Raw genomic sequence first — 72,089 nt, 5'->3', positions numbered from 1 at the left:
TGTTATGTGGAATATCCTACATTTGTAATCAAAGAACATGTATTTTTTTTTTTTTTTAAAAAAAAAAAAAAAAACTATTTGTAATAGTTATTTAACTGATTATCCCGTGCATCGCACGGGTTAGCGACTAGTTATTATTATTATTATTATTATTGTGGAAGGAAACTTAGTCTCAAACAATCACATACACTATGGTATACTCTTCCTTAGGCTAAGTGCTTATAAAGCAAGGGTGGGAGGCATCTCTCTCCAATGTGAGATTAAGCAAAACCTTAAAGATTAGTCCTGTGCCCTGTGCCGCTAATTCCGAAGAGGACAATACTTAATTAGGGTTCGAAACTAAGTTTCCTCCCACACCAATAACTAGAGATCAGTTTGGCAAAGTATAATTTACTTTAGAATTTGTAATTTTGTGATTAACGTTTGACAATCCTACAATTAATGATGAACCTAAAGAGCAAATCGGCATCGATTTCAAGCACAACAGTCGATCTCAGTTCAGTCTTTATTAGCTTCTCTTTTGTGTTTTGAGTTTGTGAGATATGAAAAATTGTAGATCTGAGCAAAAAAAAAAAAATTTGGCTCAACAATTGTGGCTAGGGTACTGGGTATAGATCCTGTGGTTCTCTCATCAGTTTTGAATCATGATTTATGTGAAAGGTGATAAGGGGTTTTGGGAATTTTTCTGATTAAGGGATTTTTTCTAGGTTTTTTTTTTTATGGAAAAAAAAATAGCAAACAAAATATTTTATTATTATTTTAGTAGTGTACCAACAATGCAATACGTTATGTAAGCATTTTTCATTAATGAGTTAATGATTTTTTTTTATATATACAAGATAGAATTTCTACTCTAGCCTAATCTAAGTGTATATATGTGTGAAATTCCTTCCTGGAGACTTAAACCCCAGCTCTTACCCCCCACAAGCATTTATACGTGTGAAGTGACCACTACATCAAGGGTGCGTGGTGATATTAATGAGTTAATGATAATTTCCCATGATAGTGACTAAATTGATCACAAGTTAGCAACGTGAATTAATGATAGTGACCAAATTTACTTCCATGTCTCCAATATGAAAAATTCTTAAGTACTTTTGGAGTACGAAAAAATGATGCTCCATGAATGTGAAAAGAGTGAGCACCATTCTTCATATCCCGAGAGTACTTAAGAATTACTACTCCAATATTGTTAATTTGGACAAAGTTAATGACAGAGTAGTAAAAACATGGGTAAGGTTTTATGAAACAGTGGTTTTTAGTGTTTCCTAGCACTGCACAGAAAGAGAGGGAAGGCATGGATCGAGGGCTATGTCCCTCCCAAAATTTTGAAAATTCTTTATTATATATATATATATATAAATTATTTGGCTAAACTACATAATTCATAAATTCACATTTTGCTTTCACCTGAAAACTGTTTAACAGATTTGTCAGCTATCTTATGGACCATCATAATTTTAAATTTTGCAATAAAAATTCAGGAAATCAAGATGCTTCTCTTCATTTAAAATGTTAATTAGATATCAAAATGGAAGTTACCCAAAAAAAATATACCAAATGGAAACAACTGTGAAAGTCAAAGTGCTTTTCTTCATCTGAAACATTAATGTCATAAATCTAATTGTATTCTTAAAAATAAATTTCCACTGACGGGAGGCTAAGCACGTACTAAGGAAAAGGCTAATCACAGATTCTTAGGATCTAAAATTTGCACTATTTGTCATTCTTATAACTCTTTTCTACAGCCAAAGCCATTTATTAAATCAGAATTTTCATAACTGACAATTTTACTCTTCTGATGCATAACACAATGGAGCCTAATCAATGAACAATAATAGTAAGTCACCATGGATAGTTATGCATGTGTTAAATGTAAATTAAGAATTAGGCTCCCAATAGTAAGAATTAACTTTATTCGAGTAAGACAAAAAATGGAGATTTTGCTAGGATAAAATGAGTTACGCTATATGCAATCCCTTTTGGTCATTATTTTTTAAAGGGTTATGTTAACGAACACCATAAGGTGTGGTGTTTGTTAACAACAGCTTTTTACACATTTTTTTTACTTTTTGTCCTCTTTGATAATTTTTTAGCAATTTTTTTATTTTTATCTTTTTTGGTAATCTTTTTAATAACTTTTTGTCCTTTTTATTAACACAACCCATTAAGGGAAATCTTAACAAGCACCACACCTTACTTGTTAACATTTTCCTTTTTTAAAAGAAGAATAGGGCAAGATCTTGAGCACTGCACCTTGGTTGAAGTGTTCAGCATTCCCGAATTTGAAGCATCGAGGCAGAACTTATCCATACGCAGGCTATTTTTTTCCATACACAATACACTCTCTTTTACAGGGGGACTTACTCCACTGCTACTATCCCATAAATCCTCGTTATCTAAATAATGCTATTTCCTTCGGGCTTGTCCCAAATAACAACTCCTTGTTCTTGTCTAGTATTCCAGCTAATGCAACATCCTCTTTAGCTTCAGCTTCTGATACGCTGAGCATGCCTGTAGAAAGTGACTCTGGAACATCTGCAAACCTTTTTCTCAGGCATTATGCGATGAGGATCCTTGACTCTAAGAGACACAATTGCATGAGTAGAAAAATTCTCCTCATTTTCAAGTACAGAAGACTTCTTCAATTGGGAGTCATGGTCGGACTCTACAGCTGAATGCTTCCTCAATTGCCAAGAGTTCTCTGAAGAACTGTAAAGTCAGTCAACACCAATTAGCCATCTTGCACTTCTTCACTTAGTAAGACGTATTTCTAGCATTAACTAACTCACCAAGTAACAGGATGTAATACCTTCTGAAGATGTTGAAATGCCTTTAATCCTTACTTCTAATTTTGCAAGTTGACCTTCAAGTGAAACACAATTGATTAAAATGCCCCTTTCATCCATCTGAAGATAGAACACATGAAGGGGGAAAATAAACGTTACGAGAGTATGTGATGAGTGATCTAAGCACCAACTGTATCTCTATTATACTATCTAATACTAGAGGCAAGTGAAACCTATCACCAAAAGACATTAAAACAACTTAGTATAACATTGGACACATGACATATATCTAATGTAACTACAAAGAAAACTATAACATCAACAACAATGTCTTTTTTTAAAATTATAATGTAAGGATCCCTTGAGATTATCATTCACTTATAGGGTAGTTTCCAGAAAATTTTAATGCAGCTTAGAGTAACAAGACTTCCCACATATGACACCTCATTTGAAGTTGGAAGTTTAAGCCTACTAAGCTTCAAAAAATAAAGATAAATATGATTCTCTTATGAGAACCAAATTTAGAATGTGTACCTCCTCTTGGCAGGCAAATTTTAGAGCATCAAATCCTTCACTAAAAGCAGAAACATGTATCCACACCCACATCTGGCAAAAGGAAGAACTGAACTTGATGTTCTCGGCTTGTCACAGCCATCACCATCATGGTCCATAGCATCACTATCTCTATTCTGCTGAGAAAGTGGTGCTCCAACATGATGAAGCAGCGAAGAACAAGGAATTCATATATCTAAATCCTTATGTAATCCCCGTTCATATGAGATCACTTAATGAGATAACCTACCATAGCGCTTACATGCATGGCACCCGAAATAACAGAGCAAGAAGAAGTTTCAGAAAGATCTGAAGGGGAAAGCACCATCAGAGTTTTTAGAACCGATATTAAAGAATCCTGGAAGCATACAACACAAGACCAGATTACATTTATCATAATAGAATAAAAACAAATTGCATGACTTTTTTTTTTTTGGGCCAGTGGAGCTGGAAATAATTATTCCAACTATTGATTAAAGACCTTTTTTTATTCTAAACCCATTTCATTCACATTAGAATCAAAAAAAGTTTGTAACAAGAAGAGGGAATGCCTACCTCCGGACCCTCTAATTGGACAGAAACATGATAACTCGCATCACGTATGAGAACTTCTTGTTTGAACCACTTCAGGAGTGCCCTTGAACCCCTTCCTCTACAAAAAACATTTATAAATCATTGTCAACAATTAAATAGTATAAGGCACATACACCTTTGTCCGTATAGCTTAAAAACAAAAGGGGTGTTTGATGCATGCACTTAAAAATATGTGTTTTCTTGTTTAAAAACATATGTGAAATTGGATGAAAATACGTGTAATGTTATTTAAAAATTGAAAATTATTATTTGAAATGGTGTACCAAACACCCCTTAAGTATATTCAAAACACACACTTTTACTCAGTCCATTATCCAATTCTCACTTTTCCAAACAATCCTATCAAACATAAAATATAGGGTCAGTCAACATCAGTTTACCCCCGATTTTTCGTATGTTACACTTGCCTTGCACTAAATTGACTCTTCAATCTTTCCATTCTTATTGACAGAAATAGATATGTGAAATTTAGTATTGATTTCAATTTTCAAAATTCTTCCATCATTTTTTTTTTTTATAAGTTCAAAATTCATTGATCATAGGACTTTGAAACATCTCTCAGGGTCCATTTGTTTCAGTTTCGAGCTCATTCTATCTATTTGCTTAGACACAAAATTTTAAATCCTCACAATTATTTCATATACCACAATACTTAGTCTTAGGGTCCATTTGTTTCAGTTTCTAGCTCATTCTGTCTATTTGCTTAGACACAAATTTTTAAAACCTCACATTTTTCTTTGTAAACTGATTGGTATACCAAACATGTGTTCTAAGCCTCTTAGTCCCATCTCCAGAACGAAAACCCTTTCTCTTGATTCATCCGAAGCTCAATTCTCCTTCGAATGCGCCGAGGAACAACCTTAACCTCCTTCTCCAAACAAGCATTGGTCTCACTCCTACAGTCCTACTACGCCTCCTCTTCTTAGCAACTTGATTGTGGTACGAATTTGTTCTTCATCTCTTGTTCTTGCAAGACAGGAAATCGTTGTTCAACCGGGTTGATACTAAGGAGTGAAGTGATTCAAGCCTTGGGCCTTGAGATTCTCGAAACGAGATTGAGCGCACACATATTTTCATAACACTTTTTTATTCACATGCATTTCCACAATATTTAAACAACATTACAAGAACAACATTACCAAACAGTCGTTTGCCTGGAGACAAAACATTGGTTTTTGTTGTTGTTTTTTTTTTTTTTTTTTGAGAAACACACACACATATATAGGGGGTGTTTAGTTGTGTTGTTTAAACAACGAATGTTATTTAAACAACACAACACATATTTTCACAACATTTTTTCACCTACACGTATTTTCACAACACTTAAACAACATTATTAGAACAACATTACCAAACGGATTCAGTGTAAATGAAAATGTAATACTATGATATAAATAGAGAAAGAAAGACCAAAAAGTTTAGTTTTGACCCAGCTTAATGCATTGGTCATTTAATTTTTTTTTAAACTTGAAACAAGCTCGTGCTCATAATAAACAGTATAACAAAGCTTGATTCATTTTCTTGTAGAACAAACTCGAATTTATTCAAGAGCAACTTGATTAACCTACTCATTTTTCATATATAATAAAATTTTGACTAAAATTGTTTACCTTTTCACAAATCTATGAATTTTTACTATGAATAGACTATTTATTTTGTCAATAAACTAATAATAATTTGATACCATATAAATCTATTTATAAAGTTATGTAATTCAATATCAAATCTACATAAGTATATTGAAGATTAAGGTTTAATAAAACCTTAATCTTTTTTGCTTTTTGAACAAAGATTAAGGTTTAATAAAACCCATGTGAACCTTCTAGGCTTCGATTGCGATGTCGTTTCTATACCTTATTGGGCCGGAGAGCATTAAAAACAATATTACGTTTGGACATGATATAAATGGACAATGTCGGTGTGTTGAATTAGTAGGGGTCATTATAATAAGAGAGTTTTTCAAAAAAAAAAAAAAAGAGACTTTGAATTAGGCTTGAAAGTAAGACCAAGACTTCTAGTGTGAGTCATGCTAGTCTAAATTGTCTAATAGAGTTATGGGGATCATCAAGCCTGGTTTGATTTGCCAGTCTTTTAGATGGACTTGATTGTGGGCCGTTTAGTCTAGCTTAGGGTTTTGGTTGATCTTGAAATCCGGCCTCGGAGTGGGTTTTTTGGACCAACTTAATGTGTTAATCATTTAGCAGGGCTTTTAGGTTCATTAAATTATTGGGTTCTAAGCTCAAATCAATAAATAGAATTTAGGCGTACAAGAGAGTGGTGCTCTAAATCTAATGGTCATTAGACTTACTCTCAAGTGGTTTGTAAGTAGAGGTCCTAAATTCGAATCTCGTAATGGAAAGCATTTGGAAAAAAAAACCTCATATCCTCAACTCAATGGCTATATTACAATGTCGTTTTTTATACCTTATTGTGTCGGAGAGTATTAGAAGCAACTTGTTGTTTAAACATGACATAAGTAATAAATTGGGTTTGCAAATCAAACCAAACCTTCTAGCCCAAGATGCAAGTCTAATTTGTATGGGTCATTTACCCAAGACGAATGTGTGAGTTGTGTATTGTTGGCAAATTGAGTTGTGGGTCATCAAGCCTGGTTTGATTTGCATGTCTTTTAGGCTGGACTTGATTGCGGGCCGTTTGGTCTAGCTTTATGATTTTTTTGATCATGAAATCCGGCCTGACACGTCTTTTGGACCCGACTTTATATATGTTGGTCATTTGGCGAGGTAGGTCTTAAGTTCATTAATATATGGGGTTCTATGCCCAAATCAATAAATAGAGCTTAGGCATAATTCTAACACATGTCATTTGGCATTTGCCTATGCATTGAATGTGTTTGGCTCACCCTTTTATATATGGGTTGTGTTAGCAGGCAACTTACCGTAAGTTGCCTGTTAACAATAACTTTTGACTTTTTTTAATACAGTTTTTTGTCTTTTTCTGTAGTTTTATGTCATTATTTTAGTACGGAGTCAACTTTGTAGAGAAAAAAAATATTAAAATAACTAAAAGGATTAGTTTTATGTCTTTTTTTATTTATTTAATTTTTTATTAAATAGTACCTATTTTAGTATATGGTGATTGTTAACATTTGCCTCTCTATATATATATATATATATATATATATCCTTCTTCAGTTTTATCTACCCAATACGACATCATTTAAAAGATAGATTCTTTCCATGAATAATGAAACTGTCCATTCAGCCCTATATCTCAAGGTGACAGTGCACTATGCAATATGCATACAAGGTGATAACCAGATGATTATATTTGCGTTACAAATAGCCATGGGATTTTGTACATGTATCTTCAAATATGGTTTTGACACCATATCATGCATGGGGAATAGTCATGCAATATCTCACGAATATCACCATATTCATTAAAGATTTTTTGGATGTAACCATTGGATTTTCAATAGGAGTCATTGCAAACTTTGATTTTCCATGAAATACCCAAGTTTAATAACCCTTAACAATCCCATACGAAAATAGGTGATCACATGCAACATTGTTTGGCAGTAGCTTTCAAGTACTATTGTTCAAAATGATATGAAAACTGTGATTTAAAAAGTGTTGTAAAAATACGTGTTTATAGTATTTATAATGCAAAAAATGTGTTTGGTATCATATTTTAAAATGTAAAAGAATATTGCGTATGTGTTTTTTTTTTTTTAAGTGGTAACTTTTTGACATGTATAATTATTTTATTAATATCTATTAAAAAAAAAAAAGATGAGATGAGATGTGAACGTGAGAGAGGGAGAGAGAGTGAGTTGTAGTTATGTTAGGTCTTATCAAATGGGTCTTATACTTTTCTAAATATTTACAAAAGTGCCATTAAGCAATATTATTGGAAAAATGGTATGAGGAGTTTTTTAAATTTAGTGTTCAAACACCCTAAAATAAGAAATGTAACTCAAACACTCCTAGATGAAATCTCTTACTAAATGCATTGTTTTTTCTAAGGCCCACAGTTTCCAATGTTTAAACACTAAAAACTATTGTTTGAACTACTTGCCAAACAGATCAGTCCTAGACCAAACAGTTTTCTACTCACATAGTTAGTACACGAACATGAAATTCTTTCCTGATGTGCTGTTTGAGACGCAAATTTCATGTAATTATTATCCATTGCTATAGGATGCTTTACAATATATACTTACAACAAGACTTCATGAATGCAAACAACAGAGGCTAATCCTTAATTTGTTACATGCCAATTTTAGTTAAAGAAAAAAAATTATGTGTTATCTAACAAAAGAGCCCCATTTTCCAAAAGTCTAAATTTTCAAATTTGTAAAATAACTTGCAATTAAAGACTCACCAAGATATAAGAATGGATGTGGGCGTCTCACATATATATGGTTAATGTACTATACCAATGAATTGAACAAAAAGCAACACAAATAGATTGACAAACCCAAGTTTAAGAATCATGAAGAATGATTAATGGAAGATATATGTATTTGAAACTTCATAATCGAAAGTAATAATAAACTTTAAGATTATTATGGAATCATTCTTACATATATATATATATATTGTTACTTATACACAAATTTACACGAGGAACAATAAATTATTAAGTTAACAATTTGTGTTTTTTTTTTTTTTTTTTTTTGGGTTTTGAACTCATACCTCTTTATATTTTTAAAATTTCTTTTCAATATTTATTTTCTTTTTTAGGTCTTGAACCTTTGAAAGACATTGACAAAATACCGGAGATTATTTATTTATTTTTCAAATAAAGATTGACATATAATATATAAAATAATAACAGTATAATATATTATTATTACATATGATATAAATAAAAGATGAAATACATAAAATAAAATAAAAATTAATGAAGGAAACAAGATAGTATCACTAATAGTCAAGAAGCTTAGAGATGCAGTATATGGCGAGGATGATCTGTTGAGTGATTTCTCTACTAAAGACTTGCGACGAAGGGTGATGGGTGGTGATAAAATGGCAAAGAAGGTACACACTTTCTTTTCGATCTCAAACCAAATTGCTTTTTATTTTAACATGGCTCACAAAATAATGGCCATAAGGGAGAGACTTGATGCAACAGCAAATGATAGGAACATCCTTTGCAAATGAAGGTGAGGAAGAGGGACCAAACTCACTCATTCGTACGAGAAGAGTAAGTTGTTGGGGGAGAAGAGGATAAGAAAATGACCACAGATTTATTATTGAACATTGATGTGGAAGAAAATGTCTCGTTCATATACATAGTGGAAATCAAAGGATGGGGAAGACCGCACTTTCTCAATATGTATACAATGATGAGAAAGTGAAGACTTATTTTGAGTTGAAGAAGTAAGTGTGCGTCTCTGATGTCTTTGATGTGAAAACAATTGTTAAAAAGATAATTGGATCTGCAACTGGTATGAAACTTGAAATCCTTGATATGGATCATTTGCAAACTTCGCAAAGAACTCAAACAAAAGAAGTACTTAATTGTGTTGGATAATGTATAGAACAATGATGAGAAAATGTGGTGTAACTTAAAAAGACTTTTGATAGGTAGCTCAAAGGGAAATAAGGTGGTGATAACTACACAGACCAAATTGGTTGTAGAAAATAGTGCCCATGAGAATAATGGTTTTCTCTAACACATATGGCTGGATATAGAAATCTATTTAAAAGTAAAAAATCCATGCCAATTAAAATTCATTTAAAGAAACATATCAGATTAACAATTCAGAAAACGTTTGAAGAAAATATTTAATAAGGAAGTACATAAGGTGCACCAACATTTGGAAAGGTTTGCTAATCAATATGCATTAATTTGGCCAACTCTTAATATAAGAAAATTCTGAGGTACTCCTGGAGTACGAAGAAATAATGCTCCCTCATCTTACATTCATGGTAAACCCCATTATGAATTTAATGAGTAGACTTCACCATAAATTTAATGAGTGAACCTCACCATAAATGTGAGAAGAAAGAACATTATTCTCTGTACTTCAGGAGTAACTAAAAATTACTCCATAATATATAGGAAAGACATCAAAGAATAAAATTGATTTCTATTTACACACTTAAATCAACATTTAATAAAAATATTGTATTCTTTACAAAAATATTCCAAAACAGGGTAAAGGGGGTGCCTGGGTAAAAGTTGAGTTCTGGTTAGAGGCATGGCTGATTGCAAGCAGTTCAATCCAATTCTGTGAGGGTTGGATGTTCCAGTGGAAAATTCCTCCTAGTTTTCCTCTCTATCAACCCCTCTGTACATTACTAGCTCCATTTTCGGACAAATATATGTCTTCAAAGTTGAATTAGACACTTAGATTGAGTGACTGTGTGTCTGATTCTAGAATATATAACTCAAAAGGAAAAGCATTACAAAGATTTTATTTCATTTATACAACCGATAACTTCACTTTTTAGTACAAACATCTCCATGCACTTAATAAGTTATCACATTTGCTCCATCGAGTAAGGCTAAGCTCTCCATGAAAGTAGCTACAAATGAAATATTTTGAATACGAACACGTTTTTCACGAAAAGTTTCAGGGTCAATTAAAACATATTTAGTTTTTTTCCTCGTCTTAATTCACCATTAGAAGACATCCGAAATTGTTCATGCGATAGAATTAAACCACACTTGGTGAAACCATTGAAACCATCATATTTTTTGGGTACAACAAGAGGTTTATTCCAAGATTTACGTGTGCCATAATCTTTTATCACCCATATGCATGTGAATTTATGTTCACCAACGCTCACAAATCTAATCAAAGCTAGCTTCCCCCTAAATAACATAAGACATCTCCCAGGATGCTCTCCATCTGAGCAATGATCAGGTGGCGCTAGCTCTTCGAATGTCTCCTTATCGATATCAAATGACAAAATCATTTCACTCTTGTTGTTCTCTTCATCTGGTATGGTATCTAATAACCAATGCAAAGCTCCACCAAAGAATGGGATTGGCAAATAATAATTATGATGAATTTCAAACTCAACATTAGTTCTAAATGAAAACCCAGCCCTTCTCCAAGAATCCGATTTCGATAAGTACACCTCAACCTCAAGTTGAGAGGTAACGCAACGTAAAATCTTAACAACCTTGTAGTCAATACTCTTAGATTGATAACCAAATCCAAGTGACACAAGGTGTGATTGGCTTTCACAAGGATCAGGCAACCTCTTTAACTTTCTGATGTTGGGGTTCCACACGTAAATAACATTAATCATAGTGCGTGGAGGACAAAAATTCAGACACAAAAGGCCATTGCACGAACCGACTAAGAAGGTGGCATGATGAGAAGGAAGGTTTAAGGGAACTTCAAACTGGAAAATTTTATCAAACTCATGGTCGCAATAAAACGTAATAACTGGTCTATTTGTAGGAGGAGGAGAATTGAAACATGACATGTCAAGGATATAACCACGATCCTTATTATCATGATTATTGTTATTATAACTAATAAGGTGAGTGGAGATGAAATAGGGGCTTGTGATTAAGGAGTTACAGGATTTAGAAACACACCTGAATCTGATGAGTGATTTAACTGGTAGCCTTGCTAAGATGTTGAATATCATGTCGTCCGGAAGATGGTTGTTCTTGATCTTTCCAAGGGTTGGTGGTTGTGCTTTTGTGGGTTCTCTTGTTTGAGACATTTTTTGAAGGAAGGGGACAGAGCAGAGTTTTGAATTTCGTTCTGTTCTATTGTACGTACCAGAGAAAAGCAGTGAATCTAATGGTAGAGATACGTCACAAAGGTGAGGGATATATTAAGAGTCTGAGAGTCAGAAAACGTGTGAATGAAAAAAACAAAAACAAAAAACAGAACAAAGAAGATGGAGAAGAAGCAACGTGAGAAGGTTAAGAAAGAGAAGAAGAGCAACCAGAGTAGTAATGTGAGAGAAGAAAAGGAATGGACGATGGTATTGAGAGTTGAAAAAGTAAGGAATAAAATACTAAGGGCCAGGCTTCTGTCCAACGCCTTCAATGCACTGGATTTGCTGCGATCATGATATGGGTCCATTTTCGAAGTAGAGCTGAAGTAACTCTAAAATAATTCTTAAGTACTTTAGAAACACAGAGAATAATGTTTCATTCTCTCTTATTTATGGTAGAGTCCACTTATTAAAATCACGATGAAGTTTACCAAAATGTAAGAAGAGAGTACTATTTTTTCGTGTTCTGAAAATTCCAAAAAAATTTTGGTGACTCTCTATATATAGATGTTTACGTGGGAGTGTAGCAAATTTTAAAGAAAAAAAATGAAGTTTGTTGAAAGTTGCCTGATTTATAAATGTTAATATATAAGTACTTTGTTAATCTTTGCACGCGCGTGGTCAAAGGATGGCAGTTTATTTTTTTGGTTTTGTTTCTTAAAATTTTTGAAATCAAGATGAATTTATTTGTCCATTTTTATAATCAACTCTTTATGCTTTTGTCGGATTAATGCATTTTTCCAATACAATAATAACGCGTGATTAGTGCCTTCGGCGTGATTGCAATACAATGTATGACCATCAAAATTAATCTTCAAAATTTGAAGAAATTACACTTTACCATCCTAAATTATACTCCAAATTACACTTTGCACCATAAACTATTCGAATGCACATTTTGCACCCTAAACTATTACATTTGTTACACTTTGCACCCCGATGTTAATTTTACTGTTATGTTAGATGGAAATCTTGAGCACATGACTTGCACGTGTATTGCTGAAGTGGCACAAAATCAAAAGACCAAACCCCCCCTCTTTCCAATTAATTAAAAACAAAAAGTTATTTCTTTATTTTTTTTTACCCAACTCTCTCTCTCTCCCTCTTGTGCGTGCATAGCAGCTCCTCTTCCCAAATCAAATCATCAATGGCACCACTACTGCTCCACCAAGACCACCACTGCAATGAATGGCCGACTTGACCTCTTGAATATAAATGGTTAAATGGTCTTTACAAGAGCCACTGAACATGTCCATGAGGGAAAGTGAAAAACAACCTTTTCCTTAGCAGTTAATATGTGGCTTTGCCAATGCCACGAGGCTACCAATTTTATGGCACTGGATCTTTAATTAATATTAACTTGTAAGCCATATATCAGCTTTTTGATAGCCACTTACTGCAAAAAGGAGTGCAAACTTACGTTGAACTTAATTATAATATTCAATGGAAAGACATAATTTTAAATGCTCACACTGACCTTTTCTCTTCCATGGCAAATTAACCATGATCTTACCTCTGTGTAGTATAACATTTCCTAAGTGCTCCGATAACAAAATTTACCGATATATTTACTTGGGACCATGTTTTGTTCTAATGTTGAAGATTTCCATCATCATCATTGTTTTTAAATTGGACCAGCCATCTTGAAATATTTTTTAGTTTATGGGAGCCAAATAACGAAAATGTTATAGTGGGGGAGTAATGGTGAAGTGGTGGTGGTGACATTGATAATTTTGTTTTGGGGATTTAGGGTTTCACAAATTTTGATTGGAGAGAGAGAGAGAGAGAGAGAGAGAGAGGTAAAAAATAAAGAAATAAGTTTTTGTTTTTAATTAATTGGAAAGAGGGAGGTTTTGGTCTTTTGACTTTGTGCCATTTCAGCAATACACATGTGCAAGTCATGTGCTAAAGTTTTCCATCCAACATAACAGTTAAATTAACATCGAGGTGCAAAGTATAACAAATGTAATAGTTTAGAGTGCAAAATGTGTATTCGAATAGTTTAGAGTGCAAAGTGTAATCTAAGGTATAGTTTAGGGTGGTAAAGTGTAATTTCCCCTTAACATTTATATCAAGTCAATTTGTATAATAATTTCATACAATTATTATAGATAAAAATTTGTATAATAATTCAATACAATAACAGTAATAGTTAAAATAAAGTTTGGTTACAAACTTGGTTAAAAAAATTAACTTGACTATATATTTTGAAAATCTAACCGTTGGATTACATGTCTTTATGTTTTTAGCACATATATTAAATTTTGTGAAAATCATATTACATGTTGTTGAGGGTCATTTGTGAGAACCCAAGTAGAAAGAAGAAAAGCCCAACAACAAGGGCAATAAAGAATTGGCAAGCAGATGGCAAAATCATTAGGCCCAAGCAGCAAGAATAATGGATCACAAGCCCATGAAATAAACAAATGGGCCTTGAAGAGGCAAGTGGGCTTAAAGAAGCCCGAAAAGAGAGAAATAGCAAACCCATGGGCAGTATATAATATAGAAAAGTGAGAAAGGGCCGCCGCAAGCCCAAAATAATGCAAACAAAGAAAGTAAGGGGTTTATGGCAGGCCCATGAACCCCAAGGATGAGAATAAGGTAATTAGGCCAGGGAAGCCCAATTAAGTTAGTAAAAACCCATGGGAATGCAGAGTTAGTAAAAGGGCCAAGGAAACCCAAAGAAAGCAAGTAGGCTAAGGATGCCCAAGAGAAAGACAAAAGGGACACAGGAGTCCATAAGTAGGAAAACCAATGGCCATACCAAGCCACTGGGGGAAAGAGTAAACAGCTGGCCTAAAGAGGCCCAGTAAGATTGAGTCATTACAACAGGAATAATAGAACAATATGGTAGGAAATAAGAGAAATCAAGAAGTGGGCCAAAGAAATATAAGGTCCATAATCAGATAAGGCCCAGCTCCAGAGGAGCGGGAAATCGAAAAGCAGTCCACATAAAATGTCAAAGAAAATGGACAGCAGGCTATGCAAGCAAGCCTCCAGATCACGGCAGACAAATGGGCAGCAGGCAGATTTTGGACACATATGGAAGGAAGGCACGCGCAAGGCCCAGGCACCACCAGCCTGTACCCAGCCAATACAGGGCATGGTGAGGTCGGAGGTCAGAGATTCAGAGGGCATGGTTTGGTGGTGGGGAGAGGGGAAAAATCTATTTTTGAGGTTCCGGCTCAGACTCTTTCAAGGAAGTGTCCTGCTGGGATGACTTACTACCCAAAAGAAGCAAGCTAAGTTGGAACCACTAGGTGCATACCATGAGGGATAGGGAAAGAGAAAGAACCCAAACCGTAGCAGGAAAGGATGCCACGGCAGATAAGCAAACAAAATACCCTTCTTTGTCTGGTGATGGGGGGTGGCATACAGACGGAACAGTAATGATCAGCCAATACACCTAAACCAGATAAAGGAGGTTAAGGGCTAAAACAGTAAAATCTGGTCACGGCAAGCACTATAAAAAGAGGATCTTACCGTGAACAGAAAAACGAAGCAACAACGGGAACCTTGACTAAGAAATAGGAATTTGAAAAGAGAAACCAAGAAATAAAAAAAGAAACGAATGGGAAGGAAAGAAAGAAAACAACTAGAGAGAAAATAAAGTGAGAATTAGAACGGCAGACATGCACCGGTAGATTGATTCCCTCTCTCCCTCACGAAATCCTACTCTCTGTGAAAACCACAAGAAGCCTCTATGCGTAAACCATTCAGGTCCGTTTCTCTCATGGCAGTTAATCTCCACGACAAGACTTTTCTTGAGAGATTAATTGCATTGAGAAGGAACGTTCTTCCCTCTCTGGTTTTGCTCCTACGGACCAGATTTTAGTTAATTTTTTCATCTTCTTATTAACCCATACATATTAATATTTGTTCACTTTTGTTCTGTTCTTTTCCTTCTGTAAAAGTGATTATTATTGCTCTAATTGTGTTTAAGGGTTGTTTGGTCATTTTCCACTGAGTAGCTAGATATTTTATTTATTTTATTATTATTATTATGTTTGTCTACCATAACTTGTCTGAAACAGCTCTACCTGCCGCAAGCACGTTCCTAGCAAACCTGGCTTAGTTTACGCACAAGCCATACCAACTTGAGTTGCAGCTGGACCAGTCCCAACTCCCTTATCCAGAAAACTTGGGTCTAGTGCCACAGGAAGCAGCCCAACACCACTAGCACAGCCCCCCACTTAAACATGTCTTTACTATCCGATCCATAACTTATTTTTTATGCATAATTTTATACTACAAAATTTTAAAATTTAAACATTTAATTGATAACAATCATAACATAACTATTGATCTTTGATCTTCCGAAAATTTTGCTATAAAAAGAAAATATAATCCATTTGTGGATTTGTCAAAATTTGCATCTAATAAAAAGATATTAAATACAGCTGTAGCCTTAAGTTACAACCAAGCTTGTTGCCAAATTAACTTTATTCATAATAGTTTCCAACACATGATCCAGCATAATAAATAAAATTTCATGTCCCAAAATGAAGAGGTAATAGGACAAGGGTCCCCTTGATAGTAAATTGTAAACAAATAATTTATATTAATTTATATTATTATTTTGTTTAAAAATTGATAATATTGTGTTGATTTTTGAAAAATACATTTGAAATAATTATGACTTCAAATTTTGAAAGATGGTCTTTATATTTATTTGGTTTATTTTAGTCAAATTTTATATTAATACTAATTAAATATATTAATTTAAATTTTAAATAATTATTAAATTAACTATAATGTCATCATAGTTCGACCTCAAAAACTTTGACCCTCTTCCTTTTGTGATTCGATAAATGGTCCGAGTTTCAAAACCATGCTCATACCATGTTCTTCCTTTTCTTCCCTTTCTCAAAAATTCCTCCTTTCCTCCACTGCCACAACGAGAGAGAGAGAGGCGACTCTCTTGATCGTCGGCCGAAGAACAAAGTAGCCAAAATTAGGCCTCCAAGGCCAAAACTCACTGAGGTTCTATCTCAATCTCGTTCCCTATCTCTCTTGGAATTTTCTCCCTCTCTTTGCAAGTTCCGATCAAGATGAGTTTGTTGGGTTTGGGTTTAGGTTTGCAGTTTATGATCAAGATGAGGTGGTGCATTTGTTGAGTGGGAAGCTAAGGTGTTTGTGAATCTGGTGGTGCGTTTGTTGGGTGAGGAACTAAAGGTAAAGTGAATCCGGTCTTTGGTTTAGTTTTGTGGAACTCACATGTACTTTTTTCTGCATTAGGCTGCCACCACTTAGAACTCAAGTTCTTTCTTTAAACTCAAGTCTCTAAAACTCGAGATGTTAGTTTGCTAAAATGTTTAGGAAACATGCTAACTAACTAAATAGTTCCTAAAATGATGTTAAATGGCAAATTTGGCCCCGGTTTTAGACAACCTTCTTGGCTTTTTGCTGCACTTTGTACTGTTTTACCTTATTTGGTTCCGTTTTGTGCATCTTATTTTAACTTGGGGATTTCGAAAAATACAATTATAGGTACTAAGAGGAAATCTTGAAAATCCCTTAATAGTGCGGATACATTGCATACTAAGTACTTAAACAAAAACATGCCAGTTGCTACTAACAATTGTCAGGTGGGCATCAACATATTTGGGAAGCATATATTGCCCCAACACTAACAGAACCATGTTACAAGCGGATCAAGTTTTACTTTACCAATTAAATGATGGGCCCATAAAACGGTTAATTCATGAATCTCAGGAGAGTTAGCTTGTCTTAGATATTCTTTCTTTTCTTTCTTTTTTAATACTGTTATGATTCGATAGTTACAACAATGAAGAATGGAGGATTTCAACCATAAACGTCTCCATTGAGTGCTAGTTCACCTTGGCAGACATTCATCATATTTACTCCAACATTGACAGCACAAATCTAACACTAAACAAGTTCAAGAATTATTAAGAGAAACTAGCACAAATAAAGCAAGATGCAAAGAATTTAGGACACATCAGCGGGAACTGCTCAGCATATTCACAATATTTCTTTGCAAAAAAGAACCAATGCTTTCTCTCTCTCTCAACCAACCCCTACCCCAGGGCAGTGGAGAGTGCCCGGGTAAAAACTGAGTTCTGGTTGGAGGCGTGGCTGATTGCAAGTAGTTCAGTCTAATTCTATGAGGGTTGGAGGTTCCACTGTGCAATTAGAGCAATTAGCCACAGCCAAGAGTGAAAATTACAGCAGAAAAAATACCCTAACTTCTTGAGCATCATACTTTTTTTTTTCTTTTCTTGCCTAGGTGGAAAACTTCACTCCTCAAGAGCTCAGGAGTTTTAAGAAAACTGATTGCGAAACTGGCCACTTTAGTTTTCTGTAGGCAACGAATCAGATCTGCAGATATCCCCCCGACAAAGTGGGCATACCCTGTGCACCATAGAAGGAAAATTGTCTTAGCATTGGTGGCAGCAAACAACACTTTTATTAGTAATGCAGCAAGTTAGATTTAGGGAAGTGGACACATGAATGAAACTTGCACTCAATCATGACAAGTAAATAGAACATCATTCATATGGAGAGTACCAATGACATAAGCTCAATCTTATCATGGATTTTTTTTTCATCTCTTATGATAAGTAGCGTATCATGGATCTTTTCTACACCTCCATAACATGTCAGTCCATTTTATGATTTTGGAAAGCCTTCTAATATAGCTTGCAAATGAATTTCATTGTCAAAACAAAATGACACCACAAGATAACCAAGGTGACTACAGAAAAGAGAGAAATCAAAGGGTCAGACATAGTAACATTGATTACACTTGTCCTATACATAAGCCATGCAAAGACACCAAAAGGAGAAGAAAGCCTACAACATCCATAACTGGCATATTATCTTTGACAGAAGAGCCCATCATCCCCCCCGTGACCCTCAGCAGGTGCACAGAGACATCAATGACATTCATTCTCTTTTTTTTTGATAAGTATCAATGACATTTGTTCTCAAAAGCAAGGAGTACATATAATTGATTCAATAGCTCAACTGGGAAAAAGAACATAACCCCCTTTTCATGGCAGTCTTATACTTCTAATTTTGAGTCATCTATTGGAGCAAATCCAAATAATGTCTTGGGCAAAATCATTTAGTAACTGGGTTCAATAAGGGGCTACCAAAAGACATTTTCTGTATGTTGTCACTTGTCAGTCACATGAAACATGACCTTGAAATCTGAAATATCTCCTTATATTTGACCTGTGAACAGTTCCAACTCTAGTTTCATTAAGTACACTGCCAACAGAAAACATTATCAACGGGACAACTTCTGGCATATGCTTGATAAGCTCATTCAGGTTCAAAGATGGATAAACCTATTGTAATTGGAAACACAATTCCCTCTCCTCTTATGGCATGGGACAACATCCTCTATACATGTTTTTTTTTTCCTTGGTGCAAAAACACTCCTAGTTAATATCTGAAAAAGATGATACCATGATATTTTCTCCAGCATGCAAAAAATTTACTGTTTTAGTTAGAATTTCAAAAAAAAAAAAATTATACCCAATTTGAGACTATACTACTAGGTTTTAATCTCTCTCCCCAACCCCCCCCCCCCCCCCTTTTTCCCTTAATTTTACAATGACAAAAGATTCTGAAGCAAAATCATGCCCGCATTATAAACTTGACAATTGTTTGTAATTCCAAGGATCCAAGTCTGCAAGTTGGTACAAATTACATGACCATAAACTTTTATTCTTTTTCTTTAGGAGTACCTATCTGCAGAAAACATATGTAACCAAGTAATGAAATTACATGAGTATTTGGGGGGTCTTCAAGTCTGGTTGGTTCAACTCATATTTTGCTAATATCACGATCTATTAGAATTATTCTTCACCATGTCACTCTCAAACTATACAAGAGGCTGTGGAAGCACTTATCCACATTTTCACTCTTCTAGGTCAGCTAAGACCAATTTTTGAGTGTCACAGTCCAAGAAACAAATATACTGGCACTTACTCAACAATGCAATTGTAAACAAACTTACACATGTATGCAATTGTATTCATATATGGAAATCATATGTAAGAATGATAGAAGACCGGACCCATCTCATACCTGTGAATCTCCTTGAGCCACTTGTCTACACATGTTCTATGAAATTCATGATGGCAAGGCAAAATCCGCAAGCTATCTCCCTCCTCGTATTCCACAAGGCATATATAACATCTACAAGATCATCAAAAACAGAAGGCAACTTAAGACAATCCAGTACAATGAGATACAATTGTAATAGAATTTCAAATCACTCTAAACTATATTGAACCCAAAAAAATAAAAAGAACAAACTTATTAATTACATCATATTCACAGAAGTGTACAAGTAATAGAAAGAGAAAAGGGAAGAAACCTCATGTAGCAGTGAAAGGTAATAAAGGGCAGCAACTCTTAATAATTACAAATAAAAAGGATAATCCAAAAAAAAAAATTCTGCCAAACAATTTATATAAAAGATTGTAACCCAATTATCAATTGATAACACCAGTTCATGCAAAAAATGATGAAGGGTAGAACCATATCTGAGCCACCCCCTACCGAGGTTGTTAAAATTAATATCCTACAGGATTGGTAGAGGAACCTTACAGATCAGATCAAGAATCGTAAGATTAATGCTCAAGTATGTCAGACAATAATTAAAATTTTCAATGAAAAAGTACAGTTCCTCATAGGATCATGCTTGATGTTTATAAGGCCAAAAGCAAACAAGAATTAGAACAATTTACTTAAACTAATTTTTTAATGGTATAATGCTTAGTGGATGGTATCCAATCCTTTTAAAAAAAGGAAAAGTCTCATTTTTGCGTATCTTTCCTCTTCTGTTAGATAAATTTTACTTATCTAACTAATGAGATTTGAATCCTAATTTAGGTACCATTCCATATTTAAAGAAAGTTTCCATTAAAGCAAAAGGGGTAATGCTACTTCGCTCATTTAATAATGAAACCCACATCTCACCTAACCCAAAAGAGGTGCTGTACTTAAATAAGATTCTCTATAATGTTGGTGCATTTGTAATATCACAAAAAATGGTATTGCTTGCTTTGAAGAAATATTTAAGAAATTAAACCAGTGCCTGTATTCTTTAACTAGAGAATTTTTTAAAGAAACCACCATGGATAAGCAGGAACCAACAATGGCGATGGAATAATTTAACTTGATATCAAAGCCAAACTAAAAGCCATTAAAACAATTTAGAAATAGTTGTGAGATAAAAAAGGATGCCAACGTCAACATCTATCCAATTACATAATGTTGACACTAATGTTGGTACAAACACCAGTCCAGTGATCACATGCTTCACCTCTCTCTACAGTGATTTTTGGGTAAATTTTTAGGCCATTCGTGAGTTTTCTAGTTTACAATGATTTTTCAATTTACCAGCATATTTTTTCAATCTTTGATTCTGGAGCTCTTCTGCTATTTTTGTCAGATGGGCTTAGATCCATAAGTTTCAAATAGGCCTCAAAAGGACCAAATTGATGGTTGTTTGCTGATTTATGGAAGATTTATGCCATATTTTTTGAATTTGAGAGACTTCGCATTACACGAGTAGGAAGTACACCATAGGCTGAAATTCTATTGTTGATGATTGGTTGATTTATAGTTTTTTTTTTATATAGTTCTGTTGATTCTTCGAATTTATACTATATTGATCTGATTGAATAAATATTTACTCTCAAGACTGAGGGAAAACCAACACTACTTAACGATGATGGTATGCCTATATAAACTAACTTGAAAAAATTGAATAGTCTAAATTATCTAGCTTGGACACTTTTTCTTTTGATAGATACAATAGAATTTCAATTTATGGTGTTCACTTCATGATGATTTTTTTGTCATCAAGCCAAGACACCATTGGTTTTTTATGTAGGCAGAGTTTGAACCACAAATCTCTTATTTAACGACAAGATACTTTACCAGTTGAACTAATTGGAATCCACTATCTAGCTTGGACACATGCTGTGAAAATCTTTCTATATCGGCAACAACAATTTAAATATTTAAATGATAACCCTACTAAAATAGGAGATTCAAATTATGAGAACATGATGAGTGAATATTCTATTGTTATGAGATTGAAGTAGAGTAGGAATTCAATTTTTATGGCTAATTTGAGGTAGCCAAGCCTCAGTTTCCAGCAGCATAGCAACACCAAGGTTGAAACTTTTCCCAAACCTACTGACAAAACTAACCCTAGAAAACACTCTTTTAGCCACTACAGAGTAAACATTGGTTTGGAATCATCTGAAAGAAACAAGCATTCAGTATAATATCTTGTAGTAGAGCTATATTTTTAGCTCAAACGCTGCTGCCAGAGTATGTGATTGCCCCCTTTCCAAGCCATATTCCTAACTAAGTACCCCACATTCTGATTATCAGTCATGCCCAACTCTCTCCCTTATTTCATTCCCGAACTCACCATCAACCAGACGGTAGGAATTGTTTTCACTTGAAGCTCACAGCAGGTAAAATGTCATAGAGATGTTGTGTTAATATGTAGACCCTCTGCCAAGAAAATCTTCCAACTCATATGCAATTCAATACACCATTCAAAATTTCTCTCATAAGTCGCCAAAATCTCCAGCTTCCCTACACCTCCTCTTTCATCTAGTCTAGGAGATAAGAGCTGCCTTCCACCTGTAAATCCCATTTTTCCCCTCAATTAGTAAAAGAAAGGGGTGCAACACAGAGACTGCCTTACACCAGTAGACCACTAAGAACTTGAGCCTCCACCTCAATTGTAAATCCTTCGCCTTTATGCATCAAAGAGATGTGAATACATTCTTTATTTATTTTTCAAGGCCAAGTGAAATTAAAGAAGAGTAAACCCAAAAAGAAGACAGACCTCTCTCTCTCTCTCCTTTTATTCCTTTTTAGGTAAAATACAACTCCCACATATTGAACCCTGGTCTCACCTACCACTACTTATTTATGGGGGAAGGTGACATTTGGTCTAATGACAATTGGCAAAAAAAAGCAAGAAAGTAGAACGAGGCCCAAAAAGAGTCTTAAATATACTTTTCTTCCCCAAAATGTAATCCAAGTTCAAGTTTTACCCCTCAATTTAAAAGTTAAAATTTTAAAAAAAGTATTCATTTGGTCTTCCATCCATCCATTGTTAACATTATTCTAGGCTACATCAACACTCTGCCTGCCATATATGCAATTTCTTTAATGGTAGATGGACAAAAGGACCAAATGATATACCTTCTATTTTTTTTTTTTTTTTCAACAATAATGCAACTTTCCAAATTTGAGGGACAAAAATCAAATTTGGACAAAATTTCAAGCACAATAATTATATTTTAGAGGGAAAAAAAATTCTTCCATCTTCTTAGAAAGATCACACTTTACCTTTACAATCTTCAAAAGTTGAAGACTCCTCTCCATCCAAACAGACCAACAAACAGACAATACCACTATATTCAACAAAATCTTGCATAGCTTCCCCATATTTGGCAAGCAGGCTCTCAAAGTGGAATACCATGCCAAAAAACAGTGTTCCTCTGCTTCCTAAACCTCCCTTCCTTAACATCTCAACTGTTGTCTTATCATATGTATCATCACTTCATCAATGAACCCCAAAAACTGTTCCTCATCATTAAAAACCAATGTGAAATTTGCAAACTTATTTCCAAAATATTAAACAAAATCCCTTGTTTGACATCAAGATTCACTTTTAGTTCAATTGGCACACTTCTGCAACCATTGTTCAGGATGGTTTTCTTTGATAGCAGAATCTTACATAACTTCTCTTTGTGGAACAAGTTCCTTGTCATCACATAACAGAACTAGCTCAATTTTTTTATTTGGGGGGACTGATAAGAGTAAAAGCACTCAAATTAATTGATCTTTTTCTAATATTTTACTTTTTTGATTGCCTCAATCGATTTATAATGCAATATCTCATTCCCACTAAGGCAACTTTCATCACTTGACAAACTCCCCACCCCCCCCCCCATCCTTTTTTCCCTCCATCTTCTTGATAAAACTTAAACTAATACCATCCCAATTACACCACCAAAAGCCATGGGTATGGAAAGAGTCATGAGCCTACACCTACTTCATTACATTCCAAGAGCTCATCAAAGAGCTAATGGACTAGAAAAAGAGATGGTAAACCAAACAATGACAATGACCTCTACAAATGAACATAACAAATTGGCACACCCTTGATATATAAGGTTACAAAAAATGTTGTTAGGTGATTTGATAAGAGAGTCCACAACCTGGACAGCCAAGCTGGCTGCATCCACCCCACCATTAGCCCTTAGTTAAACATCCGTATCATTTTGCTCAAAAGTTTAAACATTTCCACATGTTGAAATTTCTGACTCATTCTGCAGTGAACAAGTACTGCAGTTAATGGCTTGCAAACAAAAGTACCAATGTATTTTCCACTTGTTTCTCTTTTCGCATTGAATGTGCAGAGAGTGACGTTACTATACATGGAGTTAGAGACTAAGAAATTGATAGAAGTCCCAATATGTTATGATTGCTACATGCATAGGTGATACAAGCAGTTTAATATTCAATCACCTCAATTAAAGACATCTAGTGAACTGGTCTGACAGCCAGACAGTAGAGAATATAAAAAAACTTACTGTGCAGCCTCCTCATTCTGATGTTTTTGCAACTTGGTGTAAAATTTCACAGGCAGAGACTCTACAACTTCATTAGGTGCAGGGACAGATCCAATCGAAGATACAGAAGGCCGGGAGGATAAAACTACAGATTGCTGGTGAATTTCATCCAGAACCTAATTAAAATATGTAAAGAATATTCAACTTGTATAAATAATGTAAAAAATGGCCATCAGAGAGGCTATTACATATTAGCATTACCTCAAATAATGCTTCAGCTAGCATAACAATTCTTGATATGCTGGCCCTAGCACCGCTGTCATCATTTAAGTTGGCATCCCGGTTACTAATATGACATGTACAACGACCCGTCCGATGTTGACCGGATAATATACAAGACCTCTCATGTCCAGACAAGTTTTCAAAACGACTTCCCAACCGCTGAAGAGCACGAACCTACACAATGAAATGTTAGTCACCATGAAAAACACAAACATAATGATGGATAACCTTATTAAAATTTCCTTACAACAAGGGGGAAAAGGGTCTAGGTGGGAACTAAGCAGAGTCCAGCACAACAAAATGCGTTTAGATTGACCAATGACCATTGAGATCAATGTTGGGCCTAGTCATGTTCCAAATGAGGCTGCCTAATGGTAAGCACCACTAACCAACATGTATGGCATGTGTATTGCAGCCACTATTGCTATGCTAGATAGTCTGGATTTGCAATAAAATTGAAGACTTTCTCGAAACGTAACATAAATTAAAAACTTGAGATCTAGTTACATCTTTTTTGGCTAAAGATTTCAGCAGACCACAAATATTTAATCAGTGAGAAAATTTACAAACCTGGGATCGTATTCTTCTTCTCCGTTCGAGAAAATTTGATCTATGTTCCAGAAGATCATGATACCTGCCTTCTCGCGATCGTGAAGTTTCCACCTCATAATCTTGGATACTGTATAAGGAGCTAGAATTACTGGGTGGAGGATAACCAGAAGTAGTTGGAGTATTTACGGCACTAGCTTCAGCTACTGATTCCCTTGTCTCACCCTCCCAGGCCTGTCTACCACTACGCTGACTAGCATCTCTCACTTCTCCCTCTTGTTGCAAAGGACAAACTGTTAAATCAGACAACGATGATCGACGAAGAACTCTGTCACGAAGTCTCCCAACACTTAGGGTTCGACTGAAACGAACATTACGTTCAACAGGTTCGCGAGCTCCAATCCGCCTATCAGAATGTCTAGTCTCAACACTCTCAGTTTCTGGATGAAATCTTGGCAAATACAAGTTTACATCAACCCCATTTCTTGTACTATCACCATCTCTGGCCACATTGTGGATATTAGACATTGTCTGATTGTCTTGCAAATTGTCAGAACAATCAGGTGCTGGAGCATTTAAACTCAAACTACTGTTAGTATCTTCGCAACATCGCGTGGATGTTTCATTAATCAATGATGCAGGAAGCAAGTCACTACCTTGTTGAGTTTCATTTCTATGAATGAAGCCATTGGCAGGTCCTGCTCGTAGATGAAGCTCATCTTCATCATTCAATATTGCAAGATTTGTTGTAGAAACAGGATAAGGCCTCGATGACCCTAAACTGGTCGCTCTGCTGAGTCTGAAGCTTATATTACCAGGAATAAAACTAAAGCGAGAAAGGAAACGACTTGAAGGGTTTAAGGATTGAGTTGAAGAAGCTCGGGCAGAGCTGCTACCAGTTCTGGATACAGTACTTGTGACACTTGATTGTCCCCATCCATCAAGATCAACATCAGACGATAGACAAGGCAGTTCATCAGATTTTTCATCTTTAACCTTTCTGTAACACTCAGTTTTCTCCTCATCTGACTCGGTTTCAGTTCTACTTGTACATGGAGCTATACCACCACCATTTCCTGCCTTCCCATAATTGCAAACCTGAAGCATGATTTACATATGACACATATGTCATTTGTAAAAACTGATAATAGTAAACTTCTGGATAAATAACAATAGTACAATACAAGCACAGATTAGCCGCATAAAATGTCAGGTCCAACAAGACTTTAACTAAATGATTACATTTCGTCAATATGCCCTTCGATAATTGTAGCACTAAAAATGATAGTCTGTCACTATGCACCAACGCAGAACTAGGTGGTAAGTTGGGGGGCCATCCCCCCTCACCCCAAAACAAATAAATAACAACCCCCCCCCCCCCCCCTACGCCTGCCCCTATCCCCAACCAAAAAAAAGTAGACATCTTTCGTAAATTCAAACATTCATAAAAAGAAAATAAAGGTATAATCACATTACAAAGATAATAAAAACGTTCAATTCACATTTCTTTTTTTGTGTAAAGAAAAGTTAAGTTCTTTAAAAATTTCAATTTTTATTAATCTTTATAAAATCTTTACATGATATTGTATTAGGTTAGTCATTTCTCAAAAAGCATTAAGTTTTTAAATTATATTCTCTAAACAAACACAAACCCGCACTCGCGTGCACACACACATCTATGTATGTAATGTTTATACATATATATACCCAATTATGTATGTAATGTATGTATGTATATAACGCAATGCAACCTCACAACCCAACCCGACCCGGCCTTCACTCACATTGATTCGATTCATCTATAAGAAAAAAACAAAACAAAACAAAACTAATGTTGCATAAATTTCCTTAAACCAAGATGTGATTAGAAAGATCAAAGGTGGGTCATACAATAACATCTGATCTAAATCTAATAATAATAATGATAATAATAATAAATTAATTAACAACATTCAAAACAATGTGGGATCTGAAATATGATTGAAATGGGAAGGGGCAAAATGGGAAGAGTTAAAAGGACCGAACCTGATGATCATCGTCTTCATTGGTAGTAGATGTGGTTGTTCCTCCTTTCAGACAAAATGACTTCAAAACTCCTCCTCCTCGGTGCCTGTTACTACTACTAAACGACGTCGTAGCAGAAGCACCACCACCACCACCACCACCACTACCAGCACTGCTTGACCCTTTGCTACTACTGGATCCCATTTTCGGACAAATGTGTGTTCTGACAGACAGAGTGAGTGTCTGAGTCTGACTGACTGTGTTTGCAGTTTGGTTTTCTTATTACAATGTTGAATGAATCTGTTTCTCTTCAGATCTATTACACATCTACGTGTAATGTGTGATGAAGAGGGAACTCACTCACTCACTCACATTTTTACAATTCTTTTCTCTTTGTTTGTTTGGTAAAACTTTTTCTTTTTTTAAAAAAAGTGTGATAGGGAAGGTAATGAATATGATTATTATATGGGAAAGTTTTGAGTAAAAGGAGGGAGATTGTTTTTTTTGGGGGAAAAACTTAGCGCTGCTCCGGGCTCCCACAAAAGTAGGTAGGGCCTCACATGTTTTTTAGACACTTGTCTATTCATTTTCAATTTCACTCTCTCTTTCTCTCTCTTTTGATAGTAAAAGTTAGAATATTCTCATACTTAATTTTACCATTTATTTATTTATGTAACCATGAATGGTCGACAAAATTTGATAGGTCAATGAGTAAAAAAATGTCCATCATTCCCAATTGCAAAAGTTAAGTTTTTTATTTTATTTTTAAAAAATAACTTATAGGATAAAATATAAAAATATTGAGGTTTTGAATAATATCAATTGCTACCAAAACTTTTCAAAAATATCTATTTTGCAACTTTAGAAAAGAAAGATGAAGGAAGCTAGAGTGTAACTATTATTTGAAAGTTTCTTACTTTTCTAATAAGTTATCTATTTTCTTCCTATAGCTTGCCTTAATGGCTAGATCTTTACATGAGATTACATTATGGCAATCGTATACACAAATAAATGTTATGAGAATGAAATGGAGAAGTAGTGAAATTTACCCACACATTTGGTGTCCTGATGAAAAATGACTTGGGCTCCCATGCACATTACATGGGTTCGAGCACGCCCATCAGCATTTTGTTGTTGCCCTATCCATTTGCGCCCTGGAGCGAGTTGGGCTTTGTTATGGTAACTCCTAGGTAGTGTAGCCACATGGGTCCCCCCAACTCATTTTTCCTTTACCAAGAAAAAAAAATAGTGAAATTTTCAAACTATGCTTAAGTAATGTCTGTGCTTAGTCAGCATACTTGACTTGATGTTTTTGAAAAGTTCTGTTAGTAGGCATTATTAGCCCAAATACCTCAATGGTAGTTTTTGTATTCAATATCCGTTTGGATATAGATGAAAATGGTGCATTTTGTGTTTCAAGTTTCCTTTTTTTTTTTTTTTTTTTTTTTCTTTTTACTAGAAGCGCGTTCACGTGGGACACAGACCTGTCAATGGGTCCTGTGCACTGTGCACGAGACCCACTACTCTTTGAACATCTACAAATTTCATGCACGGGACCCACTACTCTTTGAACATCTACACATTTCACTGGAATGGCACTGTCAATGGGTCCCTTGTACTATTTACGGGACCCACAAACATCTTCTTTCGCCAAAATTTTAATTAAAAATGGATCTCATAGCACTGTTCACACATTTTAAATTTATTTTATTACAGTGTTTTCAGTTTTCAGCAAAATAAACGGTATTTAAACGGACCCTTAATCCAAAATTTTAGGGTTTTGATTATCTGAGACTTGGTAAACACTAAATGTCATGTCTTAAATGTAGACATGTTATATTAGTGTCCATAAGAGGAGTAGCGTGTCCGTGAAACTTTAATTTTCCTTATTTTTATTAGGCGGTAATAGCAATGCTAAGTGACTGGGGTGTTTGGTACATATGTTTAAAAACGTGTGTTTTGTTGTTTGAAAACATGTGTGGAAATACGTGTGGGTGAAAAAGTGTATGAAAATACATGTAATGTTATTTTAAAACTGAAAATGTGTGTTTGAGTGGGTGTACCAAACACCCCCACATTTTACTTTTTGTTTTTTTGAAGGAATATAGCATTTTACTCTAAATAATCAATCCAATTATCAGGTGCTCTTAAAATTTTTATTTATGAACTATTTAAGGAAAATTTTGAAATATAAAAAAGCTATTAAAAAAGTTAGTTGTTTTTTATATTTTTCTCACTAAAGTTTTTTAAAAATATTTTCTAAAGCGATGCTTATAAGACATTCATTAACTTTTTTTTTTTTTTGATAATTACAAATTACCACCTGTGGTTTAGCCAAAATTTAACTTACCCACATGTGGTTTCATTTTTGACACTTTTACCTACCTGTGTTTTCCTCCGTTACTACTTCGTAATCCACCTCCCTTTTAGATGTTACTCTAACACATAACTCATCAAAAACAAAACCCAAAACAAATCAAACAAAACAAAAACTTTTAATAATATTGTCTGTTTTTGTGTTGTGGTTTGTGTGGATGAGCTCCTCCTTGATCTTGTCACTGTTCTAGAGCTCCACAGCCATTGCTTCTCCCGATGATAACTCTCTCTTTGGCTAACTGCAATGACAATCAGCATGTCAATGTGTGAGGTATGCCTTTCCTCTTGTGCAATACTTTCCTTGGCTTCAAGAATGAACTTACCAAAGCCCTCTCCTCAGATGAATCAACAACAGAGATTGATGATTCCAATTCATTCACATATGTATCTTCATAAGAGTTTGCCTTCTTTGTTGTCATCAAAGGAGATTTGGGTCTTTATGTGAGAAATCAAGGTTTAAGGACAAAACTGAGAAGAGTACCGACGCGAGATTTGTGATCTACAACACGGATCAAAGAAGGGATCTTCAGATGAGCCGACTCTTTATTAAGTGAGTAATTTATTTGGCATGTGCAGATTACTTAATCTCATTATCTTTAGATGAATATTGAAGCTGGTTTCATTGTTGATTTTTTTTTTCATTTATTTATTTATTTTTGTGGATCTAACTTGTTTGGTTGGTGAGAACGTGTGGGAAAGTTAAATATAAATTTTGCCAATTTTTTTGCTGTAATTTGCACGTGTTCAGATGGGAGTGTGTTTTGGGAGTAAGGAGTGTTTAATCTGTTTTGGATTTCATTTTTGATAAATTATGTGTTAGAGTATCGTTTGAAAGAGAGGTGGATTACGGAATAATAACGGAAGGAAGTACAGGTGAGTAAAGTGTCAAAAATGAAATTACGGGTGGGTAAGTTAAATTTGGGCTAAAGTACAGGTGCATAATCTATAATTATCCTCTTTTTTTTTCCTTTAAAGAAAGGGAATAATTATTATGAAGTATGAGTATTAATTATTGAACAACCATGGTGTTGTCTGTGCCGTGCTTGTGTTGTCTTGGTTTGCTTTGTATGCCTCTGGCCCAGGCCCTTCGCCTTTATTTTTGGGGAAAGATTCAAATTTCGCTTTTATCACGATGTTCATGTCTTCATGAGCTTTCTAAGTTTTGCGCGTGCTATGTAAGCCATGAGCTTTATTTTACTTTTTCTTTCTTTTTGTTAAAAAAAAAAAAAAAAAAAACCTTTAGTTTAGTTTGCGTATAAAGGTTTTGGAGGAAGTGTCCGTAGAATTGAATTGACCTTGAGCTGTGTGTTGTTGTGGTCAAACAATACCAATCTCTCAACAAATATAGTATTTTTTTTGGATTTTGTTATTATATTCATTTTAAAGGCTTTTGTTTAAGGGTACAAAAAACAAGGACTGGAGCTAGGAGAATGAAACATAATTATTACATAGACCCAAAATCAGAATATTATTATTATTTCCCCCTTTCCCTCTCTGTCAAAATATTATTATTTTTTTAAATACTGAATAAACATAATTACAAATTCGCTTGCTATCCTTAGGCCCAAAATCACGTCCCCCTCTTAAAAAAAATGAATCTCTTAAATTTAAATATTCATGAGAATGAAACATTAAAAAAAAAAAAACTCACAAATGATACACTTATTACATAGACCAAATCAGTGATGGAGTCAAAATATATTTTTCAGAGAGCCAAAATAATCATAGCAAATTTAAAAGCCACAGTGTCACAGCAGCCACACACCAGTTTCAAGTTATACTTGGTTTGTCTCTCAAAAAAAAAAAAAAAGTTATACTTGGTTTAATTTTTAAGCAGTTTTACATTATCAAATAGCTTTTTATTGAATTAATACTTTTATGATCATTGAATTATATGTTATCTTTATTTCCTTAAATACTTATGCCAAATTTTATATCAATTAGATATTATTTACTATTTGATCTACTATATTATTTTTATTATTTTCTTTTCCACGAGAGAGAAAATAGAAATGACAAATATATATATATATAGGTCTACCAAATTATATGTTTTGTGTGAGTAGGGAAATTGATTCCGTCATATCTCCAGTCACAACGGTCATTTATTTATTTTTGCTTAGTAAAAGAAGTATAATATTATTCCACAAAAGAAGGAATAACATTCCCATCTAAGTTATATACATTCTTAACTAAATTAGCCCAAAAAACTTAACTTTTTTTAGTTTAGCAATTTCTTTGTACAAACACTTGCATCAGTTTCAATATTACATCACCTATTTCTTATATTCTTCCTATTTCTTATTTCATTCACATTTGTAATCCCGAAATCTACAATAAATAAAAGAATTTATTTAGTTTTGTTAAGGTCCATTTGAATACAACTTATTTTACTGAAAATTGAAAACACTGTAGTAAAATAAATTTTAAATGTGTAAATAGTGCCATGGAACTCATTTTTAATAAAAAAGTTACTGAAAAGTGAGGTTTGTGGGTCCCGTAAACAGTGCACGGGACCCTCTGGTATTGCTGAAAAGTCAAATATTACGGCTAAAAAAAAAAAAAGGAAATGCAGACGCTAGACGCGCAAATGCGCAATCCAAACACTGCCTTAATGAATAGTAGCTCAATAGAGGTATTGAGTTACTGTTTAACAAAAAGAAAATAAGCAACTTCACACTAAATAGATATGCATGTTGGCAAAAGAGAGTGACTAGCTTGCATCATGTGATGCGCTATAAATAGTACATTAAAATTAGGCCGAAATAAACTGTTTGCTTCCTAAAGTTTACTTGAGGGCTTTGGCACTTAAAAAAATTTCAAGTGAGCACAAACTTGGAGATGGTACACTTTTGCAATTTACAAAATCTAAAAGAAATGGACACCAATATTCTAACGTAAGATTGAGATTCGTCTTGACTCTTGACATAGCTATCATAAGCAAATAGTTGAGAATTGGTGCCAAGCAAAAGCATGCCTGATTTCACATCAATCTATCTTTCACATCTCTGTATCCTTTAGCTTATTTATTTTTAGAATCGTTATCTCTCCATATACGGTATACCTCCAAAAAGCCCCATACCAAAAGCAAATTGGAAAATTTTGAAGAATTTTTATGCAACCGAATTTAAGAATTTCACTTTCTGGTCCAAAAGTTTGACCATTTCATAACCAATGTATAAATAACTAACATGAGTCAATTGTGTTTTAAATAATTTGGTAGTGTATTTTGAACATCAGTATTTAAATAACATTATACGCATTTCCATCAATGGCGGCGCCACATACAACTCAAGGTGTTCCCAGGAACATTCTGACCTGAACAAAATTTTTAAAAAAAATTTATATTTAATCTTTTAAAAAAAATTATCTGTTCTACTTTCAAGCAAAAAAAGAGAAAAAGCCCAAAAAAAAATTTGAACTAAAATCTGAAAAAAAAAAAAAAAAAAAAAAAAAAAAAAAAAAAAAAAAAAAATTGTAACAGAGCCAAGCCCACGGCAAGCCTACGACGAGCCCAACAGGCAACAGATCACAGAGGTAGCAAAGCAAACCCACGGATTCTCAAAAAAAAAAATATATATATATATATATATAGAGAATCAAAAATCAAACCCACGGTCATGTCGCTGGTAGAGAAAACCAAACCCCAATACAATCTATAAGAGCAAAAGCAAAACAAACTCACAGAGGTGTTTATAAAAATAAATAAAAAATAAAAAATAAAAATAAAAAAACCCCTAAATACAGAGCAAACCAAAACCAACCCCCAATACAAAGTAAACCAAACCCACGATCACGTCGTCCGTCGCCGGTCGCTCGCAATCGCAGTCGCTCATCGTCGTCGTCATCGCATGCTTGCTCGCCCCTCATCGTCGTTGCTCGCCCCTCATCGCAGCTCGCAGATCGTAGATCACACATCGCTCTGCTCCGATGCTCGGTGCTCCCTCCCTCAAGGTATTTCGCTCTCTTTTTCTCTCTGATTCTCTCTCAGTCTCACTCTCTCTCTCTTTATCTCACTACTCACTGAAATAAAAACTATGAAAATGAAATGAAATAAATGATTTAGTCTTTCTCTCTTTATTCTTTAATAGTCTAACTCAGTAAATCTCTCTCTCTTTTGAACTGTAAGTCTCTGATTGGCTAATGGTTGGCCGAATAGCTTTATTAATATTTTGCTTTTTGCCTGTTTTTTGTTTTTTTGAAATTTGAATTTGGCTTTATCTAAATCTTATCCGTTGGTGTTGGTCAATGTGTTGGTGAGATATTGATTGTCTTTTAGTGTAATGTGTATTATGATTTGTGAATCTGTAATTGTGAAATTTTCTGATTGGCAGCTGGCTATTGTGATTGGGGCCATCACTGCATTAGGCATAAGGCTTGTTTTTGTCTGTTGAGTGGGGTGGGGATAGATGATTAGATGGGCTGATGGGCACATAGGTCGAGTAAACAATAATTAAAGCAGTCTGTTGAGACTGCTAGTAGTTAGTAAAAAAAAATTAATGAAGCAACTAAACACCAATAATTAATAATTTAATTAATTAATACATTATAAAAGACAAACAAATTAAATTATGTTAGGCTAAACAATAATTAATAATTTAATAATTAATGAAACAACAATACAACAAATTATAGTTTATAAAAGACAAACAAATTTATGAAACAACTAAACAATAATAATTAATAATTTTATTAATATTTCAAATAAACTTATAGTTTATTGTACAGGTACCTTTATTCATTTATTTTCTTTTCATTTTTTTCCTTTTGAGGTTTTTTGGTGTATAGAATGCAAATTTGTTTTGGTTTTAAGATTTTTTTTTTTTTTTTTTTAAGGCCAAATCTTGAATTTCGGCTGGTATTTACCAAAATGTCCCGAAACACACGAAATAGACTGAAATAACCCAAAAAATTTTCGAAGTGAAATAGGAACACCTTGGACAAAATTCCTAGAGTCACCACTGATTTCCATACACTTTTTCATCTACACGTTTTTAAAAAATACAAACAACATTACTAGAACAACATTACCAAACGGGCCCTTGTTCTGTATTCAACACCAACTGGAGGTACCCATTATCTACAAGGGAGAATTTTGAAAAACTAAAAAAAGAATGGGCACTCTGTTCTTTGGCTTGTAGTTTAGTGTTTGATGTCTTTACAATTAGATTTGGAACAATCAATCCCAACTACAACAATTTTTTATAAGGAATTTTGTAATATTGGGACTTACCCATGACAAGGCGTAGAGTGACGCCCCAAACCAACCCGTCAGCGTTGCGTCTATCAACACATGACAAACAGTAAGTCTACAAAGCTGACGGGATTAACTTAGGACGGGGATTGAAAGCTGACACCGCCATGATGAAGGGAGGAACTAGGCTGACGGTTCTGACGTAACTCTAACTTGGTCTCCACGCATACATATAAAGAAATTTATTGTGCCCCACGCCCAATGTTGATCAAAAAGACTCCTACAAGGAAAGGATTTTGAAAAATATGCTTATGAAGATTCCTATAAGGAAAAGACTTCTAAACCAAGGAAAGAGATGTCAACCTTTTTTCTACTATAAAAGCCTCAATTCCCTTACTAACCAAGGTACGCATAATTTACCCCGCTCTGGCACTCTAGAGTTGTGAGAAGTTCTAACTTGACTTTCAGAGGGTACTTAGCCGGCACCACACCGGTACTTTCTGTAAGGTCTTCTCTTTTTATAATGCAGGTGATGTTTTGAGCACATGAGAATCGTGTGATTTACTGTTGATTTTTCAGCATCATCAATTTTAAATGGGTGTGGTTGCCTGGCTAGTGGAGATTTGATTTGTTGGTTACTGACTGGCATAGTGTGCACAGGCAGTGGTTGATGACCATTGATGATGTCGGCAAACTCTTTGTAGCGGTACCGGTGAAGGTAGTGTGGAAATCTGATTTGTTGATTTGAAAAAAAATTATTTTTGAAAACTAAAATAAGAAAATGTAGAAAATTAGCATTTAATGGAATAGGTAGATGAATGACAAGTTTTTATTTGTGCAATATAGAGTAAAGCAGGGGAAGTATGACAAAAGATTTTGACTAAAAAAAGAAGGGGCATTACCTAAAATTTACCCAATATTTAAAATTTTAACATTATAATAGAGGGGAGGGGCGTTTTTGGAAAATCTAGGCAACCTCTCCTTCTGCCCCTAGTGGGAGGAGTGTTTGATTGGGAGGGAAAAGGGGAGAGAAAAATGACGAGGCTCGTTTTTTTTCCTTTCGAAGTCTATCAAAACTCAATCTTCCTAAAATGAGAAGAAAATAGGAGTGAAAATGGGGTGCAAAATTTTGGACTAAAATGCTCACTACCTACGTTGACAACATGTTTTTTTGTTTGTTTGTTTTTTTTTTTTTTTTTTGGTTTTCCTACCATCTTAATCTTCATTTGCTGTTAGACAACGTATTTTCCCGTTAGTTTTTTTTTTTTTTTTTTTTTTTTTTTTTTTTTTTTTTCTTATATAGAAAATAATTTTGGGTTCTTGGATTTCTTGTGCTTTAAAAAAAAAATGAAGTGCCCATTCATTTTTTTTTAAATAAAAATATAAAAAGTGTTATTTTTTGTTTATCTTATAGAGATATGTTTGTAAATTTATATAAACTAGTGTGTAACCTCGTATATATGCACAAGTACAATTAAAAACAATTACAATTGTACGGTTGAAATTATATATATATATATATATATATATATATTTTATAGAGGATGTTCAAATTATACATTGTATTAACTTACACTTTTTTTAAACCATACATTTCAAAAATATGTAATGATTTCTCATTTTATATATATATATATATATAAATTGTGGGGTCTCAATTTGAGGCCCAAGCCTAAAATGTATGAAATCTTGGTCCAATAAGCTCTATACAATGAATTTATAGAGAATGAGTCAAAGAACTAATTTCTAATGAGTTGGACAACGGCTAGTATTGAATTGTATGGCGATCAAACAAAAATAAAAGGTGCTGATATCAATAAACTTTCAGTCCGAGGAGGTTAAATCTGTATATAATGATCACTCTAGAATATCAAAATGGTTCAAATTGCTATACATTTTTTTCTCTCTCCTTTCCAATCCCCCTCCATGAAAGAGTCCTTCGCATTATATATCCTCCTTTGAATAATCTTTACCCTCCACTTGTTGATCATCCAAAACTCTATTTGAGTAATTGTCCTATCAGACACCATTTCAAGCTCTTTGTGAGTTGTGGTAGCTAAGGTAACACTTTTAGGAGGTCTTCTCCACATAAATGCGGCCAGAAAATTAGCTACAATACATTTAATGTGGTGGTGACAGCATTCTCTTAGATATTTTTAGGTTTTCTTCCTTCTCATGTGTCCGCGAAGTACATTTATGTCATTGAAACTTCTTGAAAGGTTACTTTAATTGCTGGATTATATATTTTGAACCCTATTCATTAAGTTCGAAGAGGATGTACTCCTCGGACGATCCTTCATTTGCTCTGTGCTAATGGGACCTAGTATGAGAATATTTCATAATTATTTGCTTCTCCTCGGACCCATTTGTATCCTCGGATAAAGCTCAAGGCTCAATATACGATCTTGGGCCCTTGCCCCTACATATATAATTTAGAATTTAATTGGTCTTAAACTCTTCTGTTTTTGTACTGAAATCTAATTGGATTTTAACTCTTTGATTTTTACATTCAATAATTTAGTTGGCACAAAATTAAAAATTAAATTGGACATGTGGCACAAAGTTGAGAATCCAATTAAAATTTAATTGGATTTTCTCTAAACTTTGGCTATATATATAAACTGGCTTGTAACCCTATGAATATGCATGGATACACTTAAAGAGATACAATAAGATGCGTAATATAATTCTTATATATATATATATATAATTTAAATACTACTGACTATTTTTATATTTTGTTAACTCTTTAAAAAATTTTGTAAGGATATTATTAGGTATAAAATGTAAATTGTCCATTTTTTTATTATTTATTATTGTGAAGCACTTTTTTTTTTTTTTTTTTTTACAATTCATTTATTCTAAACACTTTAGTTTTTGTACTTAATAACTCATTTTGATGAATATTTATGATGTGGTCCATGTTTGATTCTAAAATTAAGAAATAAAACTTTTTTAAAATAAATAATTTATGATACATGGTGCAAAATTGGAACTCTAATTTGGAATTCTAATTTGAGTTTTTCTCAACTTCACTTATTATTAGGTATAAAATGTAAATTGTCATTTTAAAAAAAAAAATTATTGTGAAGCACTTTTTATTTTTTTTACGATTCATTTATTTTAGACTTTTTAATTTTTGTACTTAATAACTCACTTGGATGAATATTTATGATGTGGTCTCACATTTGATTCTAAAAATAAGAAATAAAACTCTTTAAAAATAAATAATTTAAGGCACATGACGCAAAATTAGAACTTTAATTTGGAATTATAATTTTAGTTTTTCTCAGTTTCACCTATTATTATATATATAGATATATATATATTACATTTTCTATCGTCCTATTTTTCTCCTCAACAAAAAAAGAAAAAAGAAAAAAGAAAGAGTTTTTCATCTTTCAACTTTACTACTCTTTCAACTAAACACAAATGAGAGAAACTAAAATCTTTTATATCCTCCCACTTTTTCAATCGCTTTCCATTTTCTATTTTCTCACTTTTCTATCATTCCAACCAAACGAACCCTTAAATTCACTAAAGTTCTAACCAAATTTGACACACACATGGATTGAAAAAAACAATTTTCACCCGATCAAAGAAAAAAAACTGGGGGTAAATATGAGAAAATGTGTAGATTGCTCAAATGCTTCTACTCTTTAATAGAATTCTACTTTGGCATAATCTAAGTGTATATATACGTAAAGCTTATTTCTAGAGACTTGAACTTCGATCTTTGCCCCTTATACCCTACAAACACATATACTTATGAAGTGACTATCACATTAATGGTATGCAGTGGTGTTACTTTTAGATTTGGAAAGCTCTAGTTTTTGTTATCTCCATTGATGGAGGCGGGAACACACACAATGCCGTTGGGACCTTAAACAACGAGATCACAACAATTTCTTTAAGGGGGATCCTCTAGTTTCTCTCTCACAAAAACTAAAACCCAATTTTTTGTTCTCTCTCTCCTCTTTCAATTAGGTGAAACTTGTTCTTTTTTGTTTTATTTTATTTTATTTATCCACATGCGTGTCACCTGAGGACATTAGTGAATTTAACGGTAGACCAATGAAAGTCTCAATTTGGCAAACTTGAATTGGTTAAAATAAAAGTTAAAGTGGTTTAGTAGTCACCCTACTCTAAGTTTAAGGGATGTCAAATTATTTTTTCAAAAACAAAAAAAAAGCAACTATTTCCACTTCTATATCCATAATTTTTTCATAATAATTTTATAATAAAGGTTAGATGACAATTTGATGCCAAATATTTTGTCCCAAAACATTATTGATTACTAGTCTCTAAGCACGCGCTCACGCCCGTGCTTAGAGGCTCTTCTATTTTTTTGGTAAAAATTAATAATTCGCATTTATTATAATTTGAGATTTCTACTTTTTCTAATCTTAAAAAAAAAAAAAAAAAACAAAACCTAAGGGTGTAATGAAAAAAAAAGAAAAAAAAAAGAGTACAGAAGAAACAAATACATCCTGATGAAGTAAAAAAGTAAAAAAAGAATACGTGAGGTAAAACTAACAAAAAAGTAATCCTATTTTGTAGGAAGTTAGTGAGTAGAAGTAGGAATTTAAATTAACGTAAAAGTAGAAGTTTATTAGAAGCAGGAAGATATTTCAACGTAGAAATAAGAATTTATTATTTTTATCAATTTACTATTTTAACCCCATTTTTAAGTTTTAGGTAGGGATATTTTTGACAGTAAAAAAAAAAAACTAACTTTCTTTTTCCAATTTACTATTTTAATCCTATTTTTAAATTGTTGGTTAATTAATTTAGGGATATTTTTGACAGGAAAAAAAGCAATAACTAACTTTCTGAATCCTCTTAATATATACAGACTATTATTAAAGTTTTGGCAAAAATGCAAAACCGACCCTCTAACTTTCACTTTTTTTCATTTTAGTCCTCTAACTTTCAATTTTGTCAATTCAGTCATTTAACTTTCAATTTTTGTCAATGTAAGGCTCCGTTACATTTCTGTTAGTGGCTGCCGTTAGACCCACTAAAACAACGCTGTTTTGTATTTTATTTTTATTTTTAATTTTTTTTAATTCGGAATTAAAAGAAAATAAAAAAAATCTGGAAAAAAAAAAAAAAAACATTTCGTTCCCCTAACACATCACCGATTCAGAATCCTACACCTATTGCTGCTACCACTCCTCCACACAACCCCAATCCTCTCCTCCTCGCCTCAACAACAACAACAACGTCATCAAAATCCTTTAGCAACGTGGCCTCATTGAATCCCTAATCAGCCTTGACCTCCACGACACCGCCATCGCTGTTTCCTCCTTTTCTCCTCAGCTCTTAAAGTTTACTGCGATTTCAACCCCACCGCTCAGTCTCTCCACCTCGACAACCTCCTCAGCCTCATCGTCCTCTCCTGGTTCCACCGCTTCGGCCACCAGCCCGTCGCCCTCATCGACGGAGCCACCGCTCGCGTTGGTGACCCCACTAGCAAGTCCCTTGAGCGTCCTGACCTCGACCTCGACCTCGACTCTCTCCACCGCAACACCCTCGGCATTTAGTCCACCATCAGCAAGGAATGAGTTACATCGAGTTCCCCTTAATGTTTTTTTAATTTTTTTATTTACTTTTAATTCCGAATTAAAAAAAAAAATATAAAATGCAAAACAGCATCATTTCGGTGGGTCTAACGGCAGTAACTAACAGAAATGTAACGGAGCTCTACATTGACAAAAATTGAAAGTTAGAAGACTAAATTGACAAAACTAAAAGTGAGAGGACTAAAATAAAAAAATGTGAAAGTTAGAGGGTCAGTTTTGCATTTTTGCCTAAAGTTTTTCTCTGATTCATACTACCAAGTAACATAAAAATAGTGGATTCCAGTTAATTAAACTGGTAAATTTTTTGATAATTGAATAAGAGATCTGAGATTCAATTTCTACCTACATCAAAAATTAATCGGTGTTTTGCTATTATACAGAACTATTATCACGAGAAACAAGGAATTTTTAAAAAAAAAAAAAAAACAAAGAAAGCATGATCTATCTAAACTTAACAAGCGGTAACACTAACAACTAACAAACTGAAAACCACTCGCCACACAGTACTCGCTACTACTACCACAAAAAATCCCCCACCATGGACGAAGACGATACCATTACCACCACCACCACCACCACCACCAACTTGGTAGTACCAAACCCGCAGGCCCAAACCCAGACACGCCGGCCACGTGGATTCGCCGCAGTAGCGGCCGGAGGCGCGTCGGGAAACAAGGGAAAAAAGGAGAGGGAGAAGGAGAAAGAGAGAACGAAGCTCAGAGAGCGACACCGCCGCGCCATTACAAGCCGCATGCTTGCCGGTCTCAGGCAGTACGGTAATTTCCCGCTCCCGGCGCGTGCCGACATGAACGACGTGCTCGCCGCGCTGGCGCGTGAGGCCGGGTGGGTCGTCGAGGCCGACGGGACCACGTATCGACAATCGCCGCCCACGCCCGCACCCGCACCCGCTCCTTCCCAATCCCAATTGCCGCAATTGGTAATTATCGATTTGATACAAATTTAGGCGATAATTTGAAATTCAATTTGGATTGTAATTGTGTTTTGAATTTTTATATAATGTGTATGATTAATGTTTAGAAATTGGCTTTTATCTCTGTTTGGTTGCTGAGAAAGTGGATGAAAGAGGGGAAAAATTGAGCTTTAAGTGTTATGGAAATTTTTTTTTTTCTATACTTATAAAGTGAATGGAAAGAGATGGAAAAAAAAACTTGAGCTTTGAAAGTAATGGAATTTAAATATATATAAAAAAACCACTATTTAGTCAGTTAGTTAATTAGTTAGAAATTGGCTGTATTTCTGTTTGGTTGCTGAGAAAGTGAATGAAAAGAGATTTTTTTTTTTTTGATCTTTGCATGTTGTGGGAAAGAAAAAAAAAATCTCTATTTAGTCAGTCAGTTAGTTAAAAATAAGCTTTGTCTATGTTTGGTTATTGAGAAAGTGAATGAAAAGAGAGAAAAAAAAAATTGAGCTTTGAATGTTATGGAAAAAAAGACAAACCTCTATTTTAGTAAGTTAAGTTGGTTTGTATGTTGAGGTAACTCGTTCTTGTTCAGTTCTTATATAAGTAGAATATGAACTAGTTTTATTTGGGGGTCACTCTATGGTTCCACATATGCCTTTTGTATTCGGTCAGAATTAGTTAATTTGTTAGTGATATTTTCTTGGGCTACCTCTTATATATATATATATATATATATATAAGAGTGTTTAGTGATGTAATTTAGGCATATCAATAATACAAGAAGTTTATTTATCACACTCTATTTTTTGACAATTGGAAAATTTTTGTTTCACACTTGATGATGTACACTCCTGTACACACAATCTATACACTTTCACACAAGGTGTCTGAATGTTTCAAGAATGTTTACATTTTGACACATGATGTGTACGGAGAGTACGTAAGGGAGTGTGAGACAATCAAAACCCTATATAATTATGCAATTGCATATGCATTGACAGGCAGCAGCATTTCCAGTTGAGAGTCCACTATCTGCTTCTGCTGCGGCTATGAGTTTGACACATTGTTCTGTCAAACAAACAACAATAGAGTGTTCACCGTCGCTTCTTGGAATTGATGACAGCTTGTCACCAGCTTCTCTTGATTCATCTGTTGTAATAGGAGAGAGAGACAGAGAGATGGATACCAAATATACCACTGTAGCCTCAGCCTCTGTAAGCCCCATCAATTCGACTTCGGTCCAATGCGGTATAGAGGTAGACCCTCATCACCTTCATTTCTTTTACCAATTTATCGATATGAATGCTACCTTGCAAACAGGGTTATCAACATGTCTTTCGTTCAAAAAATTTGTTCTACTTTTGTTGGCAATGTCAACTTATTAATTTTTATTTCTTTATTATTATTATTATTATTATTATTGTTGTTGTTTTTTGTAAATCACGGTGATAAGGTTGACCTCTAGGTGAAAGGGGGTAGTTTAATATTTCCTTTATGTGCAAATACCTACATCTACATATACGTGTAGGTGGGTGGGGTGTGATGCAAGAAATGCAAAGAAAATTTAATTTACTTTAGTTTTTTCTAATTTTATAAGTCAATTGTTTTTTACTATTGGTCCATTGATTATTCTAAGTGATTAGTATTTTATTTAATCCCTTAGAGAAAGATTATCTTTGTAATGCAATATTTAGGCACACTATTGTACTCCAATGGAGATTGTTTACAGTTTGCTTTGGTAATCAAAAAATTTGTTGGAGTTTCTTCTCTTAGTAGCTGCTGATTCTAGGTGACCCTACGTGCTGATTCTAGGTGATCCTATGTGCAAATTCCTAGGTTTTAGTTGCTTGCTTGAAGCCAATTCCAAACAAGTGGTGCTTGTTATTAGATTTTTTTTTTTTTTTTTGTCCAGAGTTACATTCGTTTTGGTATGATGTGCGAAGACAGTTTTATTTTAATTTAGCTTTGTATACTTTTAGAAGTCAATTATATCTTTTACTTTTGGTCTGCTGGATTTATTTTAAATCTTATTAGTTAGTTAGGTTATTGGTATTGTGGGGTCCAATAATTTGTGACCCTGGTCCATTTTTACACTGGGGCTCAAGGCCCGAGCCGAGGAAGGTTATAGCCGAGGATAGGTAATAGAAGTCCAAATAGTCTTGAGACACAGCCGAGGATGATTTTGTCCTCGGCATATCCGAGGTCTCCCTGGAAGAAAGGGCAAAAACGGTATAGGAACAGTTTGGGAAAAAATCTAAAATATCTAGGTCAATAGAGAAGGGTACGCTGGATAGTATAACGACCAAGTACAAAGGAAAAGCTGCCCTTACTGCCATTCAATACTCTGCACCTGACAGAGCCATACTCTTCAGCTTTTACAACCACCCCCAACCACTCTGGGTATGGGCTGATGGGACAAGTATCAGTCATGGAAAATTGAACCCATATGTGGACGTTGGATAAGGGATACAGGCTAGTATAAAAGGAAAATGAAGCAATCCGGGGAAAGAGGCTGGGAAAAATGGCCAAAAACCAGAGCCACCCAGCCCGCCTCCAGGAGAAAGACTCCTAAGGCGAACACGATTTAATTATGTATGAACGTCATGGAAAACCACTGTCTTGAGACCAAGGTCTAGCCTTTCAAACCCACGCTCTATAAATGATATTGTTTGGGTTTTTTTACGCGCGAACCCAACATTATTAGGGGTCGTTCCAAATTGTGTCCTCACAATTGGCGCCGTCTGTGAGGAAGGCTTGTGTGTTGGCATAGGCGGTAGGTCGAGACAGTTCCCTTGTCATTTCTAACAGCCGGTTGTAGTGTTCTAGCGTAAAGTTCCACTAAGGGCTACGTTTCTTCGCTAGGGTCTATGTTTCTTTACTAGGGACTGCGCTTCGTAGCGTCAGCAGCACTGATGGTTCTAGGGGCTTGGCCGAGAAGCTAATTCCCCTAAACCAAGGTCCCACGCCATAACTAAGGGGTTAATTCCCCCAACTACTTAAAAATCAAGTTTTGGACAGAATCAAGGTATTGCATGGTTCTCGGACTCAAACTTATGGGGAAACCAACTACTTAAATATCAAGTTACTTAAATATCAAGTTTCGGACAGAACCAAGGTATTGCATGGTTCTCGGACTCAAACATATGGGGAAACCAACTACTTAAATACCAAGTTTCGGACAGAACCAAGGTATTGCATGGTCTTCGGACTCAAACCTATGGGGAAACCAACTACTTAGAAATCAAGTTTTGGCCACAACCAAGGTATTGCATGGTCCTCGGACTCAAACCTATGGAGAAGTCAGCTACTTAAGAAGAATTCTAAGTCGCTCAGTCCTCGGACCAAATACCATAAAAGGTTAAGGCTATGAAAGTTATTAGGAAGATGGCGAAACGCCTTATTACTCAGTGACCTACAGGGGTTGTACATTTTGGGTTATATATCCTCGGATGATTACTTCCTACATGGCATCGAGCATTCAGCCATCACCTTGTTCAAATTTGGGGTATACAACCCATTTTCATGTCGGCATCGAGCATTCAGCCGTCACCTCGCTCAAGTTTGGGGTATACAACCCATTTTCAGGTTGGTCTTATTGTACACGATACCTCTAATAAGTTCATCATGACATCTTTTTTCTTGGTAAGGGATTTCGGCCCAAAATATTGTTTTCTCAGGTCGGCGTTATTATGCCAGACAGCTCTAATAAGCTCATCATAATATTTTTTCCTTTTCTTCTTAGTAAGGATTTCAGCCCTAAGTATCATTTGTTCAAATCGGCCTTATTATGTCGGATAGTTTCAATAAGTACAAAGCAAGGTCTTTTTATTGACTGGGATTTCGGCCCTAAGCATCGTTCATAGTACAAAACTAAAAAATCACAGGGTAGTACGTCTATTCATGGCATAACCATTTAAAAAAAAAGAGATAGAATATATGAAGTAAAGCATGATGACTTTTTATTAATATAAAGAGGCATTACAGTGTACAATGAAGGGCTTAAACAAGTTTGGGGTATACAACCCAAACTTGTTTGGGGTATACAACCCATTTTCAGGTTGGTCTTATTGTACACGATACCTCTAATAAGTTCATCATGACATCTTTTTTCTTGGTAAGGGATTTCGGCCCAAAATATTGTTTTCTCAGGTCGGCGTTATTATGCCAGACAGCTCTAATAAGCTCATCATAATATCTTTTCCTTTTCTTCTTAGTAAGGATTTCAGCCCTAAGTATCATTTGTTCAAATCGAACTTATTATGTCGGATAGTTTCAATAAGTACAAAGCAAGGTCTTTTTATTGATTGGGATTTCGGCCCTAAGCATCGTTCATAGTACAAAACTAAAAAATCACAGGGTAGTACGTCTATTCACGGCATAACCATTTAAAAAAAAAAAGATAGAATATATGAAGTAAAGCATGATGACTTTTTATTAATATAAAGAGGCATTACAGCGTACAATGAAGGGCTTAAACAAGACTATATAAAAAACGAATTACAAAAGCAATAAAAAAAAAAAAAAAAAAAAAAAACAAACAAACAAACAACCAGAAATCTTTTTAAGCTCTGCTTCCAAGTCTTTCCAAATTCTGCCCCAGTGACGCCCATATTGAGAGGAGGACCTTCCTAGGGGTGAGAGGAGAAGAAGAGGAAGAAGGAAAAGCACCAAGATGGATCTGGTGATGGGAAAGAAGAAGAAGGAGAGGCAAAAGGAGGCACCAGTGAAGGAAGAGAGGAAGAAGCAGGGATACTTTGTCCCTACGTCAGTCCTGACTCCTAACACGCCGGTGCCATGTTAGCTATGCTCACAAGAGAGCGGCTGGTACTGATAATGGGTGACCCCAGCTCAGTCGCGCCAAAAGTTTGACGTGATGAGCCCCTGCTTCGGATTTTGGCTGAAAGGAGGATGAGAAGTATCTTGAGTCTTTGCCATCCCTGCCCTGACCAAGCCATTTTGAGTTTCACAAGAACGTAGCATTTCTGGGAAGGGTATGGTCTCTTCATTCCCGCTCCTATCGTGGACAAATCACAATTCAAAGTGCAAGCGAGCGGATAAGGGAAACTCTGGGGGAGACTAAGGGTTTTCAGACTTTAAAAGGATTGAAAGGTCTCTGTGTAAGAGAGGTAGCCTCCTGCTTTCCTTCTTATATGAAGGGCAAAACGGGAGGCATTTAATCTGTCCAAGTTTCCAAGAAAATCGGTAAACGAGAATATACCCGTTCCACTTCCCCACGCCGTCAATAACTGTTGAATTTAAATGGTCTCGTAAAGGGAAATCATTAAAGGCGCGTTTCAGATAATGAAGCGACAGGAACGCATCATGAATGAATTCAAAGCAAACCGCATCTCGTAGTCCGGTATGTTTCCTGGATAGGTGGAGAGACACCCACATTGATGAAGGGCAGATCTAAGCAGACCGCAATAAAGGCGTGGCATTACTAAAACCCTCCTCTCCGACCAAGAGGTCGGACAGCAGGATTTTGAGGGGATAGTGGGGTCCAATAATTTGTGGCCCTGGCCCATTTTTACACTGGGGCCCAAGGCCCGAGCCGAGGAAGGTTATAGCCGAGGATAGGTAATAGAAGTCCAAATAGTCTTGAGACCCAGCCGAGGATGATTTTGTCCTCGGCATATTCGAGGTCTCCCTGGAAGAAAGGGCAAAAACGGTATAGGAACAGTTTGGGAAAAAATCTAAAATATCTAGGTCAATAGAGAAGGGTACGCTGGATAGTATAACGACCAAGTACAAAGGGAAAACTGCTCTTACTGCCATTCAATACTCTGCACCTGACAGAGCCATACTCTTCAGCTTTTACAACCACCCCCAATCACTCTGGGTATGGGCTGATGGGACAAGTATTAGTCATGGAAAATTGAACCCACACGTGGACGTTGGATAAGGGATACAGGCTAGTATAAAAGGAAAAAGAAGCAATCCGGGGAAAGAGGCTGGGAAAAATGGCCAAAAATCAGAGCCACCCAGCCCGCCTCCAGGAGAAAGACTCCTAAGGCGAACACGATTTAATTATGTATGAACGCCACGGAAAACCACTGTCTTGTGACCAAGGTCTAGCCTTTCAAACCCACGCTCTATAAATAATATTGTTTGGGTCTTTTTACGCGCGAACCCAACATTATTAGGGGTCGTTCCAAATTGTGTCCTCACAGGTATTTATTTGATTTCCTAGAGATAGGTTATTTTTCTAATTCAATAATTAGGCTTTTCTAAGTCAATTAGAATTAGGCTTAACTCCTATTAGTCTATATAAACACACTATTGTACTCCAATGAAGATCGTTCATATTTGCCTGAGTAATAAAAATTATTTGTTGGAATTTTTTCTTCAATTCCTTGGTGCTGATTCTAAGCGACCCTAGGTGGTGTGGATTCCTAGGTTATGCTTCCTTGTTTGGTACCAATTCCAAACAAGCCAAAGTGCTTATTTCAAGGTTATTTTATTTTTCATTTCTTTAATTTTAGAGTTGCATCAGTTTTGGTTTTGTCTTGTGTCAGGGTATGTATTTGTGTGCATGTGTCACAATATTTTTGGTTCATTGGTCACACACGAGACATTTGTTATCTGATATAATTGTCTGGGGAGCGTCATTGTTGTTTGAAGCTGTCAAGTAAGAAAATATCTGATCAGGTGGTTTATTGGTGCAGCTTATTCAAGATATTCATTCTGGGGAGCATGGGAATGGTTTTACAAGCACTCCATATGTCCCTGTTTATGTAAAGCTTCCGGTAGGTGTTTTTCATTTTCTGATTTATAATATTTTGTATTGAGATTAATCTTTTGACAAGTGCTTACTTAATTATCTGCTTGCTTTCTTTTTCATATTTTAATTTTGTTTTTATACATTTTTCTTCTGCGTTTACAAATTATATCATGTGTACTCTATTTTCAGATTTTGTAATTGTTTCTATGAATTGTAAAATCCTTAGACTTCTGTGGCAGACTGGTGTTATCAACAATTTCTGCCAGTTGATTGATCCTGAAGGTGTTAGACAGGAGCTTAGTCATTTGAAGTCTTTAAATGTAGATGGTGTTGTTATTGATTGTTGGTGGGGTATTGTTGAAGGCTGGAGTCCACAGAAATACGTATGGTCTGGCTATAGGGAACTCTTTAACATCATCCAGGAATTCAAGCTGAATTTGCAGGTAGACTCCCAGGATTTAATTGAGTTATGTGTATGGTATTTGGCATAGGTTCAAATATTTTAAACATGTGCATAAACATGTCCAATATATTATGTATATGTTGGTGAATTTTACCATATCTAAATTCATAGGATGTCACCCATGTACATACAATGTCTTTACTTATTTATTTATTTATTTTAATGCTGGCCATCAATAGATTAAGTACCCCTTATTTGAAAAATAACAAAGTAAAGATAATAAAATAAAAATGTTGTTTATACTTATCAAAATAAAAATAAAAATGTTGTTTATGTAAAAATTGATCATACATTTTTTTTTCTCACACTTGCAATGCCATTTATCATTTAAATATAAAAAAAATATGACCCATTCTACTAATTTAAGTAAATATGAAAGATCCCCCCATCTTTGTTGTTTGTAGTTTAAGTTGAATGGTTTGGACCTATACAATTTTGCACTATATGTTCCTCTATTGTTAACTGGAGAGCCTATTGGCGGATTCATGTGTAGGATTGAAATTGTCAAATAAATCTAAACATAAAATCAAATCTTCCCAGTTTATATGAAGAAATGATACACATCACATAAGAACCATCACAAATACACACATATACATATAAATATGTTATGTAATGTATAAAACTAGTGATCACTTGTCTTTCAAAAGAATGGATTTGTGTCATATATTTATTTATTTCAATATATAACTAGCTTTTGTAAGGCGGTGCTTCCTTACGGAATAATTTAGTTTTGATCAAAGTGTGACCATCTTCGATGAGATAGACCTACCAAAAGTTGAAAACATTTTAGAAAAGTTTAAGTTACTCGTGTTCTCATGTCATCTACCAATTTGGCGAGTCAAATAATGAGAGATGAACCCATTCTGTTGATGACTTCAATAGAATTTCATGTGTAGATGTTGATTAACTGAACATTTTGTTGAAGATGTTGTAGATCACATCAACCACAATTTTCTGAAAGAAATTTTAGTCACTATGTAGAAGAGTTTCATTCTGTTGACACGTCTTCTAACTTGTTTGACATTAGTCTCGCATAAGTCTAAGTGTATAGGCTCTTCATGCTTGCTTTATCATTTGCTAGATATATATATTTTTTGAATATCTTTTTCAATGTTTCCAAACATTTCTAAGTGTTTCTGATTTTTTTACATTCTATAAAGTTGCATTTCTGAAATTTTCGAATTGTATTTTTTCTTTTGATGGATGTAATGGCAGACTCTAACATATTCATAGTGTATTGTGTCTTGGGTCCTAGTGAAAGTCATTCTACTGTGGATAAATTGAGTCCCCTGTCATATTATTCATTTATTTGTAACTGCATTTTTATAATTCTTTAGGATTTTTTTTATAAGTAAATTGAAGTTTGTCTTTTTTATTTATTCATAGATACAATAGGATTTGAGGTAGTCCCTTATCAATAAAACATGTTGTAAAACCAAAAAAAAAAAAAAAAAAAAATGTGGTACTCCCTGAGAACCTACATTTACACTGTTGTGTCTGTTTATTGGTCTCTCAAGTTTCGGCGTATTCTTGAACCCTACCAAGTATAGGAGCTCAAAGTGCTTTGCTACCTAAAATTTTCATGTTAAAAATTCTAATTCATGATTCTTTTCTAATCGGTGAGAATATAGGGTTATTATGGAAACATTATTATGACTGATTTTTATAGGTAAGGGTTTCTCTAATTGACAGTTTGTCTTTTTAAGAGAATGCATATTACTCATTGTTGTTGAATAATTTTTAAAATATCTTATAAAATTCCAAAGGTTGTGATGGCATTTCATGAGTATGGAGGAAATGACTCTGGTGACACGTTGATTGCCCTTCCACAATGGGTTATGGAGATTGGAAAAGACAACCCGGATATATTCTTCACAGATCGTGAAGGTAGGAGGAATCCTGAATGTCTGTCATGGGGCATTGATAAAGAACGAGTTCTAAAAGGAAGAACTGCCATTGAGGTATTTATTGAATTGATAAATTTGTCTTTCTTTACTATTGAAAATGAAGCTATAAATTTTATTTTATTGAACTTCTACTAAGACATTGTCGCCACTTTCTCTTGTTAATGTTCTTTTTTTTTTTCTTTCATGTTAGTTAATCACAAAATGGTACTTCATAACATGAGTCTTTTATGCATGGGACCTGTTGTTCTCAGTTGGAACTCATTTATGCTTTTTGTTGCTCATTAGTAGTCTCGCATTTATGCTTATGTCTATTGTAAATGTTTGTCTTTTTTTTTGTTCAAGTCAGTTAATCTCAAAATGGTTCTTCATAACAAGTCTTTTATGCATAGGACCAGTTGTTCTCAGTCGAAAGTTAAAACTCATTTATGCTTATATCTTTTGGATTTTTGTTACTCATCAGCAGTCTCAAATTTGTGCAGGTCTATTTTGATTTCATGAGAAGCTTCCGGACAGAATTTGATGACTTGTTTGCAGAGGGTCAAATTTCTTCTGTAGAGATCGGACTCGGGGCATCTGGGGAGCTGAAGTATCCTTCTTCTTCTGAAAGGATGGGATGGAGGTATCCTGGTATTGGTGAATTTCAGGTATCTAGTAAACCTAACTGCTCCATATATATATATATATATATATACACCTTCAGTTTTATTTATTGTAACTCTATAGTCGACGTTTTCTTCTGTATATTGTGAGTTTTTATTTTTAAATGGAATAAGAATGCATTAACATCATCCCATTGCCCTGAAATCCTAGTTCTTTTTAATGTATGGAAAAGAAATGCACTAGGCCATACTGCTATCCATTGGGTCATCATTTTATAAGGGTTTGTTTCAGAACCGTTAGTATTGATATATGTGCACACCAATTACCTTTAGGTCAAATGCATTTCCAGGTGTTTTCAATGGAGACGTCCAGGGTATGGAGCCCCCCTCCCCCACTTAAAATGTATCAAAAAAAGTATTGATATATGTATACAAATAATATGCTGCCCCTAATCTTTCTATCTCTGACATGGTCCTACTTTACATTGTTACTTTCCAAACTGAAATTTTCACAATATATACATGCAACATAACATGAATGCATACTTACATCACAAAAGCACACATACACTGACAGAAAAATACAAACATGCTAATACTTGCATGGAATACCAAATACATGTTATTGTTTAGAAAACTAATCTTATGATTGGGAAATTTAAGGATTTGTCTGTTTGGAATCCTATCCTAGAGAGAATGGAGAGGAGATTAGCAGGTTGGAAGAGAATGTATTTATCTAAAGGGGGTAAGGTGACACTCATTAAAAGCTCACTATCTTCTTTACCTATATACTTTCTTTCCCTTCTTCCTTTACCAGGTAAGATGGCTAAGCGTATGGAGAAATTACAGAGAGATTTTTTGTGGAATGGGATTGGAGGTGAACCTAAAATTCATTTACTTAATTGGGCCAAGGTTTGTAGGCCTTTGCAGGTTGGGGGGTTGGGTATTAGACGGTTGGGTACCTTTAATTCTGCCTTACTAGGTAAATGGTTGTGGAGGTATGGCTCGGAGACTGATGCTTTATGGAGGAGGGTTATAGAGGCAAAATATGGGAATATTTGGGGTGGTTGATGTACGAAGAAGGTGACAAGTCCTTATGGGGTCAGCTTGTGGAGATACATTAGAAGTGGCTGGTTGAACTTCTCTAAATTTCTTGTTTATGATGTGGGGGATGGTACTAGAGTGAAATTTTGGAAGCATGTGCGGTGTGGGGATTGTACCCTCCAAGAGGCCTTTCCAAAGCTTTACTATCTTAGTAGGTCAAAGGATTCCTCGGTGGCTGAAGTTATGGATTGGTCGGTTGGGAGATTTCACTGGAATGTGCAATTTCGTCGTCCACCACAAGATTGGGAAGAAGAAGCCTTTGATCGGTTTATGGAGTTGGTATATTCTTCGTCAGTGTAGGGGTTTGGCCCAGATAAGGTTTGTTGGAAGGCTGCAAGGAATAGAGGTTTTGAGGTTAGAGGTTATTATAGTTCCTTCTACGCTCCTAATCTTGTTTCCTTTCCATGGAAAATGATATGGCAATCGAAGGTTCCTCCAAGGGTAGCTTTCTTTTCTCAGTCTGCTTCCTTAGGTAAGATCTTAACAATAGATAACCTTTGTAAAAGGCGAGTGATAGTGCTTGACTGGTGCTATATGTGTAAGAGGTGTGGGGAGTCGGTGGATCATCTTCTACTTCATTGTTCCATAGCTTGGGAGTTGTGGTCTTTGGTTTTCTGCTTGTTTGGTATTCGATGGGTTATGCCTCATACTGTTCTTGAGTTGTTTTGAGGCTTGGGAAGGAAAGTTTGCGCGACATCGTCACATTGATGTTCGGAAATTAGTGCCTCATTGCTTGATTTGGTGCATTTGGCGTGAAAGGAATGCTAGAAGCTTTGAGGGTTGCGAACGCTCTTTGCTGGAGATTAAATCCTTTTTCTTACGCACTCTCTTTGAATGGAGTGTGGTTTTTTCTCATTTTTCTTGTTCTTCCTTTTCTATTTTTCTTGACTGTTGTTCTTTTGTTTCTTGATTTGTGCCCCCATAGTACATCCCCAATGTACTCGGTTTGGTAATTTTTATTATTAATAATATTCTTACGTTATTTATCAAAAAAAAAAAATGATTGGGAAATTTTTGCCTTACCTATCATCTATCAGTTAGCAAGGCCATGAGATATTAATCAATTACATGATATAGTAATCTTATGATCGGGAAATTCTATACATGTTTATATTGTCACATTGGTTTTGCAGCAAAAGCTTGCATGACTACTTATTTGAAATTTGAAATTATGCTCATTATAATTGTATTGAACTTCTGTAGTTCTGTACATGTTTATGTCTAATCTCATTGATTTTTCAACAAAAACCGTGCATTGCTTGTTATTTCAAAATTAAAACTGTGCTCATTATAATTCCTTCCACTTATATTGATTGCATTTATGGCAGTGCTATGATAAGTATCTACAACAAAGTCTGTGCAGAGCATCTAAATTGCGGGGGCACTCATTCTGGGGTAAGTGTCCTGATAATGCCGGTCAATACAATTCTAGGCCACATGAAACTGGGTTCTTTTGCGAACGAGGTGATTATGATAGCTACTATGGCCGCTTTTTCCTCCATTGGTATGCACAGACATTAATAGACCATGCAGATAACGTTTTGTCTCTTGCAAGCCTTGCATTTGATGAAATAAAAATAATTATTAAGGTAAGCATTGGTGCATCTCAATACATCTATCCAATATTTAGTATGTTAAGTTGTATTTTCATCTCTCTTTATGACTTTCTCAAGTCACTAAATTCTGTTGGTGTTCCTTATACAAATTATAACCAATAATCATTTTAGAGATGCCATTGAAAGTCAAAAGAAAAATCCATAGTATTTTGCTGACATTTCAGGCACTGCCTATCTTTTCACACCAACCTCTGTCGATCACAGTTCCTCTCTGAATTAACCTCCATTGCCACTATCACTTTCATTGCCTCCAAAACAAGTCTACCTGTGCTTGAATTTTGGCTGAATTACTGAACTTAGTTTAGGGAGTATATTTGATTTTTAAATTTGGTTCTGGTGGATGAATTGCACCCTGATCATTTCAGTCATTCAGTTGGTCTTGTTTTATGATTTGGCTACTTGTTAGAGTTAGTTTGTATTATATTTTTTAATCACATTTATTTACATTAGCACTCTTGTAATCATGCCATAAACCCCAATATAAATATGTGCTAAGGTGAGGGATTGACTTATGTAGCCTTACACCTTTTTCTCAAATCTGTTTCTCCCTCTCCATTCTTCTTTTCTCCTTTTCTCTCTTTAACCATATCTAATTTTACAACTCAACTGTTCTCTTTGATTTAATATTCAGGAACTTGCACTCACATGATGCACCTACATTGTGCAATTTGTACTAGCCCCATCCTTTTAAGAATAAAGAACATTCCTTTTTTTTTGTCCTGAAAATTCTGTCTAATGTTGAAAACCAAAATAATGATATTCATAATTTTATTGCAATAGTCTTTTTATCAATTTTTTTACTTGCAACATGATATAGCCCTTTGTCTTGAGAGACTACAATGAGACTTCCTGTGGAGCGGGTTGGGGGAGGAGTCTAAGCTACACTTGGTTAGTTGGGATAAAATATATTTGCCTTATCAAAATGGTGGGCTGGCTGTAAGAAAGCTCAAAATTTTTAATGAGGCACTATTGTTTAAGTGGTTGTGGAGGCCAACTAGAGAGGGACTCGTTTTGGAGGCGAGTGGTGGATCTGAAGTATGGCTGTATGGGAGGTGGTTGGTGTACAAAACCAGCCACTGGGACATATGGGGTGAGCCTCTGGAAATTCATCCAGCTGGGGTGGATTAAATTTTCTCAATTTATTAAATTCAATGTGGGTGATGGTACAAGAGTAAAGTTTTTGTTGGATGTGTGGTGCGATGATACTTCTCTTAAGGAGGAGTCTTTTCCAGAATTATATTGTATTGCTCAGAATAAGGAAGCTCTTGTATCAGATCATATGAAGTTAATGAATGGTTCGATTTTCTGGCAATAAAATTTTATTAGGCAGTCCAGGATTGGGATTTGGAATCTCTTATGGTTTTCCTGGATCTTTTATATTCTAGTGAAGTGACTGAGGTTTGTTCTTTTTATAATATGTTAGCTCCCTTATGTGGTGTTCAATTCCCTAGGGAAAATATTTGGAAGCCAAAGTCCCCTCTAAAGTGTCTTTCTTCCTCTGGGTGGCTTCTATAGGGAACATTCTAACAGTGGAGAATTTGAGGAAGCATAATATTATCCTGGTTAGTTGGGTGTTGCATGTGTAAGAGGGATGAGGAAATGGTAGATCATTTGTTAATGCATTGCACCTTGGCTAGAGAAATGTGGGATTTTGTTTTTGCCCTGTTTGAGATATATTGGGTGATGCCTAGGAGGGTTATTGATTTATTAGCTTGTTGGCAAGGTGGTTTTGGGTGTCATCAGTGTGTTGAAATTTGAAAAGCTATTCCTCGTTGTTTGATGTGGTATTTGGAGGGAAAGAAATACAAAGAGCTTTGATGAGTGCGAGAGGACTATGATAGAGCTGAAAGCTTTCTTTACAAGGACACTTCTTGAGTGGATGTCAGCCTCAGGGATGTTTTCTTTTGCTAGTTTAGTTGAGCTTGTTGATTTTTGTAGTTTTAGAGCTTTACCATGATGCTCTGTTAGTTTATTCTTCCAGTGTACTTGCAGTTAATTTTATTAATAAATTTTTCTTTATTACCTATCAAAAAAAAAAAAAAAAAGAGGGTACTTTTTCACTCCTAATGTAAAAGTTAATTGGAAACAAATAAGAAGTGCATGGGAAAATATGGAAAGCTTGTGCTGTTGACATGTTGTGTAACCTATCTCCTCCTTTATCACCACCAGACCACTACTGATTTCTTTGTCAAAAATTGATTCAAACCACCACCAAACAGCCTCTGCAATCATTATGCCATATGTTTTTTTTAAAGTTATAATTTATTATGGGCAAAACTTAGTTATAGTAACTTAGGTGTGGTTCCTTAGGTTCCCTAATTACATCACTAAATGTGGTCAATTTATACATGTCAGCAAACAGTGTTAACCTCATTTTTAACCCTTGCCTGATTTAAAAAAAAAAAAAAAACCCAACCAGCCACTGTCACTCTCAAACCTCAACCTCCTCCTCCTCCTCCTTCCCTCACAACCTCTCTAAGCTCCACCACTCTGTCACTGACATCCTCTCCCTCTCCAGAAACATCTCCAGTGTCCCCTTGAAGACCAAAACCCTATCAACCCAAAATTTCCAACACTACTAAATCCAATCCAAAAAAAATAAAAGGAAAGGAAAACCCAGAAGCAGATGAATCCGGTTCAATACCTTAATCAATTAACTGAAATCCAACCCATGAAAAGCAAAACCCAGAAGTGAGAGATTTTGACACAATCAGAAGACTGGTGTTGGTGAGCAGTGGAGGTGAGAGAAGTTTTGGGATTGATCCAGGTGAGGCCTAGTGGGTGGTGGGTTGGTGATGCCCCCATGCCATTGGAGGATGAAAGCCAAGGTTTATGAGTGCAAGAGGAAGGAGGTTTAGTGTCGATGGGGTTGTGGCGGATGTCAATCTCGAGATCTTGTACTGCCTGGGAACTTGCCTGAGAGGGAGAGGAAGTTGGTGGCAGTGTTGCAGAGCTTAGAGAGGTTGGGAGGGAAGGAGGAGGAGGAGTGACATCTGGCTGGTTTTTTTTTTTTTTTTTTTTTCAACCAGATGATTCAGATCTAAAAATTTGTTAGGGTTTAAGTTGAGGTTAACACCGTTTATGCTTATGTGTATATTGACCACATGTTGTGATGTAATTGGGGAACCTAAGGAACCACACTTAAGGTATTTTACCTAAGTTTTGCCCATTTATTATTTTCTAAATAATTTTTATGTTGAAATTTAGAATAAATGGGAAACTGAGCATGTTCTGCTAATAGGTTGATCCAATCTCAGTCTTTGATACTATAAGATTAACTTAATATGAATACTGTGGTGGAAATGGCTGAGTGGTTCTTTGATGGAAAAGTACCTTGGAAGCAAGGTGGAGCAAGAGAAATGGGGTTGGTGGATGCTTAAAGATGATGATAGGTGGTTGTGGCTGGGTCTTTGCAGACATGATGCTGCTCTTTTGAATAGAACCCCTAACCCATTCAAACTCCAATTGATATACCAGAATACAAAAAATTGAAGCTTTGACATCATATAAAAACGTTTAAATCTCATTCAAGACAGTGCTACAAAGGAGATATCAGGTACAGCTGTCTAGGTTGGGGGGGGAGAGAGCGAGATTTTTTTTCTATTACAAGAGAAAGAAAGAACAAGTGAGCACCTTTACTTGTTAATTTGGTTCTGCTGGCATATTTGTGCAGAACCACCATAAATCACAAGAAACAGTCCAATGAAACTTCCTTCAAATAAACTAGTATTGACCAACTGATTTTTTTTTTTTTTTTTTTTTTTTTTTTTTTTTTTTTGTGGTGGGGGTGGGGTGGGGGGGGGGGGGGGGGGGGGGCACAGTGCTGAATTTGGTTATACATTGGTTGAGAAAATGAGAAAGCTTCCCTTTACATGGAAGTTTGAGGAGCCATTACTTTAAAAAAAAAAAAAAAAAATTTACTTCAGTTGTATAAAAAAGTGCTCAATGGGGTTTGTACTTTGTTGCTTTATTTTCTTTGCAAACCGTTTCATGTGTGTCGTTTCAATAAAAAAAAAACATTTTTAAGTTTTAACTGCAAGTGATTTATAGTTTTAAGTATAAAATGTGTTATAATTTTATGGAATTTAAATTTTATTTTTAAATTCTCGTTTTACCTTTATAACCTTAATTTAATTAATCTTCAATTAGACAATAAGGTTATTTTTGGAAGTACAGAAAAGTGCACCTTAAGAATTCTATTCCAATTTAAAATTGTCATTATTAATTCATATTCAATCACATGTATTTGTCTCCACCATTCCACCCTATCCAAAATCCTACTCTTTGTCACCTCCTTAATTAACATGTCTTTTTTTACTACTTTTACTAGTATGATATACACGACTTTCATAATTTATTGGATGGGGTTAGATTCGTCCTAACCTGCAATTTGGGCCTGATTGGGTGAATCCAGTCAAATTCTGATTTTGCAGGTCTACCCAGCTGACCAGCTACCTGACTTGATTGGACTAAATTACTATTTAGCTTTCTGATCCCTGGTCCCAAGGATAAATTACTTTCCTAGGGACCATTTAATATACACTTAGTTGTTATCTATTATAATGTTTTTTAAAGTTTTTTAGCTATGACTTTTTGGAATAAATGTACAAATATGTACTTAAATGCTATGGGGACCTTTCGATCATCTTCTTATAGACACACAGCATATATGCAACACCTTAGTCCCATAACTTTTGAGGTCAGTTATAGATCCTCAATGGTTGGGGTCGACCATGCGTTTTCTTCTCCACCAATTTACCTAATTCCAAATCATACTCTTTGTACCTCCTTAATTAACTTGTCATTTTTTTACTTCTTTTATTAGTTTTTAAATAAATGTCTTACATAATTTACTGAATGGGGTTTGATTCTGCCTAACATGCAATTTAGACCTAATTAGGCAAATCCAGTGAAATCCTGATTTTACAGTTTAAACCAGGTACCTGACTTGATTGGACCGCATTCCTTTTTATCTTCAGATTTCTTCAATGTTATTTATTTAGTTTTCTGATAAGGAAGATAAAGTTAATTCCCTAGGGACCATTTAAAATACACTTCGTTTTATCTAGACTAAAATGCAAAACTCATCCTCTAAGTTTCACTAGAATTCATTTTAGTCCTCAAACTTTGCTTTCATTCATTTCTGCCCTCTAAGTTTCAAGTTTATTCAATTGAAGTATCTTCGTCAACTTCCGTTAAAATTGTTTTTAAAAAAAATCTAGAAAATATTTTTCAATCATTAACTGAATTTTTTTAATCAGAAAAAAATAAAAAATTTGGACAATTAACTGTAACATTTAACAAAAGTTGATGGAGAGGCCTTAATTGAATAAATTTGAAACTTAGAGGATTGAAATGAATGAAAGTAAAGTTAAAAGATTGAAATGAATATTGGTTAAACATAGAGCGTGAGTTTTGTATTTTAGCCTTTTATCTATTATGATGTTTTGTAAGTTTTTAGCTACGAAAATTTGAAATTAATTTACATGTGCGTAACCTCTTGAACGCTTTAGGGACCTCTCGAACATGGTATATTACAAGTTTCAGTTTTTGCTCCTGCTCCCACTTCCAATCATGCACCAACTCTGTGTTCTTGGGGCTTAGTGTGCTTGTCTTTGTCCCTAGCACACTTTGAAATGAAAAAGAAAAGAAAAACAAAAAAGAGGACCTTTTATCACCGTGGATTTTTTAAAAATTGAACATGATTCCTACCAATGGAAGGTTCTGCCTATAGACCAATCTTATGGTGGGATGGTGTTTGATTCTGGTTGTGGTGCATGCTTGCATTAGTTGAGAATGTGCAGTCTTTTGAGAACTTATAAACTAGGACATAACCATGACTGGAACCAGAACCATCCCAGTTAGGAGGTTGTGTTTAATAATTATGGCCATTTAGTCTTCGAAGTAGATGCTTGGTGATAGTGTTTCTTAATGAATATCTTATACTGGAGTTCATGCACGTTAATAAATAAACTATTATATAAATTTATAAAAGATTCTGATGTGCAGGTTCCTGCAATTCATTGGTGGTACAAGACTGCTAGCCATGCCGCGGAATTAACAGCAGGATTCTATAACCCTACAAACCAAAATGGATACTCTCCAGTTTTTGAGGTCCTGAGAAAACACTCGGTGACATTGAAGTTTGTTTGCTTGAGATTGCAAGTTTCTGGTCTGGAAAATGATGAAGCATTGGCTGACCCAGAAGGTTTAAGTCGGCAGGTGATGGCCTCGTTTATTGCCTTTGGACTTCCCATTTACTCTATAGGTTACTTATATATAGGTTTTTCTTTTGAGGGTTAACAATAGCAGCCTTTGACATACTACCTAGAATTGCATGTTGATGCCGTGCATGTTCAGTTAAATATTTTGTTTTGCTCAAATATGTGGATGGATTAATCTCTTCAGTATAGGTGATAGATGCTGATTTGTTTTACAGGTTTTGAACTCGGCCTGGGATCGAGGATTGACTGTAGCTGGTGAGAATGCTCTTTCATGTTATGAGAGAGAAGGATACATGAGAATTGTTGAGATGGCCAAGCCAAACAGTGATCCTGATCGCCGCCATTTTTCATTCTTTGTTTACCAACAGCCAACCCCTTTGGTTCAAGGAACAATTTGCTTCTCAGAGTTGGATTACTTCATTAAATCCATGCATGGTAAGGATTCAGAGTTAAATCTGATTTGCTCTAAAATATTTTATAGGATTGGACAAATCTTGACAAAAACTTATTCCATTGTATGCTTTGCATCACCAATGAACTCTAGCACAAATGATACTTCCTTCTCCCATAAGAAATAGTGGAGGTTGAGGTTGTGAGTTCAAAACCTAGTGGGTGCATATGTTTGTGTATACACACACACGTGCGCGTCATTATCTTCCCTCTTAAATTTGGAATTAAAAATAAACTTTTAATGTTTCCTTCCTTGAATCTCTCAGTTGTTCTATTTATTATTATGAACAGATTAATTTCAATTGTTCTCATTTAATTCATTTGAATTGTTTGTAATGCAATTTAAGATATAATGTAGTCTTTTCCTGTGTTTATAGGACATCCTTGAAGATTTGAAAATTTCCCCTTAAAGAGTTAATGCCAGCTGAGTATTAGAGAGGGGGGGGAGTAGATTTCTTTACATGAAGCAATTTCTTTTAACCTATGACACCAAAGTATGTCATGGTATGTGTCAACTTCAAAGCCTGATTATATGTGACATGGGGTTAATTTTCAGACTTCCCTAGTGTTTTTGGGGGAGATGGGGATGCTTATGCATTATTGTTAGTCCCTTCTACACAGTTTGATTATGATTCACTTGTCTGCATGTGTATTTTATATGAAATGAGGATACTAGTGAATCTTTGACCCACATCTACTCTCAGCCCACTCTTTTTCCACTGCCCAATGTGCATAATGCTAAAACTGCGGTCTTATCATGTTAATTCTCATGAGAATATGGTAATTAATGTTGACACTTCCCCTTTTAATGTCTTTTGTTGATTATCCTTTGCAGGTGAGATTGCAGGTGATCTGGTACCATGATAATGTGTGGATCCTTTTTTTCCTTATGAATGATACTATTAAAACAAGCTGGTTTCAACTTGAGGCCATTTAAGGGGACGAGTGGCATGTAGGCTACTGATTTTATGGTTGCTTAAACAACCCGTGCAGTCTAATTACCTGGTGTCTTAGATTATTCTATATTATAATTAGAATTATGTCTCCGCTTGCTAAGGCAAGGGCTGAGGTAAATGGGTGTTTAAAAAGTCAGACGTCAAAAGAATTTTATGTTCACTAATTCCAGACATTGTACATAAATTATGTTAATTACTTGGGAAGTTTCATGTATTCATATGAGCAACCACAGTCAAGAAGGCATTGTTGATAAGGCCTAGTTGATGATGTATTAGCACTTGAAGTGGCAAAAGTTAGTGATTTAATAGTAAATTCTTGCAACTGCAATCTTCAATTGACAAGGCTCACTGAATACTTGGAAGCAAGCTGGGTCTAGCCATCTAGAGACGGGTTGTCTGCTTAACCCAAATAGAATTACGCCATCAGTGTAAAAGGAGTTCCATGGACAACGAAGATTTGAGTACAAAAAACAGTTCTGCTGCAAGTGATTGCTGGGTAATCTCCCTAGGAATAAAACCAAAAAAGCCTAGGTCTTGGCAGTGATCCTTGTTGGTTGAGTTTGCCAGTGAATGGCCTTGGGCCTCTCATTATGGTGTTGGGTCGAATTGGGTGCTTTAGTTCCAAGCAGTGGCAACAGGACCAACTAATGGTTGATTCTTGTGACTAGACTTGATGCTACACCTGCGATGGCCTCGTTCACTTCCTCATTGTGTCTTCCTCACATGATATCATTGTAAGCATTTTTTCCTCCTCTGTGTGATGGATTTTGGACGGTGGTGGTGGGATGGGGAAATGAAGCGGGCAGGCGTCTTTATAGACGAAACTTGGCTCTAATACCACCATCGGTCCCTTGTGTATGGCAGTCTTGTTTAAAGTAGTGATCATTTATGGCCAGACTTGTGTCTTTGCGAGGCCAATGATGGTGTCAGAGCTGAATGCAAATGAAAGTACTATACTACTATTATTTATAGGCAAACATGCACTCCTTGAGAATAGACATATTCGTAATAGACGTATTCATTTAAGGAACAAGTTTATCTAATTCAAGAGTTTCAACCTTACCCAAAAACTCTCTATTGCATCTGTGAAGCAACATCATTTACTAAGCAGAAGCGGGATTATTACCAATGGTTAGGGTGCCCCATATTATAGTGTGATCGCCCATTGCAAACAAAAATTTCTACATCATTTGTAAAATTTTGCAAAATTCCTTTGTATCAAACCCATTTCCTTGCTTAGTATCATAATTTCATTATTGTCTCATAATTCCATAATTGTCTCAAGGTATGACTAGTAAAATGCCCATGACGAGCAAACATTAGGGTTATGAGTAAAGCCAGACAATATTTTTCATAATTAGTGAGTTGGTAAGTTGTTAATGATTTTTATATGAATCCTTTACTAACGTGACTATTGTTTACTGTTAATAATTTATCACCTTGGTATTTGTGAAATAGATTTTGAAAAATATTGTGACTTGAGACTTATTGTAAGGTTACACTACAAACATTAAGGGAGATAAAAAATATACTTTCATACACATATTGTAGCACATAGCCACATACATACAATGGTAACCAAAATTGAATGGCTAGTGATTGATGAGCGGTTAGCAAGTACATATGTATTTCTTGTAGAATTATCGATGTATCACACTTGCATCGGATTGTTAAAGAATGACCCCATAAACATGAGAGTATCTCAAGAAATAGTTTCATGGGACATTTCTCTCACAATATGTGAAACCTACACATGCGAGAAATGTCTTATAAAGCTGTCTCATAAGATAATTTTTTTACAATTGAGTGACAATTTATATTGAAAGTAGAAAACAAGAAGACATTTCAAGAGTTACCAGACTAAGCACAATTTTAAATTCAAAGTAAAAAAAGGAAAGTTTAAAGCAATTGCATCGTTGCTTCTAAAATTTTCTGTTTATATTACAAAAAGAACATATTTTTTCTATTTTATACCATCATTTTTACCAAGCACCCATATCAGTTTATTTATTCTTCACCCTATTTTAAATAATCATTTTATATTCTTTTTTTATTATTTCTAACAACCCACATCAAAACACACTTTACTCTCTCTCTCTCTCACGGTCCTTTTTCTTCTTTTTTCCCTCTTTCTTTACCGGTCAATTTTTTCTTCCTCCCCTCTTTCTACACCAAAAAACCCCATAAACAAACCTCCAAACTTCACTTCGTCACAAGGCCATGCCAATACTAGTCAATTTTCAGCATTTTTAGACAAACTAGGGATGTACTATGGGATATACAATCAAGATCTCATATTACAATGGTAAAATCAAATCAAGAAAAGAAAGACATGAAAAAGTCTGTAAGGCAAAACTCCAATCTGGCAAAGTACCAAAAAAAAAAAAAAAAAGTTAATCTGACCGTTCATGTTTCTCAAAATATGATCAATTCATGATTTTGGTTGTTTTTTGAGCTATGTACAATTAGGTAAAACAGTTTGTATGTAAATTTTCTCTCATTTCCTACAAGGCTACCACTAACTTAGATCTCTATCTTCTCTCACTTTCCCTCTTTTCAATTTTTCCCAAATTAAAGACCCCAATTTACACTATATATATATATATATATATATATATGTGGAAAGGTTAAAGGATGTTTTAAGAATATTGGTTTAAGAAATATTTTTTTAAAATTTTTATGGGAAAATAAAAAAGTAACTGATTTTTTATTTTTACTTTTTACGGATTTTTATATTGTCCATAAAAGTTGTATATATTTTTTACTAAAAATGGTTTATTAACAAATGCCCTAAAAGCAAACAATATAAGTAATAAAATAAGAGAACAATATGGAAATAAAGTGATAAACTAATGGATAACATTTTCAAATGGAAAAACCACTATGAGATAATGTAAATGGAGTCAATACTATGCTGAAGGCTGTTTCGATTTGATTAGTAAGATGAAATATTTTAATACCGGTTGATACCGCGGTGTACTGTTTCATGTTTACCGCTAATTTTTGTAAAGTGGTGGGCTATGCTAGTAGTATTGGGTTGCTTCCTGTTGCACTAGGCCCAAGTTTTCTGGATAAGGAAGTTGGGACCGGTCCAGCTGCAACTCAATTTGGTCCGGTTTGTGCGCAAACTATGCCTAGTTTGCTAAGAACATGCTTGCGGTAGGCAGAGCTGTTTCAGGTAAGTTGTGGCAGACAAACATAATAACGAAACAAAAAGATAAAATATCTAGCTACTTAGTAAGAAATGACCAAATGATCCCCAGGCACAATCACAGTGATAATAATCACTTTTACAAAAAAAAGAAAAGAAAAGAACAAAATGGAGCAAATAGTAATATGTATAAGTTAATCAGAAGATGAAGAAATCAATTTAAATCTGGTCCGCAGGAGCAAAATCAGAGAGGAAAGAACGTTTCTTCTTAACGCAATTAATCTCTCAGGAAAATCCTGCCGTGGAGATTAACTACCCTAAGGGAAACGGACTTGAATGGTTGATGTACAAGGGCTCCTTTTGGTTCTTGACAAAGAGCAGGATTTCGTGAGGGAGAGAGGGAATCAATCTATCGGTGCATGCCTACCGTTCTATTTCTCTCTCTATTTTCTTTCTGGTTGTTTTCTTTCTTTTCCTCCTAGTCGTTTCTTTTCTATTTCTTGGTATCTCTTTTCGAATTCCTATTTCTTAGTTATGGTTCCCGTTGTTCCTCCGTTTTTCGTTCACGGCAAGGTTCTCTTTTTATAGTGCCTGCTGTTACTGGATTTTACTGTTTTAACCCTTAACCTCCTTTGTCTGGTCTGGGTGTACTGGCCGACCACCACTGGTTCGTCTGTGTGCCACCCCCCCCCCCCCCCATCACCAGACAAAGAAGGGTATGTTTGTTTGTCTGCTATGGCACTCTTTCCTGCTATGGTCTGGGTTCTTTCTCTCTCCTTATCCTTCATGGCATGCACCTAGTAGTTCCAACTTAGCTTGCTTCTTTTGGGTAGTAAGTCATCCTAGCAGGACACTTCCCCGAAAAAACCTGAGTTGGAACCTCAAAAATAGATTTTTCCCCTCTCCTCACCACCAAACCATGCCCTCTGAATCTCTGACCCACGATCTCACCATGCCCTCTGAATCTCTGACCCACGATCTCACCATGCCCTGTATTGGCTGGGTACAGGCTAGTGGTGCTTGGGCCTCGCGCGTGCCTCTCTTCAATGTGTGTCCAAAATCGGCCTGCTGGTCATTCGCCTGCCGTAGGCTGGAGGCTTGCCTGCATAGTCTGCTGTCCGTTCCTTTTGACCTTTTATGTGAGCTGCTTTTTGATTTCCCGCTCCCTTGAGGAGCTGAGCTTTATTTGATACTGGGTTTTACATTTCTTTCGGCCCATTTCTTGATTACCTTCATTTCCTGCCATATCACTTTGTCACTCATGTTGTAATGACTCAATCCTGCTGAGCCTCTTTAGGCCAGCCGTTTACTCTTTCCCCTAGTGGCTTGGTATGACCATTGGTTTTCCTACTTATGGGCTCTGTGTCCCTTTGGGCATCTTTGACCCACTTGCTTTCTTTGGGCTTTCTTGACCCTTTTACTAACTCCGCATTCCCATGGGTTTTTACTAACTTCATTGGGCTTCCCTGACCCAATTACCTTATTCTCATCCTTGGGGTTCATGGGCCTGCCATTATCCCCTTACTTTCTTTATTTGCATTACTTTGGACCTGCGGTGGCCATTTCTCACTTTTCTACATCATATACTGCCCATAGGTATGCTATTTCTCTCTTTCCAGGCTTCTTTAAGCCCACTTGCTTCTTTAAGCCCCATCTGTTTATTTCATGGGCCTGTGATCTATTATTCCTGCCGCTTGGGCTTAATGATTTTGCCATCTGTTTGCCAATTCTTTGCTGCCCTTGTCGTTGGGCTTTCTTCTTCCTACTTGGATTTTCACAAATGACCCTCAACAATTTTATATATATAAATAAATTTATTTATTTATATATTCGTTTGTCAAAGTTTATATCATTTATTAAAACATTTAAAATTATATATATATATATATATATATATTTTAGAAGAAGTTCATATCTCATTTAATATGCTAATTTCTAACTAAAATGTCAATTTATTGATAATAGTGGACAATTGATGTTCATGTACTTAAATGATACTCTAATAATAATAAATTAAAAAAAAGAAGAAGCAAACTTGAGGCTTGTTCTGTGTCTTTATAATGCCGTAGTGGCAATAAAGAAGAGGAAGAAGAATAGTTCTATTGAGCGGTCCTTTTGTTTTCTCGTTTTTAGCCTCCATCTCTACTGCCACACTCACCATCATCAATATGATGTTGCTGCCATAGTGGTATTCAATAACATGGCAGTAGCAATAGCTAGAAACTATAATTATTATTTGTACTTAAAGTGAAGGGAACAAAAATCAAAAAGTTGTATTCATAAATGTCAGTCGGACAACATTAACTTCGGCTTGAGAGATTAGTTGAGTACATAAATTATTTGTAGGTAAAATGAGAGCAGTTGTGTTGTAGCTGATGTTGCTGCCATAGTGGTATTCAATAACATGGCAGTAGCAATAGCTAGAAACTATAATTATTATTTGTACTTAAAGTGAAGGGAACAAAAATCAAAAAGTTGTATTCATAAATGTCAGTCGGACAACATTAACTTCGGCTTGAGAGATTAGTTGAGTACATAAATTATTTGTAGGTAAAATGAGAGCAGTTGTGTTGTAGCCAAAGAATTATAACAAAGAAGACTTTGCAAGTTGTGCAGATTGGGAAGAGGAGAGCTGAGATTGAAAAGAAAGTAATTCAGAATTCAAGATGCTTTGCAAAAACGTGAAAGGGATGGAGTAGATGCAGTAGGTTTCAATGAAATATTGAAATAGTATCCGAGATATAGACAGTCTTTGTACAAAACAAAGCTACCACACTGAGTCATTGACAATACTGTAAAGAAGAAACCTCAATGAGCGGCAGATTTCGATTTGAACGGCTTATTCAACATTTTGTTGAAAGTGAATTAAAATATATTTGTAATTTAAAAAAAAGTTAAAAAGAAGAAGAAGTTGTCATACTAATAGTGTATAAAAATATTGGTTAGTAAAAAAGTAACGCAAGTTTAGTTAGGTTTAACATCATAAGCATGTGGAGGAAGATCTTCTATCCACACCATTAAATCATTAATATGTCTTATATGTTTAGTTAGATTATAAGTTACAGAATTTTCCAATTGATTATATGTGAGAAAATAACATCATTAAAGGTATCTGTAAAGGACTTTGAAAAAGTGAGCAAATGTTTAGAAGGCTAAAGATTCATCCTCACTTCTCAAGGCTTTGATGAATTCAATAGATTTGTTGAGGCAATTGGCATCAATATTTAATCGAAAATGCTAAAGTTACAAACATTTTTTTTTATTTTTTATTTTACAAATAGTGGATATTGTGAGTGATTATTAATAAGTAAAAAAAAAATGATATAAGTAATGAGCTCAAATGAGAATCAATAAAAATTTGTCACATCAACTTTGTGTAAAAATATAGTTAAATTTTTTTTGATTATAGCATTACTCATGCTTAATATATGTTAATCATTTAGCTTATTTACAAAAATGCTAGTGGTTGGCCATAAAAACCAATAAAAAATTTGGTCATAGCAATAACTTATAAAAAACATTTGTGAGGTTCAACCCAAAATTTTCATTTATTTTACTTGCTCTTTCTCTTCTATAAATAGATCACATTGTCACTTTAGAAAAGCACCAGTACTCACCCTTCTTTCTCAACTTCCTCTTTTCTCTCTTTCAATTTTTTCCTTCTCTCCGTTATTGTTCCCTTCCCCAACCCTCATCTTCTTCTCCAATGAGGTCCTCAGCCAAAGCATTATTCTCTGTGCTCCACGGTCTATCTTTCATGGCTAGCTTCTCTCTCCAATCCTTGCTCAGAACACTCAAGGAGGATATAGAAAACGATGTCCTTGCCTTTGCAGTATTGGTGTTGCTGCTTTTGTTTAGACACTAAAGAGTTTCTTTTTTTCAACACCTTAATTTTTTTTAAAAACCAAAATTTGTTATTTCTTACCCTTTTTTGTTATTTTTGAGATTGGCCAGTTTTTGGCCAATCACAATCACTTCGATTTTAAATTCCCTCTCAACTTCCCTCACCATATTGTCTAGCTTCTTGACAGCAACATATTTTTTATGACTTGATGCTAATACCCCTTTATTGTGGGAAAAAAAAAGGGTAAAGTTTGTTTCTTGGTTTTGGAGATTAAAATGGGTTTGAGACTGAGATGATGGTGCCGACGGTGGAGTCAGGAAGGATGGAGAAGAAAAAAACCAATCCATTCACACATCCCAACAATCATGAAGCCCTCAAGAACTTCTCAAAACCCTCAACCTGAAGAAACGAAAACCCAAACATCAAAAAAAAAAAAAAAACAAAGAAGCAAGCACCCAACCATCAATCACCACGGATTGAAATAGATCTAAGAGATGCGAAATACCACCCTATTACCAACAAATCAAATGTATAAAACAACTCAAATGTATAAAATACCTTCGAATTGGTGTAAAAACTGAGAAAGAGGTCGAGGGGAAGATCGGTGCAGCAGCGCGTGAAGAACTGCGTTTCTGAGGTCGGGGCAATGTAGGTTGGTTGAGCTCCGATCGGTGATTGCGTGTGTGAGGAGGTGAGGGCAGGTAGAGGCTTCTAAGACTAAGGACTTGTGGTGGTATGAAGATGGAGGAGTGATCTGGTTTAGCTATGTGACGTTCCTTTGATCGTGGGTCCCAGCCATGTCTGTTTATTTACTAAAATGCAATGGAAACTCTGTTTTCATAACTCAAAAGCACCTAAAATGTGTTTTCAATTTCCATAACTCATCACTCAAAAATCAGATAATTGAATGAGGAAAACAAAAACTAAAAACAAATCCAAACAAACCCTTCTTCCATGAGACCCACCAGTTTTGAGTTATGGGTGATGAAAATGTAATGATGGGGTGCGCGTGGTTCAGTCAGCTCGGTTTTTTCTCAAATTTGTTACTGAACTGATAGGGATCGGTTTTCTCATAATTAAAACTAATGCATACTGATTAGGGTTGGTTTTCTGACTTATAGCGGTGTGGTTTGGTCGGCTCGATTTAATCGGTTTGGTCAGTTTGAAAAATTAAAAATTCTATTTGTTTGTTTGTTTTTTTTTTTTTTTTTAATAAAAAAAATCTGTTCAACCTATAAAAAAAATCTGATTTTGTTATGCCATTGGCTTTAGATTTCAGATGACTTCACATGTTCTTTGGTATTTATTATTGTATTTACAAATCATATTTGAAACGGTCACATATTTAAAATGCACATCAACACATGCATATTCATATAAGATTTAGCTCATCCTACAATATTTTCAAACAAACAAGTATTCAAAATTTTCTTGTAATATCTACTTCTTCATTAGGAAAAAAAGTGTTGACTTAACAACATTTTTGAGAAAACCCCCAAATTAGCAAATACTACTTACGAGTCGTGTCTGGCAAAAACCAAACCCTATACTGTATACTCCAAAACTCACAAGTTAGATTCTACAAAGGCGAGTTCAAAGGTAAAAATCAATACACCCATCAACACATCATAACATTATACATTTGTCATGATAAGGCCATGAACAAGATTAGCCCATATTCCCTATGAATTTAATCATTTGATAGGCTCTAGCTGGTTCATACAAAACCTTTTTGTAGCTAATTCCTTTGGTAAACCAAAATCATCAAATTAAGCTCCAAACTCACCGCTAAACCCTTGTTTCACACGCCCATCTAAAGACTACTCAAACCAAGAGAATCATATAAACCCAACTCAATGATGGGTGTCCAGCCAAGAGGAAAGGGGCTTATGGCTTACGGTGGTTTGCCACAGGCCCGCGGTGAGTTGCTGTTGCGAGGAATGACTTAGGCCAGCAAGAGGCTAGAGGCGAGAGCGAGAGAGAGAGTTAAGGGTTATGAGAGAGAATAGAGTGAATTTATAGTTAGAGATATTTGAAAACCTAGCATAAAACAGTGTCGTCTTGTGTGTGTGTGTGTGTTTTTTTATTTTATTTATTTTTATAATAATAACCCAATACGACGACATTTTAGTAAAAATTTAAAATGGATACACACCTAAACGACGCAGTATCCAAGATCTAAAAACTATATGTCTATATCTGTTGGTATCGGTTCAGTTTGGCTCTCACTCGGTGCTGGCTTTCCATCTCTGATGTCTTCACCGCACCGGCATCGGAACTCTGTTCACGTTCTGATCGCCGGCATCGACTCCGTTGGCCGGTGGTAGTGGCAGTGCCGGAGACTGGCTGTCGGCTCCGGTGATGGTTTGCACAGTCCTAGTGATGGGTGATGGAAAATAACAAATCCAAATAGCCCCTAAATCACTCCACAGTCGATCCACACTCTAAATAATAATTGTTATTTTAAATATTTATAATCCACTTAATAATATAGAATTTACAAAAGATAAAAAAAAAAAAAAAAAAAGTTAAAAAAATTCATCCAGTACTTGATTTCTTGAAAGTAAAGTATGACATACAAAAAGAAAAAGAAAAAAGAATATAAAGATAAATTACTCCACAATCCACACTCTGAATACTAATTACTATCTTAAATATTTATAGTCCAGTTAATAATATACAATTTACAAAAGAAAAAAAAGTGAAATTTTTTTTACCTAGTACTTGATTTCTTAAAAATAAAGTACCATACAAACAGAAAAAAAGGAAAAGAAAAGATAAAGATAATCACTCCACAGTCCAAACTCTAAATACTAATAACTATCTTAAATATTTATTATCCACTTAATAATATAAAATTTACAAAATAAAAAAATTTACCCAATACTTTATTTCTTGAAAGTAAAGTACCATACAAAAAGAAAAAGATAAAAATAAATCACTCCACAGTCCACACTATAAATACAAATTACTATCTTAAATATTTATAATCCACTTAATAATGTAAAATTTACAAAAAAAAAAAAAAAAACTGAAAAAATAAATTTACCCTATACTTGATTTCTTGAAAGTAAAGTACTATACAAAAATAAAAAGAAAAAGAAAAAGATAAAAATAAATCACTTCATGGTCTACACTCCAAATACTAATTACTATCTTAAATATTTATAATCCACTTAATAATATACAATTTACCAAAGAAAAAAAAAAGTGAAAAAAAAAAATTTACCCAATACTTGATTTCTTGAAAGTAAAGTACCATATATAAAAAAAAAGGAAAAAAAAAAGATAAAGATAAATCACTTCATAGTCCACACTCTAAATATTAATTTCTATTTTAAATATTTATAATCCACTTAATAATGTAAAATTTACAAATGAAAAAAAAAAATTACCCAATACTTGATTTCTTGAAAGTAAAGTGCCATATAAAAAAAAGATAAACATAAATCTTTTCACAATCCACACTCTAAATACTAATAACCATCTTAAATATTTATAATTCACTTAATAATATAAAATTTACAAAAGAAAAAAAAGTGAAAAAAATAATTTACCCTATACTTGATTTCTTGAAAGTAAAGTACCATACAAAAAGAAAAAGAAAAAGAAAAAGAAAAAGATAAAAATAAATCACTCCACGGTCCACACTCCGAATACTAATTACTATCTTAAATACTTATAATCCACTTAATAATATACAATTTACAAAAGAAAAAAAAAAGTGAAAAAAAAAATTTTACCCAATACTTGATTTCTTGAAAGTAAAGTATCATACAAAAAAAAAAAAAAAAGATAAATCACTTTACAGTTCATAATCTAAATACTAATTACTATCTTAAATATTTATAATTCACTTAATAATGTAAAATTTACAAATGAAAAAAAAAAAAAAA

The 72,089-nt window shown here is 34.8% G+C and overlaps 3 protein-coding genes and 1 pseudogene across 6 annotated transcripts; 1 reads left to right on the top strand and 3 right to left on the bottom strand.

Annotated features, from left to right (window-relative positions):
• Positions 1–2,196: 2,196 nt before the first annotated feature.
• Positions 2,197–5,012, bottom strand: LOC126708517 (ribonucleases P/MRP protein subunit POP1-like; annotated as a pseudogene).
• A 5,480-nt stretch (positions 5,013–10,492) lies between these two features.
• LOC126708516 (F-box/kelch-repeat protein At3g06240-like) lies at positions 10,493–11,593 on the bottom strand. The gene has a single exon (XM_050408305.1). It carries the CDS (start codon positions 11,591–11,593, stop codon positions 10,493–10,495), a length of 1,101 nt encoding a protein of 366 aa, XP_050264262.1.
• A 5,947-nt stretch (positions 11,594–17,540) lies between these two features.
• LOC126709219 (E3 ubiquitin-protein ligase MBR1) lies at positions 17,541–27,517 on the bottom strand. 3 transcript variants are annotated; one of them, XM_050409348.1, is made up of 7 exons: positions 27,100–27,516; positions 25,731–26,172; positions 25,096–25,640; positions 24,505–24,699; positions 24,265–24,419; positions 19,715–19,825; positions 17,541–18,028 (listed from the first exon to the last, which is right to left on the bottom strand). In XM_050409348.1, exons 1-7 carry the CDS (start codon positions 27,280–27,282, stop codon positions 17,968–17,970), a joined length of 1,692 nt encoding a protein of 563 aa, XP_050265305.1. In that variant the 5' UTR covers positions 27,283–27,516; the 3' UTR covers positions 17,541–17,967. The 3 variants fall into 3 exon arrangements, with proteins under 3 accessions (XP_050265305.1, XP_050265304.1, XP_050265303.1); XM_050409347.1 differs by having other exon boundaries at positions 24,265–24,398; positions 25,096–26,172; positions 27,100–27,517; XM_050409346.1 differs by having other exon boundaries at positions 25,096–26,172.
• A 13,178-nt stretch (positions 27,518–40,695) lies between these two features.
• On the top strand, positions 40,696–62,268 carry LOC126710543 (beta-amylase 8). 2 transcript variants are annotated; one of them, XR_007649681.1, is made up of 11 exons: positions 40,696–41,170; positions 42,157–42,411; positions 47,821–47,901; positions 48,116–48,319; positions 50,109–50,303; positions 50,729–50,893; positions 53,281–53,541; positions 59,578–59,790; positions 60,008–60,227; positions 60,620–60,746; positions 61,078–62,268. XR_007649681.1 is itself a non-coding variant. In XM_050411057.1 (10 exons), the coding sequence occupies exons 1-10, from the start codon at positions 40,772–40,774 to the stop codon at positions 61,104–61,106; spliced, it is 2,022 nt and encodes a 673-aa protein (XP_050267014.1). In that variant the 5' UTR covers positions 40,697–40,771; the 3' UTR covers positions 61,107–62,268. The 2 variants fall into 2 exon arrangements, 1 of the variants encoding a protein (XP_050267014.1); XM_050411057.1 differs by lacking the exon at positions 60,620–60,746 and having other exon boundaries at positions 40,697–41,170.
• The last annotated feature ends 9,821 nt before the right edge of the window (positions 62,269–72,089 follow it).

The sequence above is a fragment of the Quercus robur genome, chromosome 12, assembly GCF_932294415.1.
Source record: "Quercus robur chromosome 12, dhQueRobu3.1, whole genome shotgun sequence".
NCBI classification, from domain to species: Eukaryota; Viridiplantae; Streptophyta; class Magnoliopsida; order Fagales; family Fagaceae; genus Quercus; species Quercus robur.
Note: the sequence above shows the minus strand (reverse complement) of the source record. Positions and strands in the feature narration are given on the sequence as shown.

What these genes read in the sequence shown, in the direction of transcription:
- LOC126708516 (XM_050408305.1), bottom strand. Translation starts at nt 11,593, where the DNA reads ATGTCTCAAACAAGAGAACCCACAAAAGCACAACCACCAACCCTTGGA.
- LOC126709219 (XM_050409346.1), bottom strand. Translation starts at nt 27,282, where the DNA reads ATGGGATCCAGTAGTAGCAAAGGGTCAAGCAGTGCTGGTAGTGGTGGT. An exon ending in GAAGAAGAATACGATCCCAG is followed by an intron (nt 24,700 to 25,095) that starts GTTTGTAAATTT and finishes TTCATTGTGTAG; the next exon opens with GTTCGTGCTCTTCAGCGGTT. An exon ending in TGGCTCAAGGAGATTCACAG is followed by an intron (nt 18,029 to 19,714) that starts GTATGAGATGGG and finishes TATGGTGCACAG; the next exon opens with GGTATGCCCACTTTGTCGGG.
- LOC126710543 (XM_050411057.1), top strand. Translation starts at nt 40,772, where the DNA reads ATGGACGAAGACGATACCATTACCACCACCACCACCACCACCACCAAC. An exon ending in AATCCCAATTGCCGCAATTG is followed by an intron (nt 41,171 to 42,156) that starts GTAATTATCGAT and finishes ATGCATTGACAG; the next exon opens with GCAGCAGCATTTCCAGTTGA. An exon ending in AAATAAAAATAATTATTAAG is followed by an intron (nt 53,542 to 59,577) that starts GTAAGCATTGGT and finishes TCTGATGTGCAG; the next exon opens with GTTCCTGCAATTCATTGGTG.